This window comes from Eretmochelys imbricata, chromosome 5 (assembly GCF_965152235.1).
Source record: "Eretmochelys imbricata isolate rEreImb1 chromosome 5, rEreImb1.hap1, whole genome shotgun sequence".
Classification (NCBI taxonomy): Eukaryota; Metazoa; Chordata; order Testudines; family Cheloniidae; genus Eretmochelys; species Eretmochelys imbricata.
This window is the reverse complement of record NC_135576.1, coordinates 112,927,444-112,999,532: the sequence shown is the minus strand read 5'-3', so window position 1 is coordinate 112,999,532 and position 72,089 is coordinate 112,927,444. Positions and strand designations below refer to the sequence as shown.

The 72,089-nt window shown below is 40.9% G+C and overlaps 3 protein-coding genes and 1 pseudogene across 3 annotated transcripts; all 4 read left to right on the top strand.

Annotated features, from left to right (window-relative positions):
- The first annotated feature begins 45,380 nt into the window (after positions 1-45,380).
- LOC144265405 (interferon beta-like) lies at positions 45,381-47,076 on the top strand (annotated as a pseudogene).
- A 5,414-nt stretch (positions 47,077-52,490) lies between these two features.
- LOC144264689 (interferon beta-like) lies at positions 52,491-53,066 on the top strand. The gene has a single exon (XM_077816465.1). The coding sequence runs from the start codon at positions 52,491-52,493 to the stop codon at positions 53,064-53,066; it is 576 nt and encodes a 191-aa protein (XP_077672591.1).
- Positions 53,067-59,923: 6,857 nt separating this feature from the next.
- On the top strand, positions 59,924-61,157 carry LOC144265404 (interferon beta-like). Its single transcript, XM_077818045.1, has 2 exons — positions 59,924-60,497; positions 61,114-61,157. Exons 1-2 carry the CDS (start codon positions 59,924-59,926, stop codon positions 61,155-61,157), a joined length of 618 nt encoding a protein of 205 aa, XP_077674171.1.
- Positions 61,158-66,342: 5,185 nt separating this feature from the next.
- On the top strand, positions 66,343-66,918 carry LOC144264688 (interferon beta-like). The gene has a single exon (XM_077816464.1). It carries the CDS (start codon positions 66,343-66,345, stop codon positions 66,916-66,918), a length of 576 nt encoding a protein of 191 aa, XP_077672590.1.
- Positions 66,919-72,089: the final 5,171 nt, after the last annotated feature.

The following is a 72,089-nucleotide window of genomic DNA, read 5'->3' as shown; positions in this document are numbered from 1 at the left end:
CACTAAAAATCTCATCTATAAAACATTACATTTCAAATTTAAACAATACAGAGGACAAAATCCTGTAGTCTTAGTAAGGTCCTAATAGTAAAGACAACCCTTATGTACACAAGAAATCCTCTCTGATAGAGGACGTCTGCTCGTGTGTGGTTTACTTGCCTGAGTAAAGGTCTTCCAGGTCACCTACTGAGAGAAGATTTCAGGATGCGTCCCGTAAGTGTAGATGGGGGGAAAGAGGGAGGTTGTACTTTACTTCAGAAAATAAGCAATTTTATAAAAACAAGGAAGAAGCCTTTTTAAAAAAGCCATTAGACTTTTAAAAAAACATTTGAAATGAAGAAAAGCCCAAATTAAAAATAACAGGAAAGAATGAGAGCGAGAGGGAGCCCCCATCTTTCCTACAGAACCCTCCGAGTTCAAAGTTTACTTGTCTTGAGGCCAGTCCTCAGCATCCGGGTCTAGCAACAGCAGCTCTTTTAAAAGTTCTTTGTGCCACCCACACAGGTTTTCAATAGGTTATCGATCAGTTACAAATAAATGTAAGCAGCTAATGAGTTAGGGCTAAGTTCATCTCCACGGAAGACAGGAGTCATACTGGGACGAATGAGGCCCAATCCTGCAATTCACTGTGTGTCTGCTGCACCCATGCAACACATCAGAATGATAGTGCATCCTGGGCAAAAATACCCCACAATTATACAGTCTAATGTGGCTAGCAAGCGAAGCTCACTGCACCAATCTCTGCCCTGTGGGGTTTGTCTGGTTAGTTGTGCTCCAGAGACTGGAACACTCTGTCGCTGACAGAACACCTAAGAGCTAGATACCTAACATGATGTTTAGCTTCCAGTCTACGGCTCAAGTCAGCCAAGAAATAGTAAAGAACAGTCACTGGGCCCAAATGAGAAAAGACCCCCATCCCTTTTGAACTCCCATCCAAAGGTGGGGAGAGGAAGCAACAGCTGAAATAAACTTAGGCATTGCAGCAAGTGGGGGAATAAGTGAGCTGTGTGAATGGTTCAGGTGTAGTTTATGGGATGGCCCTAGCCTATCCTTACCCATGACCTTCTCCTCCTTTTATATCAAAGAGAAAACCATTTTAACTGGACTCAGAAGTCAATGTTCCAAATTCAAGTCTAGTATAAAAGGGTGCAAGCCTCATTTAAGCCAATGGCATTCAAACCGCTTACCCAAAGATCAAATTTAACCCAATGTTGCTATGGTCAATAAATGATAAAAACAAAGAATGAGAAGGTTACGACAGAAAATCAGGGAAAGAGAAACATACAAAAAGGGTGAGGGAGAAAAAGAAGTGAAATACTAGTTAAAACATGAGATCATGTTATATTTTCCTTTTAGTATCAGTTGGCTGGCCTCCCAAAGCAACTAAAAAAAACACACAACAAGCCAAAGATATTTTAAATTAGATGAGTCTGACTTCTCAATCAACATTACCTGCCTGGAGAGAAAGTTTCTGCATTATTTTTCAAGTTTTGGTTTTACGATCCACTGCAATTTAGCTAAATTTAAAAGTATGTCCATTCTAAAATGAATACCATGGAAAATAATCAAGTTCATTCCAGGAACTGTAAGACTTTGGGGCTTAATGACTCAAAAAGCATGTGTTTTTGTGTTAAGTGTTAATGCATGTGTTTTATTCTCTCATCCATATTTTAGCCATCTTTACACCAAGGATGTTTGATCAGCTTGAAATTAATGGTATGCTCTTAACCAAACGAGCTTTTCATTCCTTGTGTATTTATTCATCAATCAAAAAGTCTTAAACCAACAAGCTTACTTTTTAAATGGGAATTACTCTGGTTTTCAAAAAGAACTGTCCAGGGGAATCCCATATAAATGACAATACTTCCAATAAATATCTGCTTAAGAATTTACATCCAGGGATTGAATAATTAAATTACAGTTTATAAAATGCCTGGAACCTCTTCGAGGTGTTATGTTTTTTTCAGTTGTAACCTAAAGCAGAAGCTACACTCAGAAAGTTGGTTCTGAATCATTCCCTTCTTTTGAAAAGTCCACAGGAAGGGATAAAATTGAAATGCTGAGATTGTCTGGTGAGCAGCTGGGTATTGCATTGGAAGGGCCTGATCCAAGCCCACTGAAGCCAATAGTAGGCTTTCCACTGACTTCACTTTACACTGGATCAAGCTGAAAAAAGCAGTGCCAAGCAGAAGGACCCTCTTTCTTCTCCACTGCCCACCAGCCTGCAGATATTATGTTTTAACAGCCCCTGTAGCATGTGAACTTTCTTCCCAGTTAGTTTTGGGTAGAAAATTTATACACTAGTCTGCTCTAAGATTTGAGAGCAGCATCAAACAAGGTTACCCCCATGTACTGAATTTTCAGAAGCAGCTACATAAATTGCATGTCTATATCCCACATATATGTACAAACAAGTATATGACCTTGTAAGAGGGACTAGTTATCTTAGTTCCCACTGGCATACAAAAAGGGAATTTGTTTATGCAGTTTCAGTAGACAGCATCACAATGTTGCTCTATACATAAATCAGGTTCAGTTTCTTATAGAAAATACATTTCAAAATACATTTTCATGGAATGCATGCTCCTTTTCATGGCTTATCCCTGACATTATGAAACACCTCCATTTGACTCCAGTAATGGCTTGCTTCTGATCACAGCAAGAAAATGCTCATCAAAAGGTGGGAGTTAACTCAAAGCCTCATGTGCGGAAAATAGTCCCCAGGATTATAGTCCCCATAGATTAAGCAGAAAATCAATTTGGTAGAAAAGTACAAGACATTCAAGGTGAAGGCTCAGGTGTACAAAACTCAGCACTCTGCATCACCAGAAATAACTAAAAGGGAAAATCCACCTACACCTCACTAGCTTTTATACCCTTCATTTAAACTGGCCACATTTCCCATTGCAGACTAGAAAATGAGAAGTGTCAAAACACCCCAGTGTTCAGAGTCATGGGAGTAGGTAAAGCAAAAATACCTTCCTATCATCTGGTTATCCAGCAATCCTGGGCAGATGTCTCCTTGATTCAGTGAAGCCCATAGTATGGGCAGTAAAGGGGCAGGAAAACTCTCAAAGATACATCTCATAGAGTTTCCTGTCCATTGTTCCCTGAGGGAGAACAGAGTCAGTGGTTTCAAAGATTAGAGGGGTGAGACATCCCAACTCTACAAATCCTGGGGATCCACAGAGAAGGGCACCCCCAGATCTGTGGAGTAAGGAGCCATCCAGGTTGACAGTTTATGACTCCAAGCTGCCGTTCTGGCCCATCCTTCCAGCAGCATAGCTTCAATCATACTTCAATCATACCGAATCATACTGCCATTGGCTGGGCCCCTCTGTAGCTGCTCAGTAGTGACCGGGGAAGAAACACAGAGGTAACTAATACATAGCTATATTAATTCCCTTCTGTATTTCCTCAGAGTCCCCTTCCTTTCCTCACCCCAAAATCACATGCAGTGCCTTCTGCATAAAGCCCCAGTAGAGTGCCATCCACAGAATGCAAGGAAAGGAGGATAGGTTTTGGTCTATCAAGTATCCATTTGATGGACCAGGAGTGAAAAAGACAGCAGACCCTGAAATATTATGATAGAGAAGAAAGAGCACTGATACTACACTCAGATATTTTGGACTTGACAAAACTTAACACAAGTGAAGATGGTAATTTTGCTCTGTGATTCAGTTTTGGTTGATGAACCAGGAGAACTTGTTAAGCTTGTGACAGCGGAACAAACAGTAGTGGCCACAGAAAACAGGAGTGGCCATGGACAAATTTACCTCTTCTGGATGTATGTTCTGTTTTCATTAGCTTTGACATTTTAGAGATCAGTCTACATTACAGATGGTATTTGCCAGTGGCTGTGGGCTGGATAGATTAAAGTTTACTAAAATAACAAATCAAATACACACATGGTGATTTCTACAGTTGTACGGGCTGCTTTTTTGTGATTAGTTTTGATTAAAGCTGAACAAAACTCTTCAGATATATTTTGGCTTCGATTAAATCTACTTAGTTGAACTTATCACTTTAGCAAAACTCAGCACTAAGGTTTTTCCCACTTTGGTGGAATTTAAAAAAATATGCCATATTAACCAGTTTACCCACCTGGATAAAAAACCCTACTACCAGGACTTTTTCAACTCTATACCTAATTCACTTGACCATACTGCCCCCCCAGGCAATCCACATCTTCTCTGAATCTCAGTTTCCCACCTGTACAGTATAATACTAATAATACTCAATCACTACAGGCCAAATCCTGCTTGACTGACTTCGTTTTCATGGACTTCAACTGGAGTTGTGAATACTCATCAACTATAAAAATGCAGGCCATTCATTCAGATACCTAACTGTAGACATCCAAGTTTGAAACGTTTGTCCTAAAATTACTTATTTGGGAAGCACTGTGACCTAGTAAATTTGGCATAGGACTGGGAGTCAGAAGACCTGGGATCTAACCTTGTTTCCAAAACTGATTTGCTGTGTGACTTGTGCAGGTCAGTTACATCCACAAAACCTCAGTTTCCTCACCTGTAAAATAAGATTCTATAGAACATTTGTGAAATGCTACCTAAGTACAAAGCATTAAGGTCAATTAGTGGTAGAGGTGGGAATGGAACTCAGGAACCCCTGCCTCCTAATCCTATATTCAAGGTGCTGTCGATGCAGCAGATTGCTTTTCAAAAAATTCACAACTGTGTATTTTTGTGGGAAATTGATAGTTTTTGTAAGTGCCTAGATAAAATTATGTGCAAATTATTTTTTTTATGTAAATTTCAAGTCCTTCCATTAATTTCAATGGGTATTGGTTCAGACCCATACGTATATAAATGTACATACATACAAAAACTTTCACTAGATGTTCTTCAGCGAGTTAGAGTTTGTTTTATATGCGGTATGTCAAGAAAAATGTTTTGGTCAAATTGTGCTCTGGGAAATGACTGAGCAGGGCCCTGAGGTTCCTGTGATTAAGTTAACTTGTGGGAATGGGTAACCTACGAGTTCCTCACTGAAGTCAGTTAGGACACTAATGGATTTCCCATTCCTGTGGTTTGGGACTGTTTCCTTTTTTAAAGCAGTCATCCTTACACACAATGTTCTGTTTACATTACATCTTACACAGGCTAGATATCTTCTGGAACTTTAAAGTAGTACCATAAAAGAACAAATGTAAGAGATTAAATTTAAAAAAAGAAGTAGTGACAAAGAACTGATAGCTTCATCAGAGATGGTATACACATGGCAGTACTAATACAAGAAGATACAAGTAACAGCAGAACTAGTTTGATGTTACTGAATTCCTAGACCTTTTTATTTACAGCATGGCAAAAAATCAGTGAACGTCAAATCCTGCAGCCCTTTCTTAGGCAAACACCCAATGAAATCAATGGGCATACCTAAGTAAGGTCTGCAGGATCAAAGGGGCCATAGAGCGAGCTGGATCTGTCCCATCATATTTTAAGAGACCGCTTGTTCAGTGCAAGAATAACATCCCTCATCATTTCTGAAAAGGACATTAAATTCTAAACTCCATAGGTTGCTAATTAAATTTTATAGTGATTTTTGGAAGTCACTGGGATTTTTCCTCTGTAATAAATCTCAATATGGGCCATATATTCCTCATTGAGGCACTGTTTTCATTTTAACAGCTCTACTCTTTTATCCATTCAGTTTTCTATTTCTTGAGACCTTTGGGCCCACCTGAAATTTATTCCATTAAAGCTATCCATCTAAAAAAGGCTTCACTGCATTTTTGTAAGTTTCCTTTGTCATACAAAATTTAGTAGTCGGAAACAGATTCTTGAAAGAGCAAAGATGTCTTGACAGAGGAAAAAATATCGCTGGAGGAAAAATGAAGTGATCTTCTCTAAGTTTAAATAAAATTGGCTCAACTTTACCTGTGTTTTGCATCAAAGCAGCATTTATTCTGACCTCACAGCAAACAATAAAAGTGCTATTCTACCATCAGCCTACTGAAATGATAGGCACAACATAATGAACGGCTTGCATATCAAAGGCATGCTTTCTAAGAAGCTTGACCATTGTTCAATTATCTGTTCCTCAAACACCTACTGTACAGATAGCAGCTTCAGTTTCATTGTTTATTACTTTTTTAAAATCACCTGCTGCTCTGCAAGTTGACAGCAGATTAATTCCAAACCCAAATGTTTGTGTTTTAAAATTCTTTTTATAGTAATTCACAAATGGGAGTATCAGCCATTCAGGCATGGCTGGTGTGTGGTCTTTATACCCTTATTTTATGGACAATTTATTAAATTAGCTTGCGTACACTACATTTCACCAAGAATTTGTCCATTTGTCCATTGCCAGAATGACCCATTGTGCTGGACAATGTAATAAGATTAATACACATAAGAAAAGATAAAACAGGCTCCCACAACTCCCCCCCATAGATCTCTATATGGAAAGGATTCTTCCGATAAGGAAAGGGGAGCTTAGCTACCTCTGGGGAACTGTATTTCTACTTTTATCCCTTTCCCTTTTTGAACACATATGGACATCTATGCAGAGTCTGTGGTCTGTTGGATATAGGCAGGAGAGACTGGGTGGGCAAGGGAAACAGGAGGGGTGGGTTAGCTGTGGGGATGTATCAGGTCTCTCTCCCCACTGGGAGAATCTCTGAAGATGATAACACAGCAGATAACAGAGACCTCTGTATTATTTCTACAGAGTTTGGGGTTTCTGGGTCGAGAAGCAGCAGCTCCAGACAATCCCTGTAGCAAGCCTGGAATCAGAGCTAGCACTGGTATGTCTCCTGGAGCTGGGAATCACACCAACAGCTTGACGCGCCAACATACCCAGAGTCATGGAGATCAGAATCTGGCACATTCTGCACATCATTATATGCATGTGGTATAAAACTGTTGGGGGTCGGCTATTAAATATATATTTAAAAATAATACAACCATGAAACTGGGAAATTGGAGGTGAGGATCTCACTCAGAATTCCTATCCAGCAACTTTATGCTGGGCAGAAGGGCCAGAGTGGTGTAAAAGGACTCTAAAATCCCCAGTATCCCCTCACAAGTCTTCGTGCAGGGGGCATACTGGGTGTGTAGTTGGGAACCGGAGGGATGTGCTAGGGGCTGGATATGTTGCAGAGATTCTGGGTAGCCCTAAGGCCCATACATCAGGCAAGTGAGACTGGCTGTGACTTAGGTCTCAGGGATGTCTAAATTATGCTGAGGGCTTCTCCAGCCTCTGGAGCAGCTCAGTATCCAAAAGGCATTAAGGTGCTTGAAGCCACCTTAGTTTCTCCCCTCCAGCCGTAGCTCTGTGCTGCTCCTGTTACAGGGATAGCAGAGAATCTCACCCTCTAAATTCATTTTCCAGCTGTCTCACTGTGTGACCTTGATCAAATCACTTAGGCTACATCTATACTGGAAACTTCAACATACTGCTACGGGAGTGCTCCCACGGCAGCGCTTTGAAGTGTGAGGGTTGTCACACATGAGCTCTGGGAGAGAGCTCTCCCAGCGCTCCTGGTAATCCACCCCCACCAGGGTAATAGCGCTGAGCACTGGGAACGTGGCTCCCAGTGCTCAGAGCCTGTCCACACTAGCGCTTTAAAGCATTCAGACTTGCTGCGCTCAGGGGGGTGATTTTTCAGCAAGTTAGAGTGCTATAAAATGTAAGTGTAGACTCTACCTACACCAATGGGAGGGATTCTCCTGTTGGTGTAGGTAATCCACACACACACCCCCTCCCGAACCCCAGAGGCAATAGCTTGACCAACAAAAGAATTCTTCCATTAACCTAGCGCTGTATACTCTGGGGGATAGGTGAATTTAACTATGCCACTCAGAGGTGTGGACTTTTCACAACCCTGAGTGACATAGTTAAGCTGACTTAATTTTCTAGTGTAGACCAGGCCTTAACCATTGTCCCCCATCTGTAAAATGGAGATAATAGTTATCTAGACCACAGGAGAGCAGGGAGATTTAATTAATTTATGTCTTTAAAGTACTTTGAAATCTTTGGACGAAGAATGCTATAGAAAGTGAAAAGCAGTACTATTAATATGTACTGAAAGTTGGAGGTTAGAATTTCTTATCTTTATAGGGGAACTATTGATCACAACAGTAGGGCTATTCCCTAGCTCTCTTAGAAAAGTTTCCCTAAGTCTTTAACTTTCAGAAGAAATAGGCAGAGGAGACCTCAGTTTAATGTCTCATCTAAACAATCACTTATGTATCAAAATAAAGTTCCAATCACAAGATTTTTTAGACATTGTTACTAATATAATGGTCTAGATGACCAAAGTGCTAAACAAACATTACTCGGTTAATCATGAGGTACTAAAATGAATGCCACGTAACAGGTATGGTATAATTGTTGCAATCGCATGAATCAAATGCCAAATTTAGGCAAGAAAATTCAAATATCTTTTAAACATATTCCTTTTCCCTATGGGAATTTTTCATACAATTTTGAGAAGTCTTTAAACTTGTATTGGTTGCTACATCAGGAAGAAAAATGAATGTGACTATCTTATTTTCAAATTTCGTGTATCTAAAACGTTTCTTTCTAATACAGCATTTTTAAAATACTCATGTCCAGTGCAGTTAGCAATAAACTCAAAGGCAGAAATATAAAACTATTTAGAAGCACCAATGTTCAATAGAAAAATACCTTTTTTAAAAAAATACTTTGAAAAAATATTTAGCATTTATCTTCAAAGCATTTTATAATCATCACAGTACCACATGCAAGAGTAAGCAAGTATTATCCCAATTTTACACAAACTATGAGACATGCAAATAATATTTTGGTGTGTTGAAAGGGCTAAAAAATCTGCAATCATAGACTTAAATTACTAATAAATCCTAATATCACTGACCCAAAATGAAAACGTGATAGAGGATAAAATCATTTTGATACATTCCAGTTTCTGATCATATGTTGCTGTCATTGTTTGTCATATAAATACTCCTATTGATAGTTAAAAGGTAGGTTTGCAGCTGGATCCTGCAATTAGCTGAGCAGACTCTCTGCCCTTGCTAAGGATTTCCCTTAAGGTGTTAAGCCTGCACTACCTGTTGTCAATGGAACAAGTGGGCCTAGAGCAATTGTTAGTAGTCCCTGGAAAGCTGATCGGTCATAGTTACCAGCTATCCTTGCTTCCAGATGTTTCTCCAGATGTACAGGATCCTAATTATAAAGAAGCTGGAAAAAGGCAGATAGTGTGATTAACTATTTTTAAAAAATGACAACAGACTTATAGCACGAAAGATGCTAAAATACATACTCCCCTTGTATTACTTTTCCATGTCAGCAATTATTGCAGTTACCACAGGGATGTGTAATGCGATCAGGAAGAGGAGGGGTGGAAGCCCACAAAATACGCATTAAGAAATGGCCCACACGATGGAAAAATTTTGAGACCCCCTGTATTACAACCTATGGAGTGTGGATTTATGGAAAGTTGTTAGTAGTGCTTTTGGGACAGATCGTGCCTGGCCCTAATGCAGCTAAACAGGTGATTAAGAACCCCACCTGCTGGGACACCTCCCCATTTCTTCACTTGAGCGTGCAGGTGGAGGAGAATAGACTGCCTCCAAAGTGAAAGTATGCTACAACCAGGAACAAAAGCTATAGCCGCTTTCTCTCCACTAGCAGCCCAGGGGAAACAGGGGAGCCATTGTGATGCTGAGTTACGGTTTTTCCCTGGCACGGTGCAGCTACGTCATATTTAGGGCACCGAGCAAAGGTTCAGTGTCTAGCACAGCTGAAATTCCTCTCACAGAAACAGCAGAAGATTTTACCTAATTTTCTTACCTAGTCTATATGTCGTGGCTATTGACTGCTTCTCTGAAAGGGTAGATTGAATACATGCCATCTCTCTGGGAAGTAACAGACAACATTCTCTGTATTACGCTACCAGGCTTTTAAGTTAGAATGCCAAAGAATTTTATGAAAGGCAAAATTATGTAGGTCTCAAACTAAAAGTCTTCTATTAATATGCCAGCCACACGCAAGGTAAAGCAAGCAAATGGAACAAAAAGAGAGGGACAGATGTGAAGGAGAGTTACTGGTTAAAGAGATTTCTCAAGCTGAAACTGCACCCTTTTATTATAATAATTGGGTTAGAGAGAATGACGCTATTTTGAAAAGTAAATTACCAAAACCACATCTAAATGAAATATTTTTAAAGGGGCATTGTCAGCTTTATGTCTAGTGAATTTACAAAATTTAGCTAAAAGTTGTATTAGTGCAATATCTACTAATTTTGTGGGTTTAGTTACATTTTCTTAATTTATAAAACATTTCTCCATTGTTGCTGTGCGAAACACACACGCAAACAATAGAGAAAGCTAAGGAAACAGTGAAAATGACTATATGAAGTGCTAATAATTGCACAGTGCAAACAAACTGATATTTCTCTATTTTTCTTAATCTCTCTTTTAATAATAGTATATGTTGTAATAATAGTAGGTAAAAGGTTTTCTTCAGAAATTAGTGTGCTTGCATTTGACAGTGTCCCTTTAATTTTTTTATTTTGTTTTGCACGTTGGATTTATGCTTACAGAGCCGACTGTCTCAAATGAAAGCACTACTCTCTTGAAAGGTCAGACTTTACTTTTAAAATAAGCTTCTGGACACTTTACAATTTCAAACCTGAACTCCAAGAAGATCAGACTATGATTAAAATGCCAGCTGAAAATAAATCCCAACGGCTCCACATTTACAGCTATCAGAAAACAAAAAGAAACATCATTTGAATTAAAAAATAATTTCTTAGGTAGACAGGTGAAAAAATATACGTGCTTGACATTACTATTACAAAACTACTGGAAAGGAACAGAGATGTAGATATGATACTTCTCCTATAGTATTCCACAAGCCTACCCCAAAACACAAGCTATTGAAAACTAGCATATTGCATGCTATTCCTTACATACGACAGGATACTATACCGTATACATACATGCATGTATCTTTTTTTTTTGTTTCTCCCTGTCCTCCAAATGCCAACTGCAGTTACTACATCATCTAATTTATAATTCCAATTAAAATAAAATGTACATTTATATAGCACCCAAAGTGCTTTACAAATCAGTGGTATGGACCACTTCTCCCAAAGGTGGAATATACAGCGCCTATTGAAGAGAGCACTGCAACATCACCCTACAGTCCAGGAAAGGAAGAATATTGGATTCCATTGAACTTGAGGGAAAGAGAAGGTGTGTCTACCTAAGTTAGCATTAGCCAACATATTGTAGAAACCTTAGTTATTTCAAAAGCAGTCGCTGTACTAATTTCCTCCCCCTTAAACTCTTCCACTACTGCAGCTACAGTGGCGGTGGTAACACCTACTTGTCTAGACATGGAGTTATTCCTGATTAGCTCCAACTACGGACACCCTTATTCCAGTGACCACACCTGGGGCTGGAGCTAGGGTGACCAGATAGCAAGTGTGAAAAATCAGGACATGGGGTGAGGGGTAATAGGAGTCCATATTTAGAAAAAAGCCCCAAATATCGGGACTGTCCCTATAAAATCGGGACATCTGGTCACCCTAGCTGGAGCTTATGAGGAATAACTCCCTGTGTAGACAAGTCCTAACATTAATAGAGAGTGACCTCTGGTGTTTTAAACACCCTCTTATACGACCCCGAGCGAGCAGAGTACGGTCTGGATAATCAGTGACGGCCAAGAACCTAGCTATGGCTAGCTGCTACCATCCCTGCCGTGCCAGAGCAGCACGAGTGGGAAATACTAGGAAAACAAGCATAGGGCAGCCAGACCCAGCGGATCTTTACTAATCCCAAGCAACCGAAGTTAACTGTGCAAAAGATTTGGAACCAAGCGCAAAACGATCTGAAGCACATGGTGACCCACCCAGCCGCCCACCAGCACCGGGTGGGGGCAAACTTTTGTTCCCAACGCTTCTGCGCCAAACACAAGGGATGGTTTCGAGGAAAGGTGCCTTGTGCTTCAAGCAGATGGGGAAGCTGGCCTCGCTGTCGCCAGCGCAAACCAGAAAAGGCCCCTGGATTATTTCCCTCTTCAACGCCAAGGCGCCTGCCCGAAACGGAGCAGCGGGGTATTTTTGCTGACTCGGAGCCAGACGGAAAAGCGCTACCAACCCTGCAGCACCCAGACTTTCCTTTGAGGGCCCCCACGCCGCAGTCCTGGCCCAGCCCGGCTCGGAACGAATCACAGGACAAGACGCTCCAGAGACACAGACCCCTCCAAGCAGCCAGCACAGGGCTCCCCCTCCTCCCCTCGCTCACTGCCAGCAGAGCCTTCCCTGGGCAAAGTCCCCGGGCTTGCAGCGTTAGCGCCTTGCAAGCGCCCTCCCCTCTGCCCCTCTCCTCCGGGCTTCCCCGGTTATTATTGGGTGCGCAGCTGCCGCCCGCATAAATTTAGGCGTGTCGGGCCCTGGGGGTGGTAGGACCGGTGCAAAGCGCTTTGTCTGGCTCCTCACGCCCCCATCCCCGCGCAGCGGAGCTCAGCTGCAGGATCCCGCCCGCCTTCCCCTCCTGGCTGAACGGCCGCCGTGTGTTCACCTGAGCCAGGTTTCCCCTTGTGCGCGGCAGCGGATTTCTCGCCCCGGCTGCGCGCTGAGGGGCCGGCGGCGCCTGCCGCAGCCTCGCGCGCTCCCCCGCGGCCGCTTCGTGCAGCCGCTGCCCGCGACAGGCGCCTGCCCAGCAATGAGCGGAGCGCGGAGCGGAGCGCGGAGGACCCCGGGGGCGGGCTGCGGAGCGCTCGGCCCCGGGAGACGGGGAGCAGCGCCTCCGTTTCCTCCCGCCGCAGCTGCAGAGCGGGCGAAGCCGCGCTCGGGTTACTTTCCCTTCCGCCACTGGACGCTTGCAGGAGCCGGCCGCGCGGCGCTGGAGGAGATGCAGCGGCTACAGCAGGTAAGGGCAGGGCGCAGAGCCTGTAACCCCGCAGGGAGAGGGACCGGTGCCGCCGCCCGCCTCTCACCCGAGCTCCCACATCTCAGCCCCCCATGCACCGCTGCCCGCGAGCCCCGGGAAGAGGGTCGGACAGGTCTGCAGTTACAGACCACAGAGGGCACCTCCGTTGTCTCTGAAGCGCAGTTCTAGCCTCTGCTTCGGTCAGGGCGAGCGCAGCCCTGCGGTTACTGCGGCTTCTTCTCGGCGCTCCTGCTTCTGCTGACGCGGACAGGGCTTTCGCTCTCGAGTGGAATCAGTGCGTGGCCCAGAATAACCCGCCTCAGTTTACCCAGTTGGCTTGTCTCGGGTGCAGGAGATCGGAGTAGTACGCGCGAGTACGAGTCGGCTGTGCAGCTGTCCTCTCTCCTGGTGAGTTTCCCATCGGTGTGGGGGGAGGACTCCGGTGTGGGTTAGTTTCGTGTCGCTAAATACAGAAAAGGGCTGCTATTTGTTAGCGAGCTTATTTTTATTCCTAAAGGGATGCTTCTCTTTTCTGTCCCCGGTTTGGATTTTATGAATATCTTTAGACAGATAAAGGCAGGGGATCTAATCTCTCAGGAGGAATACAAATAATACCAATTTACTAGAAGAAACAGGGCTTTTGGCTGTTTGTGTATCAGGAGCGCATTCACGGATTTGCAGCAACCTATAACTTCCTTAAATCTGGTACTCCTCTGTGGCCAGTACATTACTTTCCAGATAAGTGCCCGGTGTAGACAAAGAGCATGATGATTGCACTAGTTGCTGCTGATTTTGTGCTTCTGGTGTTCCCAATATAACCTCTCTTCTAGGGTTTGTAACTTTCAGAATAATAATAATAATAATAAAAATTCCTAGACAAAAATGTGATACAAGTTCTCAGTGAAGGAACCTTTTTGTTTAAAGTAAACTTAGACTAAATTCATTAAGCTTGAGCTAGGGGCCATTAAAATGTTGCATCAAACAAGTTTAGATGCTCTCTCTGCAATTGGTAACTCCAAATCGGTTTTGGATTCAAAGAACTCAGCTTTGCACACTACTCTTTGTTGTTCAAAGGAGCTCGGGTTATACTATGAACTATTGCTTCTTCTCAATGTGAAACCTTGGGATTCTATGTGTGAGGCCCTCCACAACGCCCTTGGTTATACGTCAGTGGCCCATGAATACTGGTAGGGGAGGACTGGGAGATGATGACATGGACTACATTTGTTTTTTAGTGCTTTCTTAAAGAATTGAGTTATGCCCAGATTTACTGCATATACCTGGAAACACCTGGGGCTGTTTGTAAATGGAAGACCCATAATGATGCCCCTTAAGCGGTATTGCATCTCAAAGACTCAGGGTAAGATTTTGCCCTCACTGAAATCAATAGGAGTTTTGCCATTCAGATCCTGATTTCACCCTCTGTACCTTTGTCCACAGCAAACAACTTCATTTTTTTCTTTAAATTAGGAAATTTAAATTTGCAGAACTACTCACTGAAGATTGGGCTTATTCCTGAGAGTGAGAATTTTAGATGCTGAAAGGGGCTTATTTTTTTAACCTCTTGGCTCTTGTGAATTTAAATCAGACCCTTATTGCTATTTTAATATCTATATGCCTATTTATATTGGATTGCAGGTGACAGGGCAAATTGCTTCTTTTTTTGAAGCTCTCTGAACCATGTTTGTGCCCAATCTGCTCCCATTGAAGTCCACAACAGAATGGTTAGACTTCAAGGGGGAGCAAATCTGAGTGCTGAATGTCCCTGTTTACCTTTTGAATAGAAATGGAGGAGTTCCAAAAAATAAATTCAAAATATAGCTTCAAGTGTCAAACTGTCAAATTTGAGTCCACATTAAGGCTTTTTTAAAAACATACTTTAATTCAATTTTATAAACCCCTAATTGAAGTAAACTGATTAGTTCCTATGCAGCCTTAAAGTTTATCTCTACTCTGATGAAGTTAAAGACGTGAGCTCTTGCTGACACAGTCAAATCATAAATTGTATTGTAATTTAATAAGCAAAGTTATGCCTGTTGGTAGTTTAATTTATCAGATGTTTTTCTAATTCTTTTTAATAAAAGTAATATTCCAAACTTAAAGCAAGTATCTGATTAATTGAAACATGCATATGCTTTAATGATCCTTAATGTTGTTTAATATCTCTTGATCCAATAATGGTAAAGTATGTTAACCCACGCAGCCTCATCCTGCAGTTGTTTTTCTCTTTAATTTTAAAAGGGTCTACTTGTGAGTAAGGATTTGCATTATCAGGTTTACACAGATGTTTACCAGTAGCAATTAGCTGTATAGAGTGTTTTATATGAAACATTTCAGAGACATAACTAGCACATAAATTATGGACCGGATTCTGTAAACACTTGCTATTGAACATAGTACTCATTATGATCACGAGGCAGTCCACTGACTTCAGTGTGATCCTCATCAAATTCAATTTAATACCTCATGTTTATAACCAGTATGGGGGTTATAACCAGTATAAGAAGCATTTGTCGGATATGTGCTTAGTAAGCAAAAATCTAAAACTTGTTAATGTTCCAAAGGTCTTGGGCTTTACTGCAGTTAATTTTTTTTCTAATTTAGGAATAAACTGTTTTCAAAAAGCGCATATTTTCAAATTAAATTATTATTCCTTTGTACAGATCTGTCTGAGCTTATTTGAGATGTTGGCTTCAGAATACTGATTGTTTACTACATCTTCCTTCAGACTCTTTCTAATTCAAAACAACAGTACTCGAGACAGGTGTCTGCACTCCTGCATTTATAGTATTATGATGTTTTCAGTTTATATTAAAGGAGGACTGTCAGGCTGTTGGTATCAACCTAACTTGACCTTCTTTCTCTCTGGCTGCATATGTTTGCTAATAATCAGTGTTGTTGTAGCTGTGTTGGTCCTGGGATATTAGGGGGACAAGATGAGAGAGGTAATATCTCTTACTGGATCCACTTCTCTTGGTAAGAGAGAGGCAGGCTGGCAAGCTTACACAGAGCTCTTCTTCAGGTCACATAAGCTCAACTGCTTGTCTCTCTCATCAACAGAAATTGATCCAATAAAAGATATTACCTCATGCACCGTGTCTCCCTACATTTGCTAAGGCTACTTGTCTTGTACTTTTTGGATTGTTATTTTCCCCCCAGAACACTTCTTACAGTTAAAACAACAGCAACCCTATTTATTTATGCGCTACCCTTGAAAACTTATCTGATGTGCATGTACACTAAAGGAAACATACTTGTAAGAGAGGATTTAACTTCAAAAAGGTCATAAGTATGCTAAAGTAATGAAATAGCTTGACAGTGTTCTCTGAAGAGAGAGAGCCCAATTCTGAAACCCTTTATAACTGAATAGCCCCTTATTCCATAAATAGTCACATTAACTTTCATTGTCACTGCTTGCATAGTAAGGTGATTTCCTTAAGCATCTTCAATATCAGAATCTGCCCCAAAGCATGTACTAAATGAGGAAAAGGCCTAACTCTTCAATAATTTGATACTGAATCATAGAAATGTGGGACTAGAAGGGCCCTTAATAGGGTCCCTAGTCCAATCTCCTACACTGAGGCAGGAATAAGCATTAGGCCGGGACTAATTCTTGTTGTAACTAATACTGGTCATATGAATAACATGGACACTCATAATTTTGGGTAAGAAGTATGAATTTTCTTCAGTGATGGCTTTTTAAAAATTGGGGTCACAAATGTTAAACTACGCTAATTGCTTATTTAAAATTAATCTACTGTTAAATAGAATTATGCTCTGCAGTTGTACCCAGGCAATTGAACAGAATATGGCAACTGTACAGTTGGTTGATCCATTAGATACTGGATTACTGTTTTAGGAATAACACTATTTTAGCTGCCTAGAACATAGCATAATATTCTAAGAATTCACAAAACTTTAAGGCATCTATTCAGTTTTTCAAGTATGCACATAACTCATTATGATTAAAGGGTACAGTGATGAGAGATTAGACTTGCTAGATTTGGGACCCTTTTGCAAAATAACTATTTTTAACTGAGAAATTACATGCAGTTTGCTTACCTATTCTCAGCACTCTGCAATTTTTATACAGAACATGCTGGTTTGAGAACAGATTCAGAATTTTTGCTTTCTCAGGTGGTATGAATTGTGGTGAAACAGTGGGCTGGCAGGGACAATGAAAGCGTCATCTCACTCTTGCATTACACCCGGCAGTGCCATCGCTGTTTAGTTTTCAACCCTAGTCATTCCTTTCCTTGAAAACCTCTCTGATTTCTAACAGTCTAAATCAGTGGCTTTCAGTCTCTCCAGAGTACTGTACCCCTTTCAGGAATCTAATTTGTCTTGCGTACCCCCAAGTTTCACCTCACTTAAAAACTGCTTGTTTACAAAATCAGACAAAGATACAAAAAAGTGTCACAGCACACCATTACTGAAAAATTGTTTACTCTCTTTTTACTTACGTAATTATATAATAAATCAATTGGAATATAAATATTGTACTTGCATTTCAGTGTATAGTAAACAGAACAGTATAAACAAGTCATTGGCTGAATGAAATTTTAGTTTGTACTGACTTTGCTAGTGCTTTTTATCTAGCCTGCTGTAAAAGTAGGCAAATACCTTGATGAGTTGATGTATCCCCAGGGGATACATGTACCCCTGGTTGAGAACCACTGGTCTACAGTAATGCCAAGGAGTAAACTAAGTTTTCTCTTCTTAGATTTACTTTGGAACTTAGAAATCATTTGTGGAGAATGATCTCTGCCATTCTCTGTTCTTGCGGGGAGCCCAGCTGTCAACACTCCTGTTAGCTGTTCCATAGGTAGGGTGACCCAGATGTCCTGTTTTTATAGGGACATTCCTGTTTTTTGGGACTTTTTCTTATATAGGCGCCTATTACGCCCCACCCCCTGTCCTGTTTTTTCAGAGTTGCTATCTGGTCACCTTATACATAGGTAGCTTATTCACCAATATCACAGAACCTAGTTAGCAAGGAAAGAAAGTTGTTTAAGGGTGGAGGATGAGAAGAGACCAGAACTACATTTAAGAACAAGACTTCTTTTTCTTATTTTGTAGTACATTAAGCCAAAGATATACCATGGTACAATGCCCCTTTCTATTAATCAAAATCACTTAGTTGGATATTCTTCCTCTCATTACATTATATTATACTGTCTTACTTTAGAAATCCATTTGGCTCTCATAAAATCTCATATGTAAATTATACTACCTGCTATTTATACAGTAGAAAAAAGAGACTCACTAGTCAAGCTAGTGCCCACATTTCACATGCATAATTTTGGAGATGTGAACAATACATCTGGAGGGTGGAACTAAAGGAATCAAACACTTGATTCTTGGCAACTTACACTCCACACATAGAAATTTTCACAAGTAAAAGTTTATTTTCTTGAAAAAGCTGCCTATGAATTTTGATGTTGGAATCAGCAATCTGAAATAGCTCTGACGCTCTCCACTTTCACTTCTAATTGACATTGCATACCAGGCAGATGAATATGAGACTTCTACATTTAAGAAGGGGAGTAGCGAGAGGGATGTTTGCAGGTGAAAGCTGTTGACGTCTGCAAGTGGCACATGTGAATTAGTTGTGGTAGTTTTGTTTGTTTAAAAAAAAAACAAGAGCTGCACAATGGGAGGAGATGGATTGCCCTGCAGATCAATGAATCTTCATCACATGCGACTGTGGACTTCAGTCTAAATGCGTTCTGCTGTCCATTTCCCCCACGGATTGAACAATTAAAAATCAAAATGTTGTTCTCCATTATTGTAAATATCTAAAACCAAATTATTTCAAATATCTTTAAAAAAAATCCAGAAAACTATATTCAAAGAACATTAAGATTGCAAAATCAAACATTCAGAGTAAGAAACACCAGAACTAAAGTTGCTCAGGCAACCTTAACTTGGGCCCCTTATGCATATGCAGTCTGATACAATCTAATTCTGATTATATGATCACATACTGTACTGTGTTCTTCCACAGGACCTCTTCCTCATTCAATGAATAGGTAGTTAGTGAATATTTCTTTTCATCCTGATTCTGTGTGTACCAGGCCTTATTTAATGCACACCATCCAAACCCTGTATTGAACATAAAATTACTAATTTCTTCCTGTGCATTTCTATGCTTCTTTCACCATAGTAGGAGTGCTTCACAGATGAGTTTGTCTTCACAATACCCCTGTGAACTTAAGCAGTATTATCCCCATTTACAGACCGAGATCTGAGGCATAGACACAGGCCAAAATTGTTCCAAGTGTCTACTACCTCTGGGTACCCAATTTGAGACACCTTGGGCCTGGTTATTTCAGACTACTTAGTGTTTATATGGCACTTCATAAGATCAAAGCACAGCTCCCACTGACACCAGTTGAAGTTAAGTGCTTTAGGACTTCTGCAAATCTGGTTCCAGATATGTCTCACTGGGAATCCAGGAAACCAGGCATGCACAATTCGTTGCCACCTGTGAAAACTTTGGGTTAAGTGATATGCCCAGCATCCCATAGCGACGCTGTGGCAGAGGCAGGATTAGAGTCCAGTTCTCCAGGCTAGGATTTGCATATGCCTAAACCATAAGACCTTCCTTTCTCTTCGTACAGTTTCCTACCTTGTTCCTGCATATCTTCTAATATTTGCAACAAATGCAGCAGGGGTCCTCCAGACAGTCTACTTACTGCACAACCCTGATTTATTCTAAGAAGACTGCCTGTGCATTCAGTGCACCGAACGAGGCACAGGTCCTATGGAAAACATAGTATGTGATGTAATGAAAGACTGTTGCTACAAACGCAAAAGTTCTGATGAAAGTGAGACAGTTTTTTTTTTAAAGGGGTAAACATTTTGTAGTGAATAAATAATCTATTGGGACCCGATCCAGCAAGAGCTTGAGCACCAGTGACTCCCATTGACATTAATGTAAAATGAAGGCTCTCAACACCTTGTGGAATTGAGCCAATCATAATATTAAAATACAAAAGGTAGTTCCTCTTTTAAATATAGTAGTTGTACATTTCAAAGGTAGCTACAATTTTTAGGGGGCAATATATATAATATTTAAATGTCAGAGATAGATTTTTAAAATGGTACAAGTCATACAATGCATTTTTTTTAGAAGGACAGACATGGATTTCATAGTTTCATTATAGAAAATGATATTTAAAATAAACTGTAGCCTCATTTGATCTTAATTGGGGAAGGGCAGCAGCGGGCCTAGTGCCCCCACAGTGGAAACATTGTGAGAGCTGATCTGTTTCCACCTTGCGTATCGTCCCACCATTCCGGGAACCCGTGTTCTCTGCATGCAAGTGTGGGGTGTGGCGGTGGCAGAAGTGAGCAGCTGCCATGGCACTCAGATTTGGGTCAGGGAGCAGATTGGGCTGGGATCAGGAGCTGCTACGCCCAATGGCCCGTTGGCCCGTGAGACAAAGACAAACTGCTGGGACCCCTCTTCCCATCCTTGAGCTGGCTCTCTCCTTCTCTTCCTCTCTTCCCCAGAATCTCAGTAGTTCCCCTCCACCCCACCAACTTCCCATGCAGAGCACTCTACCCGCTCCCCTCCTGTCCCTCCATTCCATTCAAAGCAAGCTGCCATCGCCACTGCTTTTAATGAATTAATTTTTTTTAAAGGCCTGATTCTGACACGTCATACGGACTTCAAAGGATGCAGGATTAGACACTTCATTTTATTGCCTAACTTGCATCTTTTTCTTTTTGAAAAATGTAAATGCATTATTGCGACATGCATGGAAAGGCTAAAGGTAACTTGAAGATGTGTCTACCACATAATGTTAGCTACTCCAATTTAAAAAAATAGGTGGTTTCACTACGTACGTATAAATTGCCCAGCTCATTGCACTGTAACCCTCAACTCTTGTTCCTCTTAAAAAAATGAAATTACCTTGTTTCATAGGCTTCACCCCCACCCTGAATTTTTACACTTAAATGCATATTTTTAAAATCCAAAGGAATATCTTAAAGAAAAACCTCTGGAACCATTTCTATAGCTCTTAAACAAAAATCTCTTTATCTGGAACGTAATTCTCTATTATAGAATTCTGCAGGTGGGCCTTAAAATTCAGTGCAAAGGCTATTCTTTACTGATCCTGCTATAGGACTTCTCCAGAACGGTATTTTTTGTTGTGAATATTCTTCTGCTCCTGCATTTACAGATTGATCGTATAATGCATCTTTAAGTAAATCACCATTTACTAATGTCACACTTTGTAAACTAAAACACTATTTCAGAAGTGAGCATGGCATGATTAGCATTGCTCAAATATCTGGAAGAGGGTCACTAAGGCAAATAGTTAAGTACATCTTCACACATGAGAGGCAGAACTCTTCTTCTGTAATTCTCTTCAGGCCACTGCATTGACTTTGACATCCCACTGCCTCCCTGGAAGCACAGCTGCATTGGGGCTGCCATGGAACCCTCAGAAGAAGAGGCAGCAGAAAAGAAAGTGCTGTCTGGGGCTGTATTTATCATCTTCTCCGGGAACAGAGGAGGGGGGACTATCAACGAATTCCCCAACCTCAGTCCTGGCCTGCCTGCTATGCTACTTGGGTATTTCCAAATCTCTATACCAATCCTGGCTCCTTTCATAATTGCAGATTCAAGAAACTGTAAAGGAAAAGAACTGCCTCCACACCAGTCACCCTGTGTATGTCCCTAGTACATTACTGATTTACAATCAGAATATTCACTGACCTATCTTGTCTTCACCTTCTCCTTCAGTATGGACCTCTGGCCCTTACAGAGAGGAGGCAGAAAAAAAGGAGGGGGAGGATGGTGGGTGGCAGCCATACTGTAGTAGTGATTGAGCCCTCTTCAGTGCAGTAAGGGATAGACCTGAGCCAAAGACTGAAGTAATGGAAACTTCCATGGATTTGCCTAGAGCAAGATCAAAACACGTGTCCATATTGAAAATCCTGATTTAATCCAAGTTAGTTTCTTCAAAGCAAATGTTCCTAACAGACTAGCTAATATGGCATTAGATTTTTTTATTTATACTTTCGACATAGAAAATAATGTCACAAAGGTTTAAATATGCAAGAACTCATTTGTAAGGCATCTAGCCCAGGGAAAAGCTATATAGAATTAATTTATCGACACCTTTCTTATATATATAGTTAAGAAAGAACTAGAAAAGTTCACATAGCAATAAGCATTAATTTTTTAATCAGACATCACTGACACCTGACCATGAGAGCTCAAGATCGCAAACCTTTCGCCTCACACAATGTACAACACTGTGAAGCCAATGCTCTATATGCACATTTTCTTGTAATGGTGCATGAATCCCAGAGGTCACCAATTTATAAAGTAAAAAATGTTGCCAAGTAGCTTACCGTACACAGCTACCATTTGTGTAGCAAATAACACAAGTTACTCCGTAAAACTGCGTGGAACAGTTACTCGTTTCAGAAATACAGTATGAACAATAGTTCATTCTGCAAATGTAAATCCTGATACATATTGAGGAGTAGAGCTGGCTAATCACAGACTTTAAGGTCAGAAGGGACCATTATGATCATCTAAGTCTGACCTTCTGCACAACGTAGGCCACAGAATCTCACTCACCCACTCCTGTAACAAACCCCTACCCTATGTCTGAGCTATTGAAGTTCTCAAATCATGGCTTAAAGACTTCAAGGTGCAGAGAATCCTCCGACAAGTGACCCGTGCCCCATGCTATAGAGGAAGGCGAAAACCCCCCAGGGCCTCTGCCAATCTGCCCTGGAGGAAAATTCCTTCCTGACCCCAAATATGGTGATCAGGTAAACCCTGAGCATGTGGGCAAGACTCACCCACCAGACACCCAGGAAAGAATTCTCTGTAGTAACTCAGATCCAACCCCATCTAACATCCCATCACAGGCCACTGGGCATATTTACCACAAACAGTCAAAGATAAATTAATTGTCAAAATTAGACTATCCCATCATACCATCCCCTCCATAAACTTATCAAGCTTAGTCTTGAAGCCAGATATGTCTTTTGTCCCCACTGCTCCCCTTGAAAGGCTGTTCCAGGACTAAATTATTCACTGTGGATATGCTTTCTGAAACTTCAGTGCTTTTTTTCTTGTTTGAATCAATCCTCATTTCTGCAAACATTTGCAGTATTAAACATTCACAGAATAGTTTGTATGAACAATTATTAGCCTGTGGTGTGTTTGAACTGTTTGCTATTCCTCCTTTGTCATGTGAATGGTCACCTGGTATTGTTTCTATTTCCAGATTGAGTGGCTGACATTTTAAACGTGATTATTAGCCAGTATTCCTGTTTATGCATGCATCTTTTGTATGGTGCTTCTACAAAAGATCAGCAATTACGGGCAAGCAAAGCTCCATCCAGCAATAGTGAATAAAAAAGGAAAGAGAAGGTCCCCTCACCATTGCTTTGATTTTATAAGTCTCTTGCTGAATATAAATACTGGGATACAGGTTCTACACCTAGATTTGTTTTGGGGCTGTAATCATGCAGAAGGTGGGGGAAGGGAGAATCTTGTGACGTTCAGAAACAGTAGTCTATCCTTCTGGTTGAAACTGTTACCAGAAGCGACACGTGACAATTCACACCATGCACCCCTCATTTTTCTACGCCAGCAAGCATAGTGTAAACAACGCCTTTTAGAGCAGCAGAAATGGCAGTTCACCAGATTTTTCCCAAGTTTCTCCTAACTCCCTCAAAGTCAATGTTGCTACACCAGGGATGAATTTATCCCACTGTCTCTGGGCAATTACTTCACTTAAGCAAAATTAAGTGAGAGCCCTTCTCCACTAGCAAAGGCTGTTTCTAGGCGAATAATGTGTAAGGGTTGTGGGACAGTATACATAGTACATAATAGAATACATCCTTATGCTCTCACTTTAAAATGTGTATCCCAGTTCATGACTCAGCAACACTCTTCCTCCTCCCCTCCCCTCTTTGCAAGCAATAAAGATGTTGAATAGGCAGACAATCCAGTCACCTGGTCTCTTGAATTGACAAAACTCCCCAGAAACGATATAGCTATGCAATTTACATTGTATTTTCTGTTGGATTTCACAGAAGATTAAAATTAATTCAGGTCCAAATGACAGGTGTTACTGCAACAAAAAACAGGACTGTAGAATTTCACATTCCTACTTATCTTTGAAATGGTCCTGTTCTTGCATCTGTGTATGCATAACTGAATTGACTGACTTATCTAGTCCTCCAGGGGGAAGAAAAACTGAGCCAGTTTCCTTTTTCTTGATAATTCAACCCCCCATCTCTAAACAGCCTCTCTTGTGCGTGTAATGCACTGATTCCATCCAGACTGTGCTGCAGGCAGAGGATCCACACTGAGGATAAGTGTTATCTGATTTAGCTTCATACTGAATCCAGTTTCCAAACAGAGGCATCAATGGCCTCTTTAAGGTGTCTTGAGTTGGGCACCTCAAAAATTGACACCCAAAATCACATTGCTGAAAACCTTAGGTGGCTTAATCTTTTCCCCCGAGCACTCACCCCCCCCCCCCCAAAAAAAAAAAAAAAAGTCACAGCACTGATAAAGATCCACACGCCTTGTCTGCACCAGAGCTCTTGTTTTCACTCCAACTGATGGAACTGAATCTGTGGTAGTGAAGTTGTGGACACTTTAGAGGACAAAAGGCTAACCTTGTGGGGCCAGGGGGGGAAGGGGGAGGACACTGGGACTTATAGGGCTCTGATGCATACCTGGAATAGCATCCAGTTGTGGGCACCACAATACTAGAAAGACTGGCTAACTGGAGAGAGTTCAACGTAAGGCAACAACAAATATCAGAGTTGGATATATTGATTTATGAGGAAAAATTTTAAAAGTTTAGTACGTAGAGTTTGGCTAAGAAATGAGTAAGTGGGGGTCGACTTAACCCACAAATATTTGCAGGATGTAAATGCCAAGGAGGGAGGAAAATTTTATTTTGTTAGTTCCATGGGGGTGTAACTAGGAGTGATAGGATGAAATTAAGAAATGAATGTTTAGAGTGAAAGGGCCTGAACCAAAGCCTGTTGAAATCAAGGGGAGTCTTTTCATTGACATCAGTGGATTTTGGAGCTGGCATAACATCAGAAAAAAACACTGACATTCTAGACTCTAGAATGTTCTGTTATGGAAAGTGGAAGCCCTATCTGTTGAGACTTTAAAAAAATGTTTTTCTCCAGTCTAGTTTTTTAAAGTGTACTGGCAAGAAGATGGGTTGGATGAGCTAATGGGTCTCTTCTAGGGCCGATGAAATAAAAAATTCCTTAGAAATAATTTGATGCTTGATTAGGGAAAACCTACTCATGGAACACTCTCTGCGCATCTGTGGAGATGGTCAAATAACAGGGGTTGGAAGTTTCTGAATAACTTATCAAAAGAAATTGAAAATAACTTTTCTAAACCTTGACAATGAATATTTCAACCAGTTCTAGACTTTACTATTTTGAGCCTTAAGACTTTTATATTTTTTTATGGGTTACTAGTTGGGAAAACAATCTTCCACATGAAACCTGGTTATATTTAGGATCGCCTAGAAAGCAGCCCCTCATCCCCCCCCATTTTTTTTTTTAAAGCTATCTTGGCTTCCCCTTTGGATGAAAGGCTCATCTATTCAAAGGTTTCACATCTCCAGAGATCTTCCAACAAACATGGTTCTACTGCACATATTCCGTACTAGAGTGGCAGTAAATCTCCCTGCAAAGCCCACTTAGAGCGCTTCCCAATAATGCTCCAACCCTCTAGGAATAGAAGTGTGGCACCTCAGCACGTATATGCACATATTATAATGTATATTTTCAAAGGAAGGAGAATTTTTTTTCTTAAAATGTACTGCATTTAGTAAAATACCAAATGCTGTAAATGAAACTTAAAAGTAATGAACTGATACAATTAATGAGTTAATTCGTGGTAGAGTCTTATCTCTAGAAACTCCTAGGAAATTAGCCACAGTTTTTCTCTAATTAGAGGGAAACCTATTGAAATAGATAATGCCTGTCATAAGCTGCCAAAATAGTTGTTTTTAAAATGGGAGTCCTCCAGACAATGTCCCATACTTAGATAGTACTGAGTGCCAAATTTGCAGTCAGACCTGTAAGTTAGTGGGCCTGTATAATTAATTGCAGGTATATAACCATCTCCTAAGGCTGTGTCTGCACCATGCACTTTTTTTTCTGATTTCCACCACTCCCCCTGCACCCTCCGCCCGCATTGCTAATATCATTTTGGCTCCACTACTGCTACCGATGGTGGGAGCCTAGCATGAATGAGGCTCCAGGCAGCCACCACACTTTAAGCAGTGGGCCAGCAAGTCTACGCAATGTATTGGAAAAATTCCACAGCCTCACCTTCTCTACAGTACGGTTCCCAGTTGAGCTGAATTGGTGTTAACCAGGGGGAATTTTTTTCCAAAAAAATCCAAGACTTAGTGATTTGTTTTGTGAATAAGACACTTGCAGAAGTAATCCACCTAAAGCTGTGCTCCTGAAATTGCCTTCAGTTCAGGACTCAACTGTATTCAGGTTTCACTTCCTGAGACGTCTGTGGGGAAAAATGGTTGCTAACCTGTCCTGTAACATTATTGTTGGAGGTGTGTTGCAAGTGTCCATTCCATTCTTGTTGTCAGTGCACTCAGCACATGGCCATTGGAAACTTTTTCCCTGAGTACTCCTTGGGCCGCTAGAGCTCCCCCTGTTGCCACACGCTGCTGCATGCAGGTATGAAGGATAGAGCAGGCCCAAGCCACCCTCAGTTACTTCTTGCCATAAGTCTGATGAAGAAGGGTAGGGGGGTGGGTCATGGAATGGACATGCACAACACATCTCCGCCTGAACAGGTAAGGAACCATTTTTTTTTCTTTGAGTGATTGTATATGAGCATTCCACCCTTGGTGACTCACCATCTGTAAGATAGGAGGCAGAATTGGAGTCTAGTTCAATAAAGATTGGAGAACTCATCCCACTTCAACAGTCTCTCTGGTGTCTTGAGCCACAGCATAACAGGAGACCAATGTGTGAACTGAGAACCTGGTTGCCGCTGTACAAGTGCCTGCAATTGGAACTTGTGCCGAAAAGGCTGCTGAGGCAAATTGTGACCTTGTCAAATGAGCTGTGATTCTGTCAGGTGGAACATCATTAGCTAAATCATAGCATGTGCACTCAGGAGGCAATCCAGGAAGAAATTCTCTGGGTGGAGACCAACTGATCTCTTACTCTGTCTGCCACTGCTATGAACATCTGGGAGGATTTACAAGAGTTTTTTACCTGGACAGAACCATACACACCAAGGCTCTTCAGACATCCAAGCTCTGCAACCACTCTTCCTCTGTGGTTGTCTATGGTTTCAGGGAGAATACAGGCAAATAAATTGGCTGGTTGATGTGGAAAGAGGAAACAGCCTTTGGGATGAACTTCAGATAAGGACATACATAAACTTGGTCCTTTAAAAAAATCTTATATGGAGGTCCTGATGTTAATGCTTGCAGCTCCCCTACTCTTATGGCTGAGATAGTGGCCGCCAAAAATGCCACCTTCATTGATGAATGCCGCAACAAGCAGGTAGCCAATGGTTCAAAATGAGGACCCATAAGTCTTGACAATACTGCACTAAGTTTAGATCCTACAGTGGAACAGGGTCTTGCACGTGAGGGTATAATTTCACTAAGCCCTTTTTAAAAACCTTATGAATGTGTCATTGGAGAAAAGAGTGATTGTCCACTTTAGGATGGAGTGCTGAAATAGCAGCCAGATGTACTCTGATGGCACTAACTGCCTAACCTTGCTGTTTCAGGTATAATTAGTTGTCTGGAATATGATGAACTGGAGAACTGGTCGGGGATACCCCATGCTGGCAAGACCAGATGGAGAAACGCCTCCATTTAGCAAGATCAGTAGCTCTTGTAGAAGGCATTTTACTATTTAGCAGGACCCCTTGAATGTCTTTCAAGCAAGCCTGTTCTTGTGTGTCAAGCCATGGAGCATCCATGCAGTTAACTGAAGGGCTTGCAGGTTCAGGTGGAGCAGGGAACTGTGATCCTGGGAGACTAGGTCTGAGTGTAGTGGAAGTGAAATTGGAGGTGTCACTGACAGCACCAGGAGAGTGAAGAACCAGTACTGATGGGGGCCCATGCTGGAGCTACAGTATGACTCTGGCTTGTTCCTGTCTTATCTGTAGCAATATCTTGTGAATGAGTGGGGTTGGTGGAAAAGCATAGAGGAACCTGCCAGACCGTGTAAGTGAAAAGGTGTCTTATGGAATCTGGGCTGTGACTCTGTAGGGAGCAGAACTGCTGTTTTTTGTTGGATTTAGTTGCAAATAGGTCGACTGAGGAAACCCCAACTGCTGGAAGATGTATCTGGGCAAAGAGACCCCTCATGATGACTCAAATGTTCTGCTCAGCTAGTCTGCGAGGTCATTCTTGTGTGCCCAATAGGTAAGATGCTTCTAGATTTATTGAGCTGGCAATACAGAGCTCCCAGAGTGGTTGCTTCTTGACAGAGTAGAGAAGAGCAAGCTCCTCACTGCTTGTTGAGGTAACATTGTTGCTGTGTTGTCTGTGAGAACTAACAGGCTGCTTCCCTTGATCTACAACAAATACTTGGCACATCAGCCGGACACCTTTGTTCTCTGATGTGATGGGTAAAGATAAGTCCTCTGAGGAGCATAGCTCCTGCATTTGTAGAGAATCCAGGTGAGCTCCCCATCCCAGAGCCAAAGCATCTGTCACTAATGAGAGTCGGAGGTGGGCAGGCAAACTGAATGTTTGCACGTACATTGGCTGTATCTGGCCACCAATCTAGGCAGGTGAGGATGTGGGAGGGCACTTTTACCACCAAGTCTAGCTAATGTTGGTTTGGCTAGTAGACGATGCCAGCCAGCCCTGCGGAGTGCTGAATTGCAGTTTGGCATACTGAACCATGTCTGTGCAAGAGGCTGTCTGACACAGATGCCTCAAATGGTTTTGTTCTGTTGTAACCAGGCGAGCCTTCAAATATATAACAATTGATCCAATTGTCTGGAAATTAGAATGTGGAAGAAAGGCCCTGGCTTCATATGAGTCCAGTACAGTCCCTATAAATTCTATACTCTGAACCAGGGAGAGGAGAATTCCCAACCCCCCCCAACCACCACCACCATATTTTAACAATCCCAGAGCACTGAATGTCGACTGGAGCAGAGAAACCATGTTCTGCACTTGCAGCATGGACAGGCCTTTGACAAGCCAGTCATATAAGTAGGGGTAACCCTGAACTCCCAATCTTCAGAATGAAGCTACTATTGCCATGACCTTAGTAAAGATCCTGGGCACTGCTGACATGCCTCAGGGTAGTACAGTGAGCTGATAATGATTTTGATTTACCAGAAATAGGAGGTACTTCCTGTGAGCTTGATTGATTGCCACATGCAAATAGGCATCTTTTAAGTCAAGGGCAGCAAACCAGTCCCCAGGACAGTCAGGTTTAAATGCAGTAGTCAAGTTAAATTATGCTCTGTGTGGTTTCATTTATTGCCTGTCCATGCTTGATTTCTCCACAATCCAAAGTAGCTGGATGTTACTGCTAATCATGTTAGGGAAATAGATAACAAGGAGAGTCAACTGTAAGTCATACAACCTCCAGTTTTCCCCCTACTATTTTATATTAAAATAGTTCTGTCACTTCACTTGGTCTGTGTATTTGACAACACTTTGTTTGTTGTCAGCGTGGACTCTTCCAAAGAGCAACAGAGGAGAAGGAAAACCATTAAAGAATGTGGCATTTCTCAGCCTTTTGGCTAAGTATAAAAATTTCTAGCAGTTTGCTTTACTCTCACACACACACACACACCCCTTTATCAGTCTGGAATGAGCTATAGTAGCTGTGGTACTTTATCTATAGAAAAATCCATACTGTTCTATCCTGCAGTCTGAGATCACTTGTAGTTCTTGAAATCACAATGCTCTGCTTGCAGTTATATGATGGACTCAAATGGCATGTTAACTTTAAGAGGCAGTCTTCACTGCTCAGATGTACTTGCCAATCGTTCGAACTGATTCATAGATGCTGTGCTGCTCGCCTTTAAAGTAGGGGCACAAATAAGTTTACATTAATGCTGAAAATCATGTGGTTACATGAAGATCTAGCTGCAGTTCTGTGCACTGACCCTCAGCACAGACATGTTCCGCTAGGGAAAGAGTGTGTGAGATATTAAGATGGTCAGGTCTGGGAGCATCAGTGTCAGTGCCCTCTGATTACGGCTACAGATTCAGCCACAAAAAAACTGTAGGTTATGAGGCTTGTGATATTTGGAAGAACTCCATATGCAAACAGCTGTGCCCTGCTTAGGAACAACCACAAAAAAAGTTTCTATGTATGCATATAGAGACTACATGGCTTGAATTTGGGCAAGCGCCTGTTTGCAGGCATACTATTTAAGCTATCTGTTCAGCACTATGATGTAAATACAATGTTATGTGTTGCCTTAAAAAGCAAAGACTGCTAAGATTTGCCTGGTAACATTTCCTTGTCCACATTGAACATGCTATATATAGTTAACAACCTAACTAGTAAGTGAAAAATTAGCCAAGATTTTTTTTTAAACAGAATGGGTTTAAACTCAACACCCTTTTTGGTTTTAAATCTTGTCCACTCTACTATGTGAGTAAAGTTTATATATATATATAAAATACACACACACACACACACACCGGCAGCCTAGACCCCAGCACGGGGAATTTCAGTCTCCAGGAGGAAGAAAAGGAGTACTTGTGGCACCTTAGAGACGAACAAATTTATTTGAGCATAAGCTTTCGTGAGCTACAGCTCACTTCATCCGATGAAGTGAGCTGTAGCTCACAAAAGCTTATGCTCAAATGTTAGTCTCTAAGGTGCCACAAGTACTCCTTTTCTTTTTGCAAATACAGATTAACATGGCTGCTACTCTGAAAGTCTCCAGGAGAACTCTTCACCTACGAGAACATGAAAAGAAGGCTATTACAAGTCTTGACATAGCCATAACTATTAAGATTAAAATATTTTAAAAGTAACCCTAAAGTCACTTAAATTTACACAATGATTGTGTAATTTTCACTATCAGTAAATTTAAATACAAAGGAAAAACAGGCTTGCCAGCCAGGAAAGAGCAAAGTTATTCTGTGTACTGAAATTTTTTCAAATTATGCAATGACATGACACCTTGAGTTTAATATTTATAAGTAGGGTGGGGGAGGGGAACATACAAGAATCACTTTTTCTGGAATATACTAAGCCTTATGGATTGGTCCTATAGAATTCAATTTCAATAGAATTTACAGAATACTATATAGAAGGAATAATTCTCTAAATCATATAGGTAGTTTAAATCAGGGTGGATAAAAATCAATGTTGTTTTTTTAAATTAAATCTGATTTTAAGTTAAATAGTTTTTTGATAAAATGCTTTTTGAGGAAAACACCTATCTAAAGATTATAGCTCAAAGATGTCTCATACTATAGAATCAGAATTTATAATCCCTATTCCATGATGAGATAATATACTCATGTAATGTTTAAGAAGAGTTTTGTAAACAAGTTCCAATAGTTCATGGATTAGGGACCCAATCTTCTGGGCTTCCACAGGTTTCTGTATAGATTTATGCTTGTTTTGTTAAAATATTGTATGTTTGCTGTTGAAGAAAAAATCCAGAATACTTAACTTTGTTTTAGTTAACTAAAACAATTTAAATGTTTGTCTGGTGATGATCTCCTTCTAATACAGCATGGCAAAAAAATCCTCCAAATATTAATGATTAACCTGTTGAATTGGAGATAGTTCACCTCCCAGTTACTTCATAAATATCTGCTTCAATTACCTTTGGTAAACGAAATAACCAAACAATCATTCATTTTCCGATATAGCTGTAAAACTACTCTGAAAAGTTTTTAAAAATGTATAGTGCCTACCTTCTAAAAATGAAACCTACATCTGAGTTGTGAAGAATATGTACTAAGGTTAACAACCAACAAGAATGCTCTTTTATGTAGTGAATTATGATTAAATAGAGTCTTCCTGACTAGCGATTTAAGTCAAATCCATCCTGGTTTAAATGCCATTGAAAAGAGTGTCTTAAAACTTGAAGGATTGAGAGAAGTTTTTGGAATGTTTTGTAACTTTCACCTCTTAATTTATATTCTTCCACAGGAAGAATTGGAAAAACCTGAGCTATGAGAGAAAATGACTGTTGGACCATCATCCATGTTGGTAACATTGTTTTTGAACTATTCTGGACAGGAAAATAGGACTACAGAATACCTTCCTGATTCTTGTTAAAATCAAGCAAAGTGGGCTGTTGTCTGGAGATGCCGAAATGCCACTGTGATAAGCAAGGTTTAATAACTTAAATAGAATGGTGTTAGAATTACATTATGAAGATACGATTCTCTTTCAGAATTTCTGTACAACATTTGTCTTGTATCTGATAACATTTAAAATGTATCTATAATCTGTACTAGTAGTGTGTAGAGGCCCCAAACAAGATTGTGACCACATCATACTAGGTTCACAGCTTTACAAAGAGTCCCCAGAAGCTTATTTCTATCGTAAGTACATGTCTCAGGATACGGGTTTCATAGGTGCGTGTGGCCTTTGATTAAAGTATATGTAACTAGCCTAGTTTAAACAGCAAAAAAAAAAAAAAAAATTAAGGATGTAAATTTGAAAACAAAATTGGAAGTTAAAGGTTCTCTTATCAGCTATTCAATATTGCCACCATATATTGCTTTGGATTATTGCTAAAAGTCACGGTACCCTGTATAATTTAACCAAACATTTGGTATTTCTTTTGCTTAAGTGGCTGCTTCTCCATGATGTGATATAACCAGTTTTGTTTTAATTCTTGCTGTCTTATCTAGTGTACCACACCCAGATACTTGGTGATAGATGCTATAATCTATTTTTTTTTTAAAGCAGGAAAAAGTACTGCCCCAGTTTCTGCTCAGATAACTTGAGCAGTTGAGAGAATGTTCCTTGAGTTTCGTACAACCACTCCCAGTTTCCCCAAATACTCTGCCTTTTGGCTGAGACAAATAGAAAGTTTTTGCCCAAAGAGACAGTCTCACCACGCTTCCTGCCCCCACAGCCCCTGCCCAAAACAAACTGACACAAATGGATTGAGAAGGTTGCAATGCAACATCTAACTATAACATTTGCTGCCATGGTATATTTTTATAGTTGTGTGTTTTTGTTTTAAATCTAATCATATTTTAGCATTACTCTTCATTTAGGTGAAACAATGAGGCAGACCAAATCTAAAAATCAGAGTACTTAAAGATACTGGCAAATGTGTTTATAGATAATGTAAGCATGATATAGCTCAGGACTCATTTACCATCAGCTTCTGTTGGACTTTTACAAAATTGTCAGAGTATTTACATGATTTCACTTTGCAAAAATTGGTGAACCAGTATTGAGCCTAATCTGCATCTGCTCCATGCAGAGAACTACCACTGCACTACCAAGCCTACTTACATTTCACAGCCATATTAGAACTGCCATGTACTGTGTACTACAAGTTTGTCACTGTTTTAACAACAACAACAACAAAAAGCAGGTTCAATGTATATTTTTCCCCTCTTTCAGGTCAAATAAATTGCAAGAGGATACCAATACTGCTGAAGTCTTTGCAAGAAGTTCTTAATCAGACCTTGAGGGGAGGCAAGATGTTGGCATAGCTGTTGACCTAATAACCTGCTATGCCAACATATTGTCATCTTTCTTGTCTATTTGCAGCAACAGCCAACTTTCTCCATTGATGCGGACATAAGTTTTAGCCTTCTCTCTTGAAATACCACCTACTCCCTACGATTAATGAAGTATGGTACTTTGACAATATACAGCACTCTATATAAGCACTTAATTTCCCAGACAACTGTTTAATGTAGTCTACAAAAGTCCGTGTTAAGTGGTGGGGTAGTAGATCTTGGGGGATGGAACGGGGTGGAAATCTTGCACTGCTTGAGCTGTGCCTGTTGGCGGAGAGAATTTCAGTGTTGTAAATTTTTTCAATCTGGCAGCCTTCATAAGCACTTAAACTCCATTTACACAGACTTTTGCCTTAATTCCTCTATTGCGTGAAACTTGGATATAATTTTAATGTTGAATATTTATGCTTTCTGCCAATACTCCACTAGAGAAAGGTCTGTTTTGTCACTAACTCAATATATTAATCTAACTGTACACACATTAAACAAATGCTGCAGTTGCATGTTAGATCTGTTTCCAGTCATAACAGAACATGAAATAATAATGACATGGCAACATACATATTGTGCATCAACATCTTAATACATAATTAAGATTCTTTTTGGAGAATGAGTCTTTCAACAATATACTAGAAACGTAAGTCTGTGTATTTTTCCAGAAGGATTAAATAGCACTATGAAAGTGCTCTTGTACCTACAACCTCTTGGATCTTCAATCCATAATAATCCTCCCACTTTAAGTGATTTGACATATTTCCAAAAGTAGTCACTGTTAAGACTGGCTTGTATTGTTGCCAGTGCCATCTGCCTGCTAAATAGGATCTCGTATTTAATCCATTAATATGAAGAAAACTGTTAAATTAGCATCCAGGTTTTTAATCTGGGAATTACATTGCATTGAGTATAATAATGAAACTACATGTGATGGGTTTTTTTCCCATCAGCCTCAATGCCACTGTACTGCATTTTATTCAAAACTTGCACAGGAGTGGCCTCTAGGATACTGAATACAAGAATGCTAGGCCTTAGTCATGCAGATTCGCCAGTTGCACTTCATTTTAACAATCGGAAGCAGTCAGGATCACAAACATGTTTGACATAGCATCCCCTGACTACATTACGGTGGAGAGTCACATTTGGTGGTTCTAGCAAGCATGCAGAATTTTCCATCCCTGATTTTGTCTGAAGTTAGTTTGGGATATAATGGGCCTGTGTCAAGGGCCAAAACCTGCTTTTGTTTGTATGGAATTTAGTTTTAGCAAGATGTAGATATGAGCACATCTTTTCAGAAGCCTCTAGTATCCTTGCAGAGTGTGTGTGTGTGGAGAATGAAAAGCAGATAGCAATTCTACCTCTTCGTTTTACCGCTACCTCTTCTAGTAAGTAAATTAAGCAAAAACTCAAAAGCTGTGTCCTGCTAATTTTTTGGGGGCCATCCCTGTAATGGAAAATTTCCATGCTTACCTGAGGTTCCTTCCTCTACATCAGGCTGGACTGCAGAGTTCAAAAACAGCTCTTGGCTCGCTGCACATCTGGTCACCTATCCCCCATTCTGCTCCTCACTGTTTACAGCAGGGGCCTGTGAGTCCAGCTCCTCAGGAGGTATCCACAGTGGTGGCGGGGGTCTCCGCCAAGTACCGTGTGGAGCTATTTGTAAAAGTGGCACGCCTGTGGCTCAGCACCAGATGGATTGTTGCCTCCCTGGCCTTTTGGTATGCCTGCCACAGCTCCTTGGCTTTACTTTGTCATGCCACTTCTGCCTGCCCTGAGCAATCTGCTCATAGATGTTGACATTTCTACGGCTGGTTCGGAGCTATGCCTGCACAACCTCTTCTCTGCAAAGTCCCAGGAGCTCCAATAGCTCCTGCCTACTCGAGGCAGGAGTGCGCCTGGAGTCTGTAGCCAGCATGGTCAGCTGTGCCCAACAGCAGAAAGCAGACAGAGGTAAACTCACCAAGCTGGACAACCAGGAAAAGGCCTTTTAAAAATTCATGGGGGGGGGGGGTTAAAGCGGAGGGGGGTAGGATGGAGGGGCTTCTGGTCGACAAGAGCAGACAGTGTCGGGTATTGTGGGACATCTGCTAGAGATGACATAAGCTGCATTGACACTCCTCAGGGAGGTGGTGTTACTACATCAGTGTAATGGATCACTTCTAGCAGTGGGAGACAAATTTAAATGTACACACATACATAACTAGGCCAACGCAAAGTGACTTATGTCAGCCTAACTTTGTAGTGTAGACTAGGCCTTAGACTCACAGACAGGAGTTTGGGGTGCTATTAGTCATTCCTCCAAGAATAACTTCCTTTCCTTTCTAAGGGTTTGTCTATATTTACAGCACAGCAGTCCCTTACCGATGATGCTACCTATGCCGACAGGAAAGCTTCTCCTGTTGGTGTAGGTACTCAGCCTTCCTGAGGGGGTGGTAGCAATGTTGACAGGAGAAGCCCTCCTGTTGACAATGCACTATCTACACCAGGAGTTATGTCGGTGTAACTGCATTGCTCAGGGGTGCGGAAAAATCCATACCCCTGAGCGATGCCGTTATAGCGATGTAAGTTTGTAGCGGTGACCAGGGCTATATCAAATGCTGGGAAGTGGCTACATGAACTAGGGCTTGATGCTGTGATTTCCAGTCAGCTTGGAACTACATGGAATTGACAGCACTCTCTCCACTGAGAAGTCCTGCTACTCCTCACTTATCTACGGGGAGAATATCTCACTTCATTCTCACATATATTATGCAAAATGCAACAGGAGGATATTGCTACATTAGTCAAATCATTGTTGTACATCAACAGGCTTTTCCAGTTTGCTTTCACTCTCCCAAAAAAGCACTCCACTGCCCTCTTGCTCCTGCTGAGTAGATAGTTGAATATGAGATTTCACCTATGCCCTCAGCAACTATATTTGGGTTAGTGTAATCAGGGAATGGCTTCAGCAGTCATGGCAAAAGTGAATGTGAAGGCTCGTCCACAATAACTATGGGGAATGAAATGCCACTGATGTGCTGTTGGGAAAGTACTGCTCTTCAGAAGTCCAGAGGTTCTAAAAGTTCTGGCCTCATGGACATTGCATGACCACCCTATCTGAATGTCTAGGATCCTGCCACAATGATCCAATAAGGCTTGCATTTCCTTTGAGTAGTACTCCTTCTGTTAAGACATTCCTGGGCTAGTCTTTAGAGTTGGATAGGAGAAAGACACAAAGAACACAGAATGGGCACACGGTTTCCATCTCGTAGCTTTGACACAGTTAAAGAATCCCAGCTGTTGAACTCCCTCAGTGATCTCTCTCACATTAGTCACTTCGATTGAATATTGAAGGGATATATAATGTATAGCTATGCATGGCTTTGTTACCCTCTGTGCATGCCCCAAACCCAGACTGGGGTTCAAGTTATCAGTTACTGACCAAATTAGTGAGTTTCCATAGGGCAACCTCCACCCTTATTTTCATGATGAGCAGAGGTATCCTCCTTGAGTGGTACTGCTAGATCATCAATGCTAGTCCATAGATTTTTTTTTTTCTTTACTTCTATCTTCCTTCTAGAATTATGTAGCCACTACTTCTCATCCCAGGTCTTGAGACTAATTCAGACCCACCATCTGTGGTGGCAGTTAGGACCCAAAAGTTCTGACAGGTGATCAGCTTGACCTTCAACATATGTCAGGCCAGGTTCCAATTCCTAGTTCAGGTGGGTACAGTGGGCTGCTGGAATGGAGCCAAAAGAGGCTCCACATGGCCCCTGTGCTGGGCTAAATCCCGGGAGCTGGGGAATGCTGGCCAATCAGCACCCCCTCCCCAAGCTGGCCAATCAGACTCCCAGAAGGAGGAGCTACCTATTGTTCCTTGGTGGGTGTCTCCCTTCCTTGCTACTGGAACAGTTCTGCTTTTACTGCTGGCCCCATCAAATTCCCCCACCCATTGATGCAGGTGGGTGGCATTTCTTGAATTAAGACAAATCAAATCAGGGAGTCTATAGGTCCCTAGACATGGTCCCTGAATACAAGGAAATCATCACCAGCCAGATTCTGAAGTGATCTTGGTATGAAAAATAAAGACAAGACAGATGAATAAAACTACCTTTTGGGGTCCATTGAGAAATTTCTGTAGAATTAAATCTGTATGGTTTTCCATAGAAATTTATCTGAAAAGCTACATAATTTAATAAAATACCTTTCCTGTTGCTTTTTAAAAAAATCTTACAGAATTCTATAGCAAAACCATACTTCTCTATATTTAATTTATATTAATTATATAAAATTGTTCAAAAAAACCCAATAGTAAAAGTTAATATTTTCTATTAAATTCTGTAGGCCTTTCCTATAAAGGGAGAAGTGGCTGGCCCAAGTACCTCGGGCACAGATCAATAACCACATTTTTATCAAGTTTGTATTAATGTTTTCATATATACATTTTATAACTCCTCTAATCTTCCCTTTTTATGAAGCAAAAAAGTTAATAGAATGATGTGAGTTGGTGTGAAAGTTAAATTCAGAAGGTACCTGCAATTTTAAAGGAATACACAACAGGTGAATTTGATGCAACTGTAAATATAGGGGAAAGAATGAGAGAAGCAACAATAAGACCCATTAGTGAAAACAGCTGTGAAAATCAAATATTTAGAGAAAAAATTGTTGGCTAAAATTATTCATTCAGCACGAAGGAATAGACTGTGCTGAAACGTCTGAGCTTTACATTTTTCCCATGATCACCACCGGAGGGGAAAAAGCATCTATTAACTACAATGCTTTTCTCCTGCACCTGACAGAAAAGGTTATATATTTTGAGTGTGAGTCATTGCACTTTAAAATTTAACTCAATTAGACACAATAAAGAAATACCGTATAACACAAAGTACCATCATTTAAAGTATAACATGAATACTGCAATCTAAGTAAAACTTTAAAATATATGGTCGAGCTATTGACAACTGTAGGGAGAAATTGCTACTATAATTTTTCAGCGTGTGAATGCTGTTAAGCTACCATCTACTGATACAAGTAATAGGGCCAATTTTTTTCAAGTCATAGCCTTACTCACACCTTTGATTTTGCACATGCAAAATAGATCACTTTATGGAAGTTTAGACTGCAATGCCAAGGCTTTAGTTTAGAAAAAATGGCTTGGATAAAGATACACCTGAATGATTGTGATCAATATATTTATGGCACAGACAGTGTATTTGCCATTATTACTTTATTTCTGTGTTGACTTGTAAAAATAAAATAGCCCCTGGCCTCCTAATTGAAATTACAAGGACTACAATATGATTTAGTATCACCAGTATAAAGATAGCAAACTAGAGATGCAGCTGTAATAGCAAAACTGAAGCTTGTATGGCCTCTTTCCCACTGATATGGATCAGTATAAAAACAACACTCTCACTAGCTTTTTATGCTTCCCACTGTACTTCTAACCTACCGTATTCTGCTCGGTTTTGGTATCTGAGCCTCATATTAACTACTGTAGCAAACTCCATTTGCTAAAGTTTCAGATTTTGGTAAGAGACACCCTTCTGAAATGTTATTTGGTCTTATGCAAGAAGACATGCATAGAGTTATTAAATGCTAATAAGATGTAATTTGGGGAATCTTAACATATATGTAGAAAAGAATGGTCATATCTTAAACCTGAAACTTTCCCCTAGATTAGCAATAAGGTATAATGGGTTTGATAAAACACCTTATTGTCATGATAATTTTTTTAAGTGTTTTAATTTGCAGAAGAAACAAACCAGAAAAAAGAAGAATGGAAAAAAGTTAGAATCCTCCGTCTAGACTAGAGATTTCATGAAGTAATGAGATAAAAAACAAACAAAGAAGGAAAACCTAGAGGATGGAAGACAGACTGATTCCATGCGAATAGAAAAACATATCCACATAAGGTGAAATTATCATTAAAAAAAATACTGTTACATCTATCATTGGGACAATTTTGTGAAGTTACTGTGTTCAGATTCTAAAAAAATGGAAGTCAAACTCAAAAAAGTTATTAGGTCCCCTTCTCTTATCAGTGAGCTTTCCATGGTTAGCATCCCACACCCTTTCGAATCAAGCAATACTATCTGTAGGATTTTTATTTTTACAGTATTTGGCTAAGGTGTGGCTTGACGCAAAAGGTGGAAAAATCAGTCTGATGTGTTTTTCAGGAGGTGCAACACTGACCTTTAAAATTTACCAGTTGCCTTAGATATCTGAATATGTATTTGTAGTTAGGTAACCACAATATTTGCCAGCATTACCTACAGTATGTATAGAGAAGTGCAAAGAAATACTGCAGATACTGAGGTAAACATTATCTACCGATTTATTTTATATTAGATAAAAGTGGACAAAATTTAAGGGTTGCCACTATAGATAACCTCCACTTGGAGGCCTAAAAATACCACTGAAAAGTCAAGGAATAATGTGGTCCCAATGATCTCATTGATTAAGTTAATGGGGACAGATCCTCAGTAAACTGGCATAACTTCTGTGTAGAAATTTGTCATTTTACATCAGCTAAGGATCTGGCCCAAGATCTACAATCGGAATTCAGCCGCATTGGCTATTTATACCAGATATGGCGGAAGATACCTCTTCCCCACACTTCCTACAGTAAGCATCTGAACCTTCCTTGAAAAACAAACATTTTTAAGATGAGGAAAAAAAAACCCACTATGGAATCTCTCTCACACACACAGAGTGGTGGCTCTTTGTCTTGGTCACTCTTAGGGTAACCGCTACTCAAATGACTGCCTCTATCTGTTTTAAATCATGAAATTACAATGGTTAAAACCACATCTGAGGACTTTGAGTCAAAATCTGCTCTGGGTTAAAACATGCAACCCCATTGAAGTATCCAGGCTTACACAGGGTTAATCTAGAGAAAAAGTTATTCCTCTATTCTGCTCCCAGGTTTGTAAACTCTCCATTACCAGACTTCTTGTAAACCTGCTACTTGATGATTCATCTTGCACTGACACATCAGGATTGAATCCTTAAGTCAATTGTTATCTGCATCTTTTTTAGTATGCAAACAGAAATAAACTAGAAGGAAACAATGCTGGTTGTATACCTGTATGTTAATGGGAATTTTCTATTGACTTCAACAGGCATAGAATCAGGCCCTTTATGCTTATTTATTGTGTTTATTATCTTCCAACAGAAATAAAGTATTAAAAAGAAAGCCAAGCAGAACTGTTTAAGAACTAATGACATGTCCAAATACTATGTTACATGTAATAAATATGAACATGCATATTCATGCAAACTGGTACTTTTGTTCTTTTTTCATAACCCCAAAGATGAATGGATAGTTATTCTAATTGTTGTTTTGGGAAGATGCGGCAGTTCTGGATAAATTATTTTAACTGCTGAAATAATAGTGTAAATGTAGAGTATTTCAAAACTATGGAACATTACATATTCTGAATATGCTGAAGATTCTACGGAAAGGAAAAAAATAATAAAAATGTCAGGTTAAATCAAGTTATGGTATGAACCCAATTTGAGGCGGGTGGGGTGGAAGAGCGGAAGTCAACCATTCAAACTTTTGGCAGGACCTCTTCAAACTCAAATACAATTTTTTTGCAAGCTGTGAAGTTATGTATTGTACCATATCCTCCCAGAGATTAATATTTACATACTGTCTGCCAAGATATTATAAAAGAATTGATAAAAGTGTTATTAAGATTAATTGCAAAACTTACAAACCACTTTATGTCATTATATATAGGAAGGCAGAGGTAATAAAGTCTTTCAAGAAGTCTGTCTAGCGACATCCCTACATTTACTTATATCTTAGCACAAGTGGTGGAGTAAGACTGAGTCCTGGATTCAATATAACTATAGGGCAGCTCTGCAAACCCAACTAACAGATGTTGTTTGCCCTATCTACACTTGGTCAAAAGTTCTGTTTAAAATCAAATTAGTATAACCTGTTTTAAAACACAAGCTATTTTCCCAATTTAGACAAAGCTTCGTGAGAGAGTGAAAAGTTCCATGGAAGTTGAAGGAAAATATTTGCTGAAGCTGCTACAATTCTACTTGTGCCATTAAACCAGCTCCAATACACATCACAGAGGGAGGGATAGCTTAGTGGGTTGAACCCAGCCTTGTGAGTTCAATCCTTGAGGGGGCCATTTAGGGATCTGGGCCAAAAATTGGAGATTGGCCCTGCAGGGGGTTGGACTAGATGACCTCCTGAGGTCCCTTCTAACCCTGATATTTTATGATCACAACTTCCTTTTTAGCCCCAAAGTAAATTGAAGGAAAAGTGGATGCTTCATCATTATAAATACTGTATGTGAGAATGTCATATCTGAGCTCTTTCCACAGGCATTGCTAACTCTAACTGTTGTACACGGGGCCAAATTCTGATATGTTGCACCTATGCAACAACGTTCTACCCTCTGAGTTTAAGGATAACTGAGAAATGTTTTTATACTCCACAAATGCAAGTACAAAAACCATGACCAGCTTTATTTAGCTCCCTCCCCTCACCCAAACATTGAGAAATAATCTCTTCAGCCTAGCCCATAACACCAAGATAATTCCCTGTACAGTTTCATTTCTATGCCAACCCTCACCTACACTGTCAACAACAAAGTTTGCTTTCAAGACATGAACTATAATTTTGAAAAAATTAAGTCCTATTCATCTGAACTAAAGCAGCTTTTATAGTGCTATGTACTCAGCACAATATAGTCTAAAAAAACAAAACACAAAAAACAAAACAAAGAGTAGTAATCATACAGCAACACGCAAGTGTCCTACTGGACACATTTTCCAAAATGAAAACAAGACCATCAGTTCTGGAAAGTCACAAAGCCCTTTACAAAGATTAATATAGCTTAACACCCCTGTGGGACAAGTAAATATTATCAGCCTCATTTTACACAGAGGTGGAAGGAAGTGAGTTACCCAATATCATGCTCAGGCAAAACCAGGATTAGAATTTGGGATTCCTGATTTTAGACATAGGCCTCACCCTCTAAACACCCTCTAAAGAGCAGTACAGCTTCTTTAGCTCAACAACATCAACCATATCAGTAGCTAAGGCTCATATAATAATGGAAAAAGGATTTCTGAATTTTCATTTTGGATTTAAAAATCCGTTAGTGATTCATTTCAATGGTATTTACTACCCCTTTTTGTTCATTGTCTATCTACCTGCTTGTTTTTAAAAAGTCATAAGAACATAAACAAGACAAAAAGAAAAGGAGTAACCAATTTATTGGTTAGTCTCTAAGGTGCCACTAGTACTCCTTTTCTTTTTGTGAATACAGACTAACACAGCTGCTACTCTGAAACCTAAACAAGACAGTGTTCCAAATATTCCTTCAGTTAAATATTCATGCCCCCGGTATACATTTCCACAAATATTTGTACATGTGAGTTTTTGGTAGAAAAGGATAGTTACATAAAGAGAAGGTATCCAGGCAAACTTTTGAAAATACATATTATAAAGAGAATTCTCTCCAGAAAACTTCATGCAGCCATCTTGAAAGTAGTTTTTAATTTGAAGTCAACCAGCTAGACAAGAGAAATAAATTATTCTCCTTAACCACTGAAGATACGAAAAGAAGCAATGGGCTAAAATTGCAGCAAGGGAGATTTAGTTTAGACATTAGGAAAAACTTCCTAACTGTAAGCCCTGGAACAAGTTACTGAGGGAGGAAGTGAAATCTTTAACAGGTCAGACATACACCCGCCAGGGATAGTCTAGATAAAAACTTAATCCCTGCCTCAGTGCAGAGGGCTGGACTAGATGACCTATCAAAGTCCTTTCCAGGCCCACATTTCTATGATAACCATTTGTGAAGTCATTTTGAAAAAAACACATTAGCAAAATTTGAATTTGTTTGCGGATAATTTGAAAATAGGAAAAGGAGCTACGTTACTCTTAAATTAAACACTCAGATAAAGCTGGTTGACACGTAGAGGGGAAAACATCACAAGTAGATTTTCTGTCTTTTAAAATTGAAATTTAAACATATTTCATCCATTTCAAGCAAATATTTCAGCCTGTCCAGATCAAATTTTTCCCCAGTAAACTGGCTAGTGCTATGCTAATTGCTAATGCATATTTGCCAAAAGACTTACTTTCATTTCTTTGCATTTTAACCTTTCCTGTTAAGATTCAGATTTTTAATTTGTTTCTCAAATATATTACCTCTTGAAGCTTCCACTTGCCAGGAAACACCCCCCCAAAACTCCTGCTGAAGATAATAGGAGATCAGGGTGCATAATCCATGGTAAGATTGAGTAACCTATACTGTATACAGTATTAGACATACAATAAACTGCTTTTGTTTAAACAGACACTTCAACACACTTTAGGTACAAACTCTAGAATATGATTAAATACAGAGCTTGAGATGATGGGGGAGGGAGATTTAACAGAACTAATATAAATAAAAATATTTCTATATTTTGTTCCTCTTCATATTTAAAATGAAAATGAAAATCATTTTCTATTTTTAGATTAAAAATCATTCCCCTAAACTGACGGAAGCTCCATTGTGACAGCCTATTGCTACGTTAGGAAAAACACAAAGTGAAACTGCCCACAGGAAGCAAAGCTCATTCACCAGACCAACTGAGGTTCCGTTTCCAAGCCCAGTGAAACAAATATTGCAAAAAGCTTGAATGGCGAAAAGTAAATCAGATTTGAAAAAACTGTCTTAATGTAAATCACCTTGGGATACCTAGCAGCACAAGAAAGGGAGATGTTAAGTTAGGCAAAAATTTAATTTCTAACTTAATTCATTTATGTGGATCTGTCTAGCATATTTATTATCAGCTGCACAATCTGTTTTGAGAACACTCCTCCATATCACTGCATTACATAATGTGAATACTCAAAAGCAATGAAGATAATATGGTCACACTGTTCACATGTACCTTTAGCTGAGATACCATATGTTTTTCACAGCTGGCATCAGGTTCATGATTAAAACTCCCAGTTTCCGAGTGCCCTCTGTCCATCACTTGGTATTCCCTACAAACGTATCGGTTCCCTCACTCATTTCTCACATTTGCAGAAAATTGTCTGAGACTAATAGACAATTTTCTGGCCCACATCTCCAATAGGAGTTCTTTGCATGAATTACCAAATTAAGATGTACAGTTGGAAAGAAGGAATGAGAAGGCTAGAGAATAGCAGAGTTTTATGATTTTCAGTGCCATTCCAGATAGGGAAAGGTTTCCTTCTACTGGCGAAGTGAAGGAACAGCTGGTATCTGACAGGCATTTCATGACTAGGGTCTAGCAAAAAGAAGCTCTGCAGAACCCTAATTCCGCTCCCCACCCATCTCCCAAAATTTATTGATACCATTTCACTGCATGTATGGTCTTACTATAGTAACAGACATTCATACCTGCCTAAAAGTGATGGCTTCAGGTACTTGAGAGTAGACAGACTGGCCCCTACTCTAAACACTGTAACTGGAGCATAATGTTAGTCATCATACTCTGCTTTACCCTTTACATCTTCTTTATCTAATGGGGGAAACTACAAGTAATTAAGGGGTTATTTTAATACTGAAAAATGTACTGACTGTGGCTTTGTTCTTCTGATGGTTTGCTAGTTCAATTAAATAAAAGAAAGGAATGTGAAAAGGAAAACTTTTAGAAGCAGAAAGTGATGAAATAAAAAAAACCTTATCCTACAAAATACTTAAATTCAGAGACATGGGTCAAAAACACAGCAGTGTGCAAAAGACTTTGAACAAACACCAGTTGTTCAAGTTCTACACTCAGACAGGGAATCAGAGAAATCATGATCCGCAGGTAATTCCTGCAATTTTACCTTGTGCTTCTCTTCTCCAGTGAAATCTCATGTCTGGACTGTAACAGGATTTATGTTCTACAAACCAGAATGAACAACGAGAATTTAGAGCGTCTGGAGAAAATGGGTGGCAACTTTCCCTTCCAATGTCTAAATGAAAGGACAGCTTTCAAGCCCAGAGATATCCTCAAGCTCCAACTGTCCCACCAAGAGAATGCCAAGGTAGCCATCCAGCAGACCTGCCAAGAGCTCTTCCATATCTTTAACAACAATCTTACCCAAGCTGCCTGGAATGGGACTTCCATAAAGGAATTCCAAAATGGACTTCACCAGCAGATTGAGAAGCTGGAGATGTGTTTGAGTGCTGAGATGGAAAAGGAGGTAACCTACCCAAGAAATGAGAACCTCCTGCTCACTGGCCTGAAACTGAAGAGATACTTCCAGACAATAGAGGATTTCCCAAAAGAAAAGCAATACAACCGGTGTACCCAGGAAATCATCCGTGTGGAAATATCCAGATGTTTTCTAATTCTCAACATACTCACAAAGAGACTTGAAAATGAAGGTATCATATTTGAGTTTTTCTAGGAAAAAAGAAAATATGACTCCTGAAACATAGGGCCCAATCTTTCTCCCATAGTAATTTTATGCATACAGCTATTTCAAACACATGCTCAAATCTTTTCAGAATAGCATATAATTTAGTGCTTCTCTACCACACACAATATTCTGTATGAAAAATGTACAAATATATCATAACTGCTAACTAAAGACAAAATATCATTAAGTGATTGTAACAGGGTCCATGACCTGCCCTTCTTCCTGGGGCCCACTTCCTGCTCAGAGAGGCTTCAGGGTTGTTCAGCACCCGTGTCTTTATTTACTTACAATTATCCCACCACCAATGTCTATTTACAAGCTTTACAGGATTATTCAACCTATTTTACAGGCAGAGTCAGCCTTCAGCCAGGAGGCCTCCAGTTCCCTCCCTAACTGACTTCTCCCTAGCTGTCCCACCATCTGTCTCCCTCCCAGCCTTTATAGCCCTTGGCTTGTCAGGCAAGCAGGTGTTGACAATCCTCAGGCCGACATCAGGCCTTTTCCATCAGCCCCAATCTACTTCCCTTGATTGGAGCTGACTGGCCAGGGGCTAATTAGGGGCTTTTGCACCAGCACCCTGCTATGGTGATAACTAACCACACCAAATGTAACTTTGCCCAGTAAGTGTCTAAGTTGGGGAAAAGAACAGTGAGAAGCCCCCTTTCAACAACTGCCTCGTTAGACAACATTCCAGTTAGGACACCAGAAAACGGGTGGTCTGTGTTCACACACTTCTATCCCATCAACTCATTTTGCACATAGGGACGGCCGAGGGTTCTTATTCTGCTTTTCTTTCTTTTGTTTACCCCTAACTTCAACAGCTTTAGTAACAACAAATTGTGACAAGATGACAAGTGCACTAAGGCTCAGGATTTAGGATTTGACATCTGGTTAGAAAAAGATGGCCTCTATGTGGCATTTGAATCTCTCCATGTTTGAACCATTCCCCTTTTTCATTCCAGCACGTGATGCTTCCAGTAATGATGCTCTGAAAACAGCTGATGAAACTGCACCTCCACTGGAGTCCTTCGTCTCTAAGTTGATTCTACAAGGAGCACCTTTCGAGACTCTTATCAGTCCATCTTGAATTAAGCAAACTGTCAAACTCCAACTGCACTATTTATATACTACTTGCCATTACCGGACTGATTTATTGACATGAGAAAATGTAAAAGAGAAGATTTTGTAGAAGACAACGTAGTATTTGAACGGAAGGAGAAAAACCTGACTACTTCTTAATCATTGATATTACACGTTTGCTCCAAATTTGCCTTGGGATGCTTTTAAAAATGAAATCTTACTTCCTAACTGTAACAGGCTTCACTTCAGCATAACAAACGTGAACCAGGACAATTTGCAAACAAAATGGAAGGATAATTTCCTGCAACAGCAGAACGAAGACAGAGACTTGACATGGCCCCAGAAAGTTCAAGCCCAGAGAAACCCAGAAAGAGACTACCAAAGTGGCCATCCAGGAGATCCTCCAACGGATTTCCTGCATCTCATGCTAAATACCCTCACAAGCTGCCTGGAAAGACAGTCGCATGGAAAGATCCTGACATGGACTCATAAGCAAGGGAAACTTCTGGAGGTGTATTTTGTGGCAAGGATAACAAAGAAAGAAGAATATCCCAGTTTCTAGGTCATTTATAATTAGGCACTCAAATTTTAAACTAGTGCAAATATATATTCTTTTCTTGCACTGTGAAAATATTTTCAGATCATTTTACTGGATGTGTAAAAGTGTTTTTATGTTGATCCATTTATATTTATTCACAATATTAATGTATTGCTTTTATTTATTTTTTCAGAGTTATATAATATTTATAAATAAATATTTATTTCTACAAAATAGCAACCTACAGCAGTAGTGATTTGTACTAATTAGATTTTTTTTAAAAAACAGAGACCCAATAAAAATCTTCTCTTGTTTTACCTTAAGACTCCAGTTCAGCAAAGGACTTGTAAACATCTGCCTAACTTTAAGTTAACAGATGGCAGCAGTGTTTTTATGTTGTCCCATTTATACTTATTCACATAAATATATCATTTATTAATATTATTAATGATTATGTATGGCTTTTATTTATTTTTTCAGAGGTTTTATAATATTTATAAATAAATATTTATTAATACAAAATAGCAACCTACAGCAGTAGTGATTTGTATTAATTAGATATCTTTAAAAAACAAACAGAGATGTAATACAAAAAATCTTCTCTTGTTTTACCTTAAGACTCCAGTTCAGCAAAGGACTTTGCCTAACTTTAAGGACACGAGCTTTCCTCTGACATAAGTGGTTAAACTTGACAACATGCTCAAGTCCATTGTGAACATAAACCCAGATTCAGCAGTGATTCCATAAGAAAAATAGCTATGGTAATTAGTTTTACCACTCCAACAGACCACACACCACAACCTCAACTCTGTAGCTTTTGTGTTTCTGCCCGTTAACAGATTATTTCCCCCCCCCCCCGCCCCTCCCACAACATTTGAAGTTGTGGGTGTTTGGAGCAGTAGCTCATTGTGATGAAATGAAAGGGATGATGGAGACACAGGCATTCTAAGGGGAAGACTTCGGGCTGTCATGGTACAAAGTTGCTTTTCCCTGTGCGCAGACTCCGTATGCCCCCACCACCACCATCAGGGAGGCTTTCGTGGGTCTAATTTTCCCCCTCCACCAGTCAGGTTTGGGTACACTTGGCTCACAGACACTATCAAGCTTGTACATACCCAACCCCACCTGTCATTCAGGCTTGTAAGCATCTGCTGCTGCTTCCCTTTGCTCTCCCCCAGGTGTTCCCAAAACAAGCGTGTGTGCTTAGGGACTGCATGTTGCACCAACAACCACCAGCTGAAGGAGCACAGTGCATCAAAATTTCAGTTGAGCTGTGAATGACTAAAAATTACCCTAAACCCAAAAGTTAAAAATTACCTGAAAGCAAAAAACAAAAACATAAACCATCCATTGGACCAAATCTTGTAAGGATCTCGTTGCCAAGTTTGGGTATGTAGATAGTATTTTTGAAGAGCTATTAGTCAGTCCCATCATTGTCTAGCATTAATTTAAGTCACACTCTAAATCTGGAGATTTCTTATTTAAAAGTTTTTAAAGAAGTCAAACAACCATTACATTAAATGTTCAAATGGTGAAAAAACAAAGTGTGTGTGAATTTTTACACTGATTGGAAACCTGCCTTTGGGAAAAAAACCAGGAAGGTATGTCCCATTTTAAATCCCTTTTGTAACACAGTCCAAACCATGGTGTCTCTAGTAGGAGACTAAATTCTTCACAGTCAACAGATGGCAGCATTGCAGAAGCTTTTACCCTCTGTTCTCTTTAGCTGAGGGGTTCTCAAACATTTCATTATGTGGGCCTCATCTTACAAAAATTGATCCTTTCCCCTCCCATTCAGGATCAGCTAACATTTGTGTGGCAGGTACACCAAATGCTTACAAAGAAAGGTAGTACTAGAAACGCATTTATATAAGTTTAGCGGTCTTTAAAGGAACGTGGGATCTGCCAGTTCTCTGAAGACCATCACCCAGTACTCCACGTACTGCCACTGATTCAGGAAACTCAGTCTGGCACCTGCTGGTTTAGAGGCATGTACAAGGAGTTAACTCTTAAAACAAATGCCTCTCCTTTCTTATGGTGCAGATTTTTCCAAGAGCTGTAGCCATCAGCTGTCCAAGTTCTTTCCTGCCCAAATCTTTCTCCCTTCATTCATTCCTTCACGTAGTTGGAGCCAAAGGTTATATTGACAAAACACAATCATCTGAGAATAATGAGAGCAAAATTACACTGCATGAAAAAGTCACGGATGACAAAATCACCACCCCCAGAATGTATCCCCCGCCCCTCTGATGGAACATGGCCGTCATATAGCACCTGGGAGCCATACAAACTCTTCAGATTCTAACTGCTTTGTTGCCCAGGGAGTGCAGTGGGGAACCTCCTGACATTCATCCCATCATATTGTTTATAAGCTGTGCTATGTGGAAAAAATCCATTCATCTACTGAAGAAGCCATTTGATGCCATGTATCATCTAAGATTTCAGGCCTTCCTGTGGGAAAGCCAACCACAGGGGGATAAAAAGGGAGGAACATGCTAATAATACATCCCCACTTCAGCTCACTTTTATCCTTCCGCTGGCAGGCAGGAGGGGATACTCGCAGGTTTCTCCCCAGCCTTCATCATAGAAGCAGATGAGCCTGTGGCTTCTACACAGAACACTAGGTCTTTTCACACAGAGCTACTGAGTTTCTGCATCAGTTGTTGGGACCACTCAGAGCCCCGTTCCGGTCCCTGTCAGCGAGGTTCCGTTACAGCCATGAAACCAGGGCTTCCTTCAGACTGCAGTTGCCTCAGACACTCTCTGTAGGTGACATGGAGAGATGCACCCACCAGACCTGTAGTAGCACTGCCCCAGCTCAATGCGCGCCTCCTCGTTCCAGGCCCCACACGTGGATCATAACTGTATGGAGAACACCCCAAGAGGGAACTGGGAGCAAAAGCTTCTGACTCCACGGCACCTCATCTCACCCCACACACCCTTCCATGTGGCACAGGGAAGAGGCATAAGCAGAGGGCTCTACCCCTGCATGGATCCTCTGCAGCAGGCTCTGAGGCCCTTGTAACCAAGTTTTCTCAAATAATAGACTGGTGCTTTGCCTACTTGCTGCAGGGAAGATGGAAGTAGGGGTGCTGGGGTTGAGCAGCATCAAGTAATATTAGCAAGTGAATGCATGGTCTCCATTATATACAGTGTTTACAGTTTTGTTCACTGGCTTTCAGCAGCCATACAACAACAACTATTCAAGTACCCCTAAATTATTGTCACCATATAGATTTATTGAAAAAGATGATTTGGCTCCCCTGCCCCGCATTACCCTGTGATTACTTTGTTACCTTATCCTCTCCTAGTATTCATACTACAGTACTTATTTCCCTCTCTCCTCAACATCTTCTCTGGACTTCACCCTCGTGTGGGATAAACATCCCCAACACCCATGGAAAGTAATGCGAGAATGGGGAGCGTAGTGCATGGCAATCTGGAGGCTCTGGTAAGTCTGCTTTCTCTGCACTATTCAGAAACTTTCATGTCGCTGATGCAAGACTCTGATAGTTCTTATCAAAGTGCAGGAAGCCTTGGGAGACTCTAACCAAATTAATATGCACAGAAATGTTTTCATGGTTTATTCAGGTGATTCTTCCTTTCTAATTTCAGTGAAAATAGTTTTCTTTTTGGATGAAAACACATTTTCCTGCCATGATGGCAAAATCCAGCACAACAGTCTGTGCTAGGGGAAGAGAACCAGAAAATGAAATGTGACCACAGGAAACAAAGAGGCTAAATCAAAGCTGAAGAATTTCCCTGCCCACGCCAAGGGGAAAACAAAAAAGTTAAGAGAAGGAACTAGCCAAAATGGTGAACACTGATTTTGATTTTTAAAAAATTCTTTGAATGACTACAACCCAGGGACATGCCTGTTAAAAATACAAATCAGGACTTCTCTTCATAACCTCCTTCTGGCCCCACTGTAAATCACAATCATCCATGTGGGTACCTCTCTAGTATGTGTAACTAATTGCTCATCCTGTTTTACTAATTACCTTCCATTTTTCACCACTGTCAACTACTCAGAGTGACCAATAGGACAACATGTTCACACCATCTAACTGCATCGATTGCTCAGCTTCAGTATATACACTCAGATCTGGAAGTAAACAAAAAATGAAAAAAGGTTCCATTCTCTCAGAGCTCACTCTCTAGCTCCTGTGTTTTCCTAGAAGGAAGATACCGATATTTGCTGGTGTCTACATATTAAGTGTGCTTTTCAGGTTGCATGACTGAAGTTGAAATTTACCATTATTTTTGGGAGGCCTAACATAGGTGCTACCATACCCCCTGGCTTGAAGTGGTTTCCTTCATATTCACAGTTTACAGTTTGGTTCAATGGCTCTCAACAGCCCCACTATACAAACTGTTCCAGCTCCCCTGAGGCCAACCCTTTCCTCCCACTTCCTCCAGGCCTCAAAACTTTAAATATACCTAAACTAGTTTTGTCTGTCAAATGCAGGAAGTGATGAATGAGAAAAGTGTAGGGTTTGATGAATTGGCGGTCTTCTCATTACCACTTCTGAAGTGTGGATGATCTTATTACATTAGATCTTTAAATTAATGCATCATGAAAAGCCTGTATGTATGTGGATCCAGCATAAGTGAAAGGGGTTTGGTCACTTTCACAACAATACAAAAAGGAGGAAGCGTGGTAAAAGAATCTAGAAAGCAGTGAATTATACAGAAAGAAAAAGACTGAAGCCTCCAGGAGGGAAAAACCTTTTAAAAAAAAACAGAAAATGATGAAACAAAAATTCTGCAGCCAATTATTTAAAGTCAGAGACATGAAGGAAAGACACAGCAGTCTACATAGGACCCTCAACAAACTCCAGGCTCAAGGTTCCACACAAAGAAAAGAAGTGGAAGACATCGGCATGACCACCAGGTGTTTGCTGCACATTTGCCTCATACTGCTCTTCTCCACTGAAATCTCATCTCAGCTCTGTACCATGCTTCACTTCCAGCAGAACAAAGTGAACAAAGAGAGCTTGGAGCTTCTGGAGAAAGTGAGCGGAAATCTCCCCTCACAATGCATAAATGAAAGGGCAGCTTTCAAACCCACCCAGGATGTCCTCCAACTCCCAGTGTCCCAGAAGGAGAATGCCAAGGTGGCAATTCAAGAGATCCTCCAAGAGATCTTCAACATCTTTAGCAAAAACCTTACCCAAAGTGCTTGGGATGGGGCTTCCATAGTCAGGTTCCAAAATGGCCTTTACCAGCAAATTCAGCGGCTGGAGGCATGTTTGAGAGCACAGACAGAGAAGGGCTTAACCAACCCAGAAAGTCAGGACCTCCAGATCACCAGTCGGAGAGTGAAAAAATACTTTCAGGGGATAGATGCTTTCCTGAAAGAAAAGCAATACAGCCTGTGTGCCTGGGAGATCATTCGCATGGAAATACCCAGATGTTTTGTACTGATTGACAAACTCACTCGAAGGCTGAGTAACTAAGGTACAGTACAAAACTTTTCCCTGGAGTATATATAGGGCCTGATTCTTCTTTTATAGGATCAGTGGCCAAATCGCAACTGATTTCCATGGCAGCAGCTTTAGGCTCTTCCTGTCCTGTCCTGGAAACGGATTTTCAGTGACATGGATTTACTTTTTGGTGTTTCTACTATTGTTTATTTTTGCACATCTTCATAATCTCTCACATATCAGTACTGTTGTGCAGTAGGGAATTGGCAGACCATGCAACAGAGTACACATATGTGGAATCCTTCGGCACCTCACCAGCGCTTTGTGGTATGGGAGGGAAGGAAGTATCATTATCCGATGACCAAAGCACTCTGACTTCGACATACATAGTGTGTTTCTACAATTATCAGCATGGCTATTAATTAATTTGTCCTCATGAGAACTATTTCTAGTATTCCAAGGTTTGAGAAGCTTCCTAGAGACTTTTTAAAAAAATATGAACATACTAAAAGACTTGCGAGCTTACGTGTGGAAAAGATATTGTCATTTAATTTCTTGAGATCAATTCAGTGAAAATTATACTTTTTCCCTTTGTGTTTCAACTATTTCCAATTTCATTTCAGCTCCGGATGCTGCAACTACTGAGGTGAAGACAGACGGATGCAGTGGAATCCCTCCTCTCTGCAGATTCTTCCCACAGTGACATCTAACACTCCATAATGCTTGATGTATTATGCCGTACATTCACTCTCATGAAATTCCAACTGCACAAATTTCATTTCATGTGATAATATTCTGTTCATTTACTCAGGTTTAAAATGCAAAATGAAGGATATCGATGCAAAAAAGTTACAAGACAATTAAGAATTTTAAAAGAAAGGGTTGGACCTTAAACATTGTTGACATTGTGTGTTTGCTTTATATTTCTATGATCTCTTCTCTGATCCAATCTCACCTCTGAACTGTAACATGCAGTATAACCACAGTATAACAGCATAACACATGTGAACTGGAACAGCTTCCAAACAAGCTCCCTGAGGCGGGAGTTCCAGTCAGAGATTCCAACATAGACTCATCAGCCAGCTGGGCATCTGGAGACAGGTTTGGTTGCAATGATGGAAAGCGGGACTCTTTTACCAGGACGGAAGGACCGACCTTCAGCTCACCACGATGAAGGTGAAGAGATACCAGTTCTTTCCTCTAGCAGACAAGCAGTTCAGCATCAGCGCTGGCAAGAGAATCCAAGTGGAATTATGCAGTTTTCAACTACAGGACAAAGTCACAAAGAAGTTTAGAAATTAAAAATACCAACCTGTTTAGAAGGACTAACTGAAATCAATGAACACTTTAGACATGATTTACAATGAGATGCAGTGGAATTTTAAAAGCTGTTGCTACTATTTATTCTATTTGTGCATTGTGGAAATAGTTTCAGGGCATTTTATGATATTTGTAACAGGATATTTATATCAGTCTATTATTTATTGCGCTTAATGATATTTTATCGTAGAATAATTGAAATAAATTATTTTCTTATACAAAATGGCAACAGAGTGGTAATGATTTGGTTAAAAAAAAATCCAACCAAACACTCTATTATTGTTCAGCCTTAAAACCGCAAGTCCAGAAAGTACTTATGCACGTGACTTCTAGTATGTGACCCATCCTACTGGTGTTCATGCTTCCAGCTGGGAACATATTTAGATACACGGATGAATCAGTGTGCAAGTTCATTGTACTTCCATAGGAAAAAAGGAGGTATGGAGTGATAATTAATCTTTCCACGATAACAAACCTGATCTCTGCCTCTTTTTCCTCTGCTACTTTTTCCTTGGTTGTTTTCCCCGAGCAGATAACTTCTTGTTGTGGATGTTTGGTGGAGTAGATGTCCTGGAAGAGGCCAAACTACTGCTGGGGGCGGGGGTGCCGGGGGAAGAAGAGGGCACCAATCAAGACAGTATACACCTTCAAACACACACCAGTTAAGTTACCATTTAATTAGCTTGCTCATAACTCCATCAATCAGGTTTGTGTGCCTTCACATACCACCTCCCCACAATACATTTACAAGCACCAGCCCACCCATTAAGTGTGGGCTTCCATGAATGCTCATCATTTGTGTGTCCCCCACACACATTCGGTTCCATCATTTTCGTGTGAGCACAGCACAGACAAAATTCATTCTTGAGTGCACACCACAAACAAAATTACATGTGAGTAATGAGAGCGGGAATAGGGCATTAGAATGAGGATTATCAAAGCTTCTCTGTCACCTCTAAAATGCAGCCCCCAGTTTGGGGGTGTCAAGGTTCCTTCCCCACTCTGAACTCTAGGGTACAGATGTGGAGACCTGCATGAAAGACCCCCCTAAGCTTATTCTTACCAGCTTAGGTTAAAAACTTCCTCAAGGTACAAACAGGGAAAGAGCCCACTTGGAGAGGTCTTCCCCCCAAAATATCCCCACAGAAGAATTTTAAAGAAAGAAACAGTAAAAGAATCACCTCTCTAAAATGGTAAATACCTTACAGGGTCATCAGATTCAAAACACAGAGAATCCCTCTAGGCAAAACCTTAACTTACAAAAATATACATTCCATTCAGCACAGCTTATTTACCAGCCATTTAAACAAAAGGAAATCTAATGCATTTCTAACTAGATTGCTTCCTAACTTTTTACAGGAGTTCTGAAGAGCGTTCCTGATCTGTTCCCGGCAAAAGCATCACACAGACAGACAGACAGACCCTTTGTTCCCCCCCCCCACTCCAGCTTTGAAAGTAACTTATCTCCTCCTTGGTCATTTTGGTCAGGTACCAGCAAGGTTATCCTAGCTTCTTAACCCTTTACAGGTGAAAGGGTTTTGCCTCTGGCCAGGAGGGATTTTATAGTTCTGTATACAGAAAGGTGTTACCCTTTCCTTTATACTTATGACAGGGGGAATACATCAGTCAGTTACTATCCAGGAACAATACTGAATTCTTCTGAAAAAGTCTAACTGCCCCAAACCTATTCTGTGCCAGAGAGAAACTATTCCCACTCATGCCAGCAGACCTTGAATTAAAAAAGGGGCCATGCTGAGTGGAGAATTCAGTTGAGCTCTTTGACAATATCACCTGTATCATAAGGAGCAGCCAATGCCTGTGGGGAATCCCAGCTCGCATTTCTTAAAAGAGAGGAAAACTGTGTAAATATCCCCCACTGAAGTTCTCCCACATCCTTCCAATGGTGGGCAGGAAGAAGGAGGAGCAGGTTGGACCCCAGCCTTCCTCATGGAAGTGGCTGTCATTCCATCTCCACACTCAGCAGATACCTATGGTTTCTGCACTGATCAAAAAGGTCTCTCCAGACACAGATCTGAAGCATCTGTCTCAGTTCTGGTCCCATTAGATTCCCTGCCCCAGTCCTTTCAGTGCCAAAGAGTATTTTCAGAACCACGATCCACCTACACAAAACTTGGTGGAGAGGTGGAGCCTCACTAGATCTGATGCCACCAGCAGGTTTATCACTATAATTTCACTCCCCCTCCAGGGAAGAGCTGAGAAAGGAAAAGGAAAAAAAAATAGAAATCAGCTGTTGCCACCAGCTAAGTAAAAACCATGTGCACAAACGTCGTAAGAAATCAAAATTACAACCCTGTTCTTAAAAAAGGTAAATATTAAAGAGAGAGAGAGAGAGAGAGCTAATTGCATCATTCTAGACATTTCCTGATCTACGTAGATATCTGGGGTTTCAAATGAGTAGTTTCTAGGTATGATACTGATGATATTTCATACCTGGCCCCTTATTTTACACATTAAATTTTTATTTATCGGGACAGTCCCCATATTTGGAGCTTTGTCGTATCTAAGTGCCTATAACCCCTCACCCCCTGCCCCGATTTTTCACACTTGTTGTCTGGTCACCCTAGCTGGGATATCAGCTGGGAAGTCTCTGAAGCTTGGCTTGGGCTTCCTCAGCGAGGGGAAATATACAACCCGTGCCTGGATGGTGTGGTGCTCTGTCACCCTCTACTGGCACCTGAACCATTTAGAGATTGAGGAGTCTGCTACAACCCTGGCTTAAGAGGCATTATCACATGTTCACACAGTCAAGGCTCATGCACTAAGGTTCAAATGTCCAAGGTTCAATCCTGCCTGCTGACAACTTCAGCCTGTCGGCGTTACAAATGGGGGCTCATCCAACATGTCAACTGGGAAGTCTTTGAAGCTCAGAATGTGCTTTAACATGTCCTCTCCCAGAAATATACCCAGAGGTGTTTACCTCTTCCAGGGGCCATGTAATACGTTTAGATTACAATACGGAGACACTTTGCACAGGATTCTAACACACTATTGCTCTTTAATTAATCACTCGGAAATACAGAAAATGGAACAAAAATTGTAAACCCTATCTGCAATTCCCTGCCTCAGTTTCCTCAACACACCAGGCCATTCTATGAGCCTGTATCAGAATCACTTGGGGTCATCCAACATCCTTCTGTTGCAATGCATCACTTATATGCACAAAAACAGAGCATTCTCCTCCACCTCACATAACCTGGCCTTGGCCAGTTCATCCCCTTCCTTCCTCTTGCCCAAATGTCCTGTGGGTCTTCCCCCTGGGATTTCTTTTAGAACCTTTGGGTTTTGTCATCTGTCTCTTTGTTGACCTTCAGTAACTTTCCACTCCTAACCCCCATTCTCCTTAACACCAACTTCGCCAAACTGGTTTCCCAACTCGGAAACACAGTCTTAAAGTTAAGTGTCCCCGTTGTCCTCAGCCTAGTGAGTACCTTCTGGAGGTCCTGTCCAACCGGATGGATACACATAGAAAGAGGTTTCCTATGATGAGGAAATTTCATGACAACAACTTCATAATATCACTTTAAAAGTAATAAGTCTTACAGAGACTCCTCCCCTTTCCCCCGGCCTCCGCCTGACACACACACACACGCACAAACAAACCAAGCCATATGAATCAGGCTTGTGTACACTCAAGTCAGCAATTCTATCCCCCAGTTTTCTGACCAGCTGGTGCCACCCCTCCACACCCTCCACATCAGGCGTGTGTGCTCCTTGCCACCAACAACCAGTTTGGTGCACAGAATGGATTAAACTTTCAGTTATAACATCAACAATGCCTAAAAATTACCTAAACCCAACATTTAAAATTATAGTAATCAACCTGCCGGTGGCATCAGATCTAGTGAGGATCCTCCTCTCTACCAAGTTTGGTGTAGGTGGATAGTAGTTCTGAAGAGCTATCAGTCAACAGCAGCACTGCCAACCACATAATTCAGCCACAGCCTGAACATTTGAGACTGATTCAACATTTATGAAAAATGTTTGGCCCTTTGTAAACATTTTCTGAAATATTTGTATGTGTGAGTTTTTGTTGGAAAAGAATATCTCTGTAGTCAGAAAGTATAAGAAACACTCATATCAATACATATTTTAAAGAGACTTTTTCCAGAAAAGTTCATGCAGCCATCTGGAAAGCAGTTTTGAATTAGAAGGCAACCATCCCAGGAACAGGCACAATAGCACTGACTCAGGTGAACCATCACACAGGACAAGTAGCAAATTATGAATAGCAAATACTCATAGGGAAATGAGTGTGGTGACGAGGTCCTGAGCAATCAGAGTGGAATGTGTATAAATCATTTGTCAAATCACTTTAAATAAATCCATTAGCAAATTCTGAATTTATTTGCAGATTTGCCTATTGGAAAAGGGGCTAAACTAATCTCTTATTTCACATTCAGATTAAGATGGCTGACACAGAAGAAAAATATTCCAATAAAATTTCCTGCTCTTTTCACTGAAATTTAAATATATAGAGGATTTCATCAAATTCTAGCAAATATTTCACCCAGCTCAGTCTGCATCTAACCTTTCCCAGAAAACAGGCTCATTGCTGATGAAAATATGCTGAGAGACTTTGTGTCTTTATTCCCATAGCTTTCTTACTTGAACAAGAACAGCTAAAATTCAGATTTTTTTAATTTCTCGCTCTTTCATATAACTATTATCTCCTGAAGCTTCAGCTTGCCAGGAAATGCACACGCAGAACTCCCAGTGGAGTAAATGCAAGATTGGGGTGCAGTGCCTCTGGTATGATTGGGTCCCTTATATGGTATACTTATGTACAATAAACTGCCTTCTTTACAGTGATGCTTCTAAATAGTTTAGGCAAAACTCTAGATTATGATTTTAAAAAGTGCTTGAGGTGATGGGAGAGGTAGATGTAAAAGAAGTGACACGGACAGAAATATGGTCATGTTTTCTTCTTTTCCTTCTTTAAAATTAATATGAAAATATTCCTTTTCAATTTTTGGGTTGAAAACCATTCCCCTTCACTGATGGAAACTCCAACATGACAGCCTAGTGCTATGGTATGAAAAACAGAAAGTGAAACTTGCTACAGGATGCAAACTTCACTCATCAGCCCACTTGAATTTCAATGCCCAAGCTCAGTGAAATGCACATTGAAAAAAAGAATAAAGCTTGAATGGTGAAAAGGGAAACACGTTTGAAAGTAACATTCATTTATGTCAGTCACTCTAGCATATTACCAACCATACAGTCTTTGCAAAAAGAAAAGGAGGTCTTGTGGCACCTTAGAGACTAACAAATTGAGCTGTAGCTAAAAAAAGGAAATTACTGTGATTTTGTTCTTCCAATGACTTGTACGCTTCCACTAAATAGAAAGGAGGAAAATGAAAGTAAAAACTTCAAGAAGGCAAAAGCTTGAAAACGAGAAAGTGATGAAAGAAAAATCTCTTCCTACAGAATCCTTAAATTCCTACTTAAATTCAGAGACATGGGTCGAAAACACAAAAGTTTACAGGAGACCTTGAACAGGCACCAGTTGCTCAAGTTCTACACAAACACAGGGAATCTAAGACATCATCATGATCAGCAGGAGTTTGCTGCAATTTTGCCTCGTGCTGCTCTTCTCCAGTGAAATCTCATGTCTGGACTGTAACAGGCTGCATGTTCTACAAATCAGAATGAACAGCGAGAGTTTTGAGCATCTGGAGAAAATGGGTGGCAACTTTCCCTTCCAATGTCTAAATGAAGGGATAGCTTTCAAGCCCAGAGATATCCTCAAGCTCCGACTGTCCCACCAAGAGAATGCCAAGGTAGCCATCCAGCAGATCCTCCAAGAGCTCTTCCATATCTTTAACAACAATCTCACCCAAGCTGCCTGGAATGGGACTTCCATAAAGGAATTCCAAAATGGACTTCACCAGCAGATTGAGAAGCTGGAGACGTGTTTGAGTGCTGAGATGGAAAAGGAGGTAACCTACCCAGGAAATGAGAACCTCCTGCTCACCAGCCTCAAACTGAAGAGATACTTCCAGACAATAGAGGATTTCCTGAAAGAAAAGCAATACAGCCGGTGTGCCTGGGAGATCATCCGTGTGGAAATACCCAGATGTTTCCTCATGCTCGACAAACTCACCAAGAGACTTGAAAATGAAGGTACCATCTTTTCTTTTTTTCCTAGAAAAACTCAAATAATATTATTTGAATAAAACAGCTGGTGAAAGATGGGTGATAGGGTTATAACTCCTAATACGTCGGGCCCAATCTTTCTCCCATAGTAATTTTATGCATACAGCTATTTCAAACGCATGCTCAAATCTTTTCAGAGTAGCATATAATTTAGTGCTTCTCTACCACACACAATATTCTATATGAAAAATATACCAATATATCATAACTGCTAATTAAAGACAAAATATTGAAATGTGATAACTAACTATGCCAAATAGAAAAGAACAGTGAGAAGACCCCTTTCAACAACTGCCTCGTTAGACAACGTTCCAGTTAGGACACCAGAAAATGGGGGGTCTGTGTTCACACTCTTCTATCCCATCAGCTCATTTTGCACATAGGGACGGCAGAGGGTTCTGATTCTGCTTTTCTTTCTTTTGTTTACCCCTAACTTCAACAGCTTTAGTAACGACAAATTGTGACAAGATGACAAGTGCACTAAGGCTCAGGATTTAGGATTTGACATCTGGTTAGAAAAAGATGGCCTCTATTTGGCATTTGAATCTCTCCATGTTTGAACCAGTCCCCTTTTTCATTCCAGCACGTGATGCTTCCAGTAATGATGCTCTGAAAACAGCTGAATGAAACTACACCTCCACTGGAGTCCTTCGTCTCTAAACTGATTCTCGAATCAGCAGCTTTCGAGACTCCTATCAGTCCATCTTGAATTAAGCAAACTGCCAAACTTCAACTGCACTATTTATGTCCTTCTTGCCAGTACCAGACTGATTTATTCACATGAGAAAAATGTTAAACAGAAGATTTTGCTGAAAATAGCCCAGAGAAACCCAGAAAGAGACTGCCAAAGTGGCCATCCAGGTGATCCTCCAACAGATTTCCTACATCCAGGGATGAAAGTAACTTAAAGGACTTACCAGTATGCCACAGTCCTGAGCAGGGGGTAGGGCCTCAACCAGAAGAGGCGTGGCCTCAACCGGAAGAGGCCCAGCCTTTAAATCCCGGGCTACCAGCTGCAGAGGCGGCTGGGTGTGCCGGAGCTCGGGGTGATTTAAAGGGCCTGGGGCTCCATCCGCCGCTACCGCAGTGGAGCCCCGGGCCCTTTAAATCGATGACAGAGCCCCAGGGGCTCTCGGCTGCCTCCACTACCCCGGGGCTTGGGGCTCTAGTGGAGATTTAAAGGGCCTGGGGTCCCTGCATCGGCTGGAGCCCCAGGCTCTTTAAATTAGGCACTCTGAAATTTTAAACTTGTCCAAATATATATTCTTTTCCTGCACTGTGAAAAGATTTTCAGATCATTTTACTGGATTTGTAAAAGTGTCTTTATGTTGATCCATTTATATTTATTCACAATATTAACATACTGCTTTTATTTATTTTTTCAGAGGTTTTATAATATTTATAAATAAATATTTATTTCTACAAAATAGCAACCTACAGCAGTAGTGATTTGTACTAATTAGATTTTTTTTAAAAAACAGAGATCCAATAAAAATCTTCTCTTGTTTTCCCTTAAGATTCAGTTCAGCAAAGGACTTGTAAACATTTGCCTAACTTTAAGTACACGAGCTTTCCTTTGACATAAGTAGTTAAACTTGACAACATGCTCAAGTACATTGTGAACATAAACCCTGATTCAGCAGTGACTCCATAAGAAAAATAGCTAGGGTAACTAGTTTTACCACTCCAACAGACCACACACCACAACCTCAACTCTGCAGCTGTTGTGTTTCTGCCCGTTAACAGATCATTTTCACCCACAACATTTGTAGTTGCAAGTGTTTGGAGCAGTAGCTCATTGTGATGAAATGAAAGGGATGATGGAGACACAGGCATTCTAAGGGGAAGACTTCAGGCTGTCTTGGTACAAAGTTGCTTGTCCCCTTCCTCCCCAATGAGATGTGTGTGTCAGGTTTCCATGTACACAGACTCCGTATCTCCCCCACCACCACCATCAGGGAGGCTTACGTGGGTCTAATTTTCCCCCTCCACCAGTCAGGTTTGGGTACACTTGGCTCACAGACACTATCAAGCTTGTACATACCCAACCCCACCTGTCATTCAGGCTTGTAAGCATCTGCTGCTGCTTCCCTTTGCTCTCCCCCGGGTGTTCCCAAAACAAGCGTGTGTGCTTAGGGACTGCATGTTGCACCAACAACCACCAGCTGAAGGAGCACAGTGCATCAAAATTTCAGTTGAGCTGTGAATGACTAAAAATTACCCTAAACCCAAAAGTTAAAAATTACCTGAAAGCAAAAAACAAAAACATAAACCATCCATTGGACCAAATCTTGTAAGGATCTCGTTGCCAAGTTTGGGTATGTAGATAGTATTTTTGAAGAGCTATTAGTCAGTCCCATCATTGTCTAGCATTAATTTAAGTCACACTCTAAATCTGGAGATTTCTTATTTAAAAGTTTTTAAAGAAGTCAAACAACCATTACATTAAATGTTCAAATGGTGAAAAAACAAAGTGTGTGTGAATTTTTACACTGATTGGAAACCTGCCTTTGGGAAAAAAACCAGGAAGGTATGTCCCATTTTAAATCCCTTTTGTAACACAGTCCAAACCATGGTGTCTCTAGTAGGAGACTAAATTCTTCACAGTCAACAGATGGCAGCATTGCAGAAGCTTTTACCCTCTGTTCTCTTTAGCTGAGAGGTTCTCAAACATTTCATTATGTGGGCCTCATCTTACAAAAATTGATCCTTTCCCCTCCCATTCAGGATCAGCTAACATTTGTGTGGCAGGTACACCAAATGCTTACAAAGAAAGGTAGTACTAGAAACGCATTTATATAAGTTTAGCGGTCTTTAAAGGAACGTGGGATCTGCCAGTTCTCTGAAGACCATCACCCAGTACTCCACGTACTGCCACTGATTCAGGAAACTCAGTTTGGCACCTGCTGGTTTAGAGGCATGTACAAGGAGTTAACTCTTAAAACAAATGCCTCTCCTTTCTTATGGTGCAGATTTTTCCAAGAGCTGTAGCCATCAGCTGTCCAAGTTCTTTCCTGCCCAAATCTTTCTCCCTTCATTCATTCCTTCACGTAGTTGGAGCCAAAGGTTATACTGACAAAACACAATCATCTGAGAATAATGAGAGCAAAATTACACTGCATGAAAAAGTCACGGATGACAAAATCACCACCCCCAGAATGTATCCCCCGCCCCTCTGATGGAACATGGCCGTCATATAGCACCTGGGAGCCATACAAACTCTTCAGATTCTAACTGCTTTGTTGCCCAGGGAGTGCAGTGGGGAACCTCCTGACATTCATCCCATCATATTGTTTATAAGCTGTGCTATGTGGAAAAAATCCATTCATCTACTGAAGAAGCCATTTGATGCCATGTATCATCTAAGATTTCAGGCCTTCCTGTGGGAAAGCCAACCACAGGGGGATAAAAAGGGAGGAACATGCTAATAATACATCCCCACTTCAGCTCACTTTTATCCTTCCGCTGGCAGGCAGGAGGGGATACTCGCAGGTTTCTCCCCAGCCTTCATCATAGAAGCAGATGAGCCTGTGGCTTCTACACAGAACACTAGGTCTTTTCACACAGAGCTACTGAGTTTCTGCATCAGTTGTTGGGACCACTCAGAGCCCCGTTCCGGTCCCTGTCAGCGAGGTTCCGTTACAGCCATGAAACCAGGGCTTCCTTCAGACTGCAGTTGCCTCAGACACTCTCTGTAGGTGACATGGAGAGATGCACCCACCAGACCTGTAGTAGCACTGCCCCAGCTCAATGCGCGCCTCCTCGTTCCAGGCCCCACACGTGGATCATAACTGTATGGAGAACACCCCAAGAGGGAACTGGGAGCAAAAGCTTCTGACTCCACGGCACCTCATCTCACCCCACACACCCTTCCATGTGGCACAGGGAAGAGGCATAAGCAGAGGGCTCTACCCCTGCATGGATCCTCTGCAGCAGGCTCTGAGGCCCTTGTAACCAAGTTTTCTCAAATAATAGACTGGTTCTTTGCCTACTTGCTGCAGGGAAGATGGAAGTAGGGGTGCTGGGGTTGAGCAGCATCAAGTAATATTAGCAAGTGAATGCATGGTCTCCATTATATACAGTGTTTACAGTTTTGTTCACTGGCTTTCAGCAGCCATACAACAACAACTATTCAAGTACCCCTAAATTATTGTCACCATATAGATTTATTGAAAAAGATGATTTGGCTCCCCTGCCCCGCATTACCCTGTGATTACTTTGTTACCTTATCCTCTCCTAGTATTCATACTACAGTACTTATTTCCCTCTCTCCTCAACATCTTCTCTGGACTTCACCCTCGTGTGGGATAAACATCCCCAACACCCATGGAAAGTAATGCGAGAATGGGGAGCGTAGTGCATGGCAATCTGGGGGCTCTGGTAAGTCTGCTTTCTCTGCACTATTCAGAAACTTTCATGTCGCTGATGCAAGACTCTGATAGTTCTTATCAAAGTGCAGGAAGCCTTGGGAGACTCTAACCAAATTAATATGCACAGAAATGTTTTCATGGTTTATTCAGGTGATTCTTCCTTTCTAATTTCAGTGAAAATAGTTTTCTTTTTGGATGAAAACACATTTTCCTGCCATGATGGCAAAATCCAGCACAACAGTCTGTGCTAGGGGAAGAGAACCAGAAAATGAAATGTGACCACAGGAAACAAAGAGGCTAAATCAAAGCTGAAGAATTTCCCTGCCCACGCCAAGGGGAAAACAAAAAAGTTAAGAGAAGGAACTAGCCAAAATGGTGAACACTGATTTTGATTTTTAAAAAATTCTTTGAATGACTACAACCCAGGGACATGCCTGTTAAAAATACAAATCAGGACTTCTCTTCATAACCTCCTTCTGGCCCCACTGTAAATCACAATCATCCATGTGGGTACCTCTCTAGTATGTGTAACTAATTGCTCATCCTGTTTTACTAATTACCTTCCATTTTTCACCACTGTCAACTACTCAGAGTGACCAATAGGACAACATGTTCACACCATCTAACTGCATCGATTGCTCAGCTTCAGTATATACACTCAGATCTGGAAGTAAACAAAAAATGAAAAAAGGTTCCATTCTCTCAGAGCTCACTCTCTAGCTCCTGTGTTTTCCTAGAAGGAAGATACCGATATTTGCTGGTGTCTACATATTAAGTGTGCTTTTCAGGTTGCATGACTGAAGTTGAAATTTACCATTATTTTTGGGAGGCCTAACATAGGTGCTACCATACCCCCTGGCTTGAAGTGGTTTCCTTCATATTCACAGTTTACAGTTTGGTTCAATGGCTCTCAACAGCCCCACTATACAAACTGTTCCAGCTCCCCTGAGGCCAACCCTTTCCTCCCACTTCCTCCAGGCCTCAAAACTTTAAATATACCTAAACTAGTTTTGTCTGTCAAATGCAGGAAGTGATGAATGAGAAAAGTGTAGGGTTTGATGAATTGGCGGTCTTCTCATTACCACTTCTGAAGTGTGGATGATCTTATTACATTAGATCTTTAAATTAATGCATCATGAAAAGCCTGTATGTATGTGGATCCAGCATAAGTGAAAGGGGTTTGGTCACTTTCACAACAATACAAAAAGGAGGAAGCGTGGTAAAAGAATCTAGAAAGCAGTGAATTATACAGAAAGAAAAAGACTGAAGCCTCCAGGAGGGAAAAACCTTTTAAAAAAAAACAGAAAATGATGAAACAAAAATTCTGCAGCCAATTATTTAAAGTCAGAGACATGAAGGAAAGACACAGCAGTCTACATAGGACCCTCAACAAACTCCAGGCTCAAGGTTCCACACAAAGAAAAGAAGTGGAAGACATCGGCATGACCACCAGGTGTTTGCTGCACATTTGCCTCATACTGCTCTTCTCCACTGAAATCTCATCTCAGCTCTGTACCATGCTTCACTTCCAGCAGAACAAAGTGAACAAAGAGAGCTTGGAGCTTCTGGAGAAAGTGAGCGGAAATCTCCCCTCACAATGCATAAATGAAAGGGCAGCTTTCAAACCCACCCAGGATGTCCTCCAACTCCCAGTGTCCCAGAAGGAGAATGCCAAGGTGGCAATTCAAGAGATCCTCCAAGAGATCTTCAACATCTTTAGCAAAAACCTTACCCAAAGTGCTTGGGATGGGGCTTCCATAGTCAGGTTCCAAAATGGCCTTTACCAGCAAATTCAGCGGCTGGAGGCATGTTTGAGAGCACAGACAGAGAAGGGCTTAACCAACCCAGAAAGTCAGGACCTCCAGATCACCAGTCGGAGAGTGAAAAAATACTTTCAGGGGATAGATGCTTTCCTGAAAGAAAAGCAATACAGCCTGTGTGCCTGGGAGATCATTCGCATGGAAATACCCAGATGTTTTGTACTGATTGACAAACTCACTCGAAGGCTGAGTAACTAAGGTACAGTACAAAACTTTTCCCTGGAGTATATATAGGGCCTGATTCTTCTTTTATAGGATCAGTGGCCAAATCGCAACTGATTTCCATGGCAGCAGCTTTAGGCTCTTCCTGTCCTGTCCTGGAAACGGATTTTCAGTGACATGGATTTACTTTTTGGTGTTTCTACTATTGTTTATTTTTGCACATCTTCATAATCTCTCACATATCAGTACTGTTGTGCAGTAGGGAATTGGCAGACCATGCAACAAAGTACACATATGTGGAATCCTTCGGCACCTCACCAGCGCTTTGTGGTATGGGAGGGAAGGAAGTATCATTATCCGATGACCAAAGCACTCTGACTTCGACATACATAGTGTGTTTCTACAATTATCAGCATGGCTATTAATTAATTTGTCCTCATGAGAACTATTTCTAGTATTCCAAGGTTTGAGAAGCTTCCTAGAGACTTTTTAAAAAAATATGAACATACTAAAAGACTTGCGAGCTTACGTGTGGAAAAGATATTGTCATTTAATTTCTTGAGATCAATTCAGTGAAAATTATACTTTTTCCCTTTGTGTTTCAACTATTTCCAATTTCATTTCAGCTCCGGATGCTGCAACTACTGAGGTGAAGACAGACGGATGCAGTGGAATCCCTCCTCTCTGCAGATTCTTCCCACAGTGACATCTAACACTCCATAATGCTTGATGTATTATGCCATACATTCACTCTCATGAAATTCCAACTGCACAAATTTCATTTCATGTGATAATATTCTGTTCATTTACTCAGGTTTAAAATGCAAAATGAAGGATATCGATGCAAAAAAGTTACAAGACAATTAAGAATTTTAAAAGAAAGGGTTGGACCTTAAACATTGTTGACATTGTGTGTTTGCTTTATATTTCTCTGATCTCTTCTCTGATCCAATCTCACCTCTGAACTGTAACATGCAGTATAACCACAGTATAACAGCATAACACATGTGAACTGGAACAGCTTCCAAACAAGCTCCCTGAGGCGGGAGTTCCAGTCAGAGATTCCAACATAGACTCATCAGCCAGCTGGGCATCTGGAGACAGGTTTGGTTGCAATGATGGAAAGCGGGACTCTTTTACCAGGACGGAAGGACCGACCTTCAGCTCACCACGATGAAGGTGAAGAGATACCAGTTCTTTCCTCTAGCAGACAAGCAGTTCAGCATCAGCGCTGGCAAGAGAATCCAAGTGGAATTATGCAGTTTTCAACTACAGGACAAAGTCACAAAGAAGTTTAGAAATTAAAAATACCAACCTGTTTAGAAGGACTAACTGAAATCAATGAACACTTTAGACATGATTTACAATGAGATGCAGTGGAATTTTAAAAGCTGTTGCTACTATTTATTCTATTTGTGCATTGTGGAAATAGTTTCAGGGCATTTTATGATATTTGTAACAGGATATTTATATCAGTCTATTATTTATTGCGCTTAATGATATTTTATCGTAGAATAATTGAAATAAATTATTTTCTTATACAAAATGGCAACAGAGTGGTAATGATTTGGTTAAAAAAAATCCAACCAAACACTCTATTATTGTTCAGCCTTAAAACCGCAAGTCCAGAAAGTACTTATGCACGTGACTTCTAGTATGTGACCCATCCTACTGGTGTTCATGCTTCCAGCTGGGAACATATTTAGATACACGGATGAATCAGTGTGCAAGTTCACTGTACTTCCATAGGAAAAAAGGAGGTATGGAGTGATAATTAATCTTTCCACGATAACAAACCTGATCTCTGCCTCTTTTTCCTCTGCTACTTTTTCCTTGGTTGTTTTCCCCGAGCAGATAACTTCTTGTTGTGGATGTTTGGTGGAGTAGATGTCCTGGAAGAGGCCAAACTACTGCTGGGGGCGGGGGTGCCGGGGGAAGAAGAGGGCACCAATCAAGACAGTATACACCTTCAAACACACACCAGTTAAGTTACCATTTAATTAGCTTGCTCATAACTCCATCAATCAGGTTTGTGTGCCTTCACATACCACCTCCCCACAATACATTTACAAGCACCAGCCCGCCCATTAAGTGTGGGCTTCCATGAATGCTCATCATTTGTGTGTCCCCCACACACATTCGGTTCCATCATTTTCGTGTGAGCACAGCACAGACAAAATTCATTCTTGAGTGCACACCACAAACAAAATTACATGTGAGTAATGAGAGCGGGAATAGGGCATTAGAATGAGGATTATCAAAGCTTCTCTGTCACCTCTAAAATGCAGCCCCCAGTTTGGGGGTGTCAAGGTTCCTTCCCCACTCTGAACTCTAGGGTACAGATGTGGAGACCTGCATGAAAGACCCCCCTAAGCTTATTCTTACCAGCTTAGGTTAAAAACTTCCTCAAGGTACAAACAGGGAAAGAGCCCACTTGGAGAGGTCTTCCCCCCAAAATATCCCCACAGAAGAATTTTAATGAAAGAAACAGTAAAAGAATCACCTCTCTAAAATGGTAAATACCTTACAGGGTCATCAGATTCAAAACACAGAGAATCCCTCTAGGCAAAACCTTAACTTACAAAAATATACATTCCATTCAACACAGCTTATTTACCACCCATTTAAACAAAAGGAAATCTAATGCATTTCTAACTAGATTGCTTCCTAACTTTTTACAGGAGTTCTGAAGAGCGTTCCTGATCTGTTCCCGGCAAAAGCATCACACAGACAGACAGACAGACCCTTTGTTCCCCCCCCCACTCCAGCTTTGAAAGTAACTTATCTCCTCCTTGGTCATTTTGGTCAGGTGCCAGCAAGGTTATCCTAGCTTCTTAACCCTTTACAGGTGAAAGGGTTTTGCCTCTGGCCAGGAGGGATTTTATAGTTCTGTATACAGAAAGGTGTTACCCTTTCCTTTATACTTATGACAGGGGGAATACATCAGTCAGTTACTATCCAGGAACAATACTGAATTCTTCTGAAAAAGTCTAACTGCCCCAAACCTATTCTGTGCCAGAGAGAAACTATTCCCACTCATGCCAGCAGACCTTGAATTAAAAAAGGGGCCATGCTGAGTGGAGAATTCAGTTGAGCTCTTTGACAATATCACCTGTATCATAAGGAGCAGCCAATGCCTGTGGGGAATCCCAGCTCGCATTTCTTAAAAGAGAGGAAAACTGTGTAAATATCCCCCACTGAAGTTCTCCCACATCCTTCCAATGGTGGGCAGGAAGAAGGAGGAGCAGGTTGGAACCCAGCCTTCCTCATGCAAGTGGCTGTCATTCCATCTCCACACTCAGCAGATACCTATGGTTTCTGCACTGATCAAAAAGGTCTCTCCAGACACAGATCTGAAGCATCTGTCTCAGCTCTGGTCCCATTAGATTCCCTGCCCCAGTCCTTTCAGTGCCAAAGAGTATTTTCAGAACCACGATCCACCTACACAAAACTTGGTGGAGAGGTGGAGCCTCACTAGATCTGATGCCACCAGCAGGTTTATCACTATAATTTCACTCCCCCTCCAGGGAAGAGCTGAGAAAGGAAAAGGAAAAAAAAATAGAAATCAGCTGTTGCCACCAGCTAAGTAAAAACCATGTGCACAAACGTCGTAAGAAATCAAAATTACAACCCTGTTCTTAAAAAAGGTAAATATTAAAGAGAGAGAGAGAGAGAGAGCTAATTGCATCATTCTAGACATTTCCTGATCTACGTAGATATCTGGGGTTTCAAATGAGTAGTTTCTAGGTATGATACTGATGATATTTCATACCTGGCCCCTTATTTTACACATTAAATTTTTATTTATCGGGACAGTCCCCATATTTGGAGCTTTGTCGTATCTAAGTGCCTATAACCCCTCACCCCCTGCCCCGATTTTTCACACTTGTTGTCTGGTCACCCTAGCTGGGATATCAGCTGGGAAGTCTCTGAAGCTTGGCTTGGGCTTCCTCAGCGAGGGGAAATATACAACCCGTGCCTGGATGGTGTGGTGCTCTGTCACCCTCTACTGGCACCTGAACCATTTAGAGATTGAGGAGTCTGCTACAACCCTGGCTTAAGAGGCATTATCACATGTTCACACAGTCAAGGCTCATGCACTAAGGTTCAAATGTCCAAGGTTCAATCCTGCCTGCTGACAACTTCAGCCTGTCGGCGTTACAAATGGGGGCTCATCCAACATGTCAACTGGGAAGTCTTTGAAGCTCAGAATGTGCTTTAACATGTCCTCTCCCAGAAATATACCCAGAGGTGTTTACCTCTTCCAGGGGCCATGTAATACGTTTAGATTACAATACGGAGACACTTTGCACAGGATTCTAACACACTATTGCTCTTTAATTAATCACTCGGAAATACAGAAAATGGAACAAAAATTGTAAACCCTATCTGCAATTCCCTGCCTCAGTTTCCTCAACACACCAGGCCATTCTATGAGCCTGTATCAGAATCACTTGGGGTCATCCAACATCCTTCTGTTGCAATGCATCACTTATATGCACAAAAACAGAGCATTCTCCTCCACCTCACATAACCTGGCCTTGGCCAGTTCATCCCCTTCCTTCCTCTTGCCCAAATGTCCTGTGGGTCTTCCCCCTGGGATTTCTTTTAGAACCTTTGGGTTTTGTCATCTGTCTCTTTGTTGACCTTCAGTAACTTTCCACTCCTAACCCCCATTCTCCTTAACACCAACTTCGCCAAACTGGTTTCCCAACTCGGAAACACAGTCTTAAAGTTAAGTGTCCCCGTTGTCCTCAGCCTAGTGAGTACCTTCTGGAGGTCCTGTCCAACCGGATGGATACACATAGAAAGAGGTTTCCTATGATGAGGAAATTTCATGACAACAACTTCATAATATCACTTTAAAAGTAATAAGTCTTACAGAGACTCCTCCCCTTTCCCCCGGCCTCCGCCTGACACACACACACACGCACAAACAAACCAAGCCATATGAATCAGGCTTGTGTACACTCAAGTCAGCAATTCTATCCCCCAGTTTTCTGACCAGCTGGTGCCACCCCTCCACACCCTCCACATCAGGCGTGTGTGCTCCTTGCCACCAACAACCAGTTTGGTGCACAGAATGGATTAAACTTTCAGTTATAACATCAACAATGCCTAAAAATTACCTAAACCCAACATTTAAAATTATAGTAATCAACCTGCCGGTGGCATCAGATCTAGTGAGGATCCTCCTCTCTACCAAG

What these genes read in the sequence shown, in the direction of transcription:
- LOC144264689 (XM_077816465.1), top strand. Translation starts at nt 52,491, where the DNA reads ATGACCACCAGGTGTTTGCTGCACATTTGCCTCATACTGCTCTTCTCC.
- LOC144265404 (XM_077818045.1), top strand. Translation starts at nt 59,924, where the DNA reads ATGATCAGCAGGAGTTTGCTGCAATTTTGCCTCGTGCTGCTCTTCTCC. An exon ending in CAAGAGACTTGAAAATGAAG is followed by an intron (nt 60,498 to 61,113) that starts GTACCATCTTTT and finishes TTTTCATTCCAG; the next exon opens with CACGTGATGCTTCCAGTAAT.
- LOC144264688 (XM_077816464.1), top strand. Translation starts at nt 66,343, where the DNA reads ATGACCACCAGGTGTTTGCTGCACATTTGCCTCATACTGCTCTTCTCC.